The 72,089-nt window shown below is 35.6% G+C and overlaps 2 protein-coding genes across 2 annotated transcripts; one reads left to right on the plus strand and one right to left on the minus strand.

Moving 5' to 3' along the window:
• Nucleotides 1-4,775: 4,775 nt before the first annotated feature.
• On the plus strand, nucleotides 4,776-37,812 carry LOC140167584 (XK-related protein 6-like). Its single transcript, XM_072190883.1, has 3 exons — nucleotides 4,776-5,038; nucleotides 9,276-9,442; nucleotides 37,199-37,812. Exons 1-3 carry the CDS (start codon nucleotides 4,776-4,778, stop codon nucleotides 37,810-37,812), a joined length of 1,044 nt encoding a protein of 347 aa, XP_072046984.1.
• Nucleotides 37,813-46,289: 8,477 nt separating this feature from the next.
• On the minus strand, nucleotides 46,290-47,060 carry LOC140167585 (craniofacial development protein 2-like). Its single transcript, XM_072190884.1, has one exon. It carries the CDS (start codon nucleotides 47,058-47,060, stop codon nucleotides 46,290-46,292), a length of 771 nt encoding a protein of 256 aa, XP_072046985.1.
• Between the last annotated feature and the right edge of the window lie 25,029 nt (nucleotides 47,061-72,089).

Below are 72,089 nucleotides of genomic sequence, written 5' to 3' on the forward strand. Positions count from 1 at the left end.
ATGATGTCGAAAACGTTTTGTGTTTGCTGGGTATAGACAAACGTCTGCCTTTTAGCATGTTATGACTGTAGAGGCTAAACTTGTGAAAAATAGGCAGAAATGAGCAGAATTTTCTTGATTTTGCAGATTGGATAGGGCAGGTTCGCCATTGAGTACACTGCAAATTAAAATCTTTAGGTTTCTGTAAGACTTCAGGCACATGAAAGTGTTTATTAACAACTGAAAATAGCTATATAGGCCTATATTCACATTTTCTAGAAATAAAATTAACGGTATTTTCAGAAACCTTTACTCCTACACAAATACACACATAATCGCACTCTAAAGTTTATACTTTAACACACCAAAGCAGTGGCGTAGCTGGGATTTTTTTCCAGGGGGGGGGGGGGGGGCGAGTATAGTGATAATAATCGTATGGCACTACATATCGTGGGCCTATGGATTCCCTCTTTCTTTTTCCCTTCTCTCCCCCCTCTTTTTCATCTCTCACCCCGTTCTCTTTTTTCCCTGCACTAGGGGGGCGGGGGCCCAAATAGACAATTTTTGCCAGGCTTATTGATAATAATCGTATGGTATTGCATATCGTATGGATTCCCCATCTCTTTTCCCCGCCTCTCCCTCTCTCCCCCTAGCTCTCTTTTCCCCTCCTCTTTTCCCTCTCTCTCTCTCTCTCTCTCTCTCTCTCTCTCTCTCTCTCTCTCTCTCTTTTTCCTCTTTTTCGCTAGGGCGGGGCCAAAATAGCGCTAGGGGCGGGGCCCAAATAGGCAATATTTGCCGGGGGGGGGCAATTTCCCCCTACCCCCGGCAGCTACGCCACTGCACCAAAGTGTTATAAACGGTTATAAAAACTAACGCTATACACGCTTATCGTAAACACTAAAGAGTTTAAAATTTCAACATGGTGTTTAAAAAAGTGTTAATAACGTTAAGATAAACCCCGACCAAAAACTAAACTAATCAAAAACACCGCATTTCGCATTTTGGTTTTCAGGATACCTAAACAAATAATATAACTTAAGGATACACCCCGGGGATACACGATGTATATTGTTGGTAGAAGTAGCCAAAAAAGAAATCGATTTTCATTATCTCATTCAATATATTATTGTGAAATAACACTTTGATGTTTTGCAAAAGTTCATTCTACAAATCATATTATACTTTGAAAACTTGCTTGATTTATTGTTGTTAATGAGCTATGTACGTTTTACAAAAGTGTTGTTGTTTCAGCCCTCTTTACAACATAACTCAAGAACCACAGGACCTACAAAAGTATACTGTGATCTTCTACACGCTCGCTATGAAATGATCAATGCAATTTTTATACAGGTCACCACCATTCGCAAGATGGTAAGTGTTATTGCACCTCACATAGACTACTGTGGTGTAATATGGTCTACTTGTAATGTTAATGACATGGATATGGTTCAAAAACTCCAGAACAGAGCTGCCAAAATTATCACTGGCGCTAAATGGTTTGATTCTAGTTCAAATGCACTGTCAGTTCTAGGTTGGGATTGTATTAATAGGGATGTTGATTCAATGTAATCCCAGCATGCAGTATGATATTATGTGCAATGTAATAAAGGAGCCATTTCAACACCATTTCACATTCAAATTTATGTACAAAATAAGAACCAGTAGTTTTGATGGAATATTCATCGAGACTTTTATGTTTTGAATTGATAATTGGGTATGGGTAATGTTTGTGGATACATTGCTACCAATAAAGTTAAAAAGTCGCGTGTTTTTAAAACAATTTTAGATATTTTAAATGCTTGGGAAAAGAAGGTGGAACCAACAAAGTTTTCTTGCACATGCATGCATGCAGGCGCATAGCTTATCTTGTTGTATAACAACCTTGACCATGCACAGCAGGAGCCCAGTGTGATGTTTTCTGAAAATAACCATGTGTTTCTCAAACATGCTGTCAGTGGCTGCAATGTATTCTGGGCTTACATTTAAACAACCTCTGGATGCCCACTGTCAATACAGTTTCCACTAGAACGATTTTTCATTTACTGTGTGCGTGCACTCACACACGTATTGTCTATGGAGAAACTGATCGATACAAGAAATCCCAGGCCTGTTAAATGGCGTACATTGTTTTGATCCAAATGTAGGCTTATATCAGGGTGTTTCAAGAAATTCCTGATTCCACCAGAAAACATTAACCAAACTTTTTCCTGTTTGGTCAGTAATAGAGAGGACCTTCCTTCATGAAGAGATCAACTTTTTTAATGAAAAATTTAATGAGATGAGGCTACAACAGGTTGAAGTGACACCATTCCGTGCATCAGGTGTTCAAACGCAATTATCTCCGAATTTGGAGTGAATCAGACAAGCAAACTTACATACTCATAAAATTTAACCATTTTTGAAGACAAAATGTGCCCCGGGCGGGGGCACTCAACACAACTGACCATACGGGTATGCTCCCCCGGAAAGACCCCCCTTTTTGGGTTTCGCAGCTCCGAAAGACCCCCTATATTTGACCAAAATAAAGCTCCGAAAGACCCTTGATTTTGATAATTTCAGCTCTTAAAAACCCAAAAATTGCTCATTCCTCATATTTCTTGTTTTTTCAGGCGATTTTCAACCAAAAAGCCAAGAAAGACCCTTGATTTTGACTTTTGCAGCTCCAAAAGACCCCATTTTACTTGTTCACAGCCCGGTTCGCAGCTCCGAAAGACCCCCTTTTACCGGTACGCCGTCAGCTCCCAAAGACCCACCACCTCAAAATTCCAGGGGAGCATACCCACCAAAATATTTTTATGTGCCCCCCCCGGGAAATGTGCAGGATGTTAAGAAATTTAAGAATGTTTAAGCCTACCGCGGCCCATCTCAAATCATGCACTTCCCCGTGCACTTCTGACTACCATGTCCATTTCATATGCTATCCATCATGGCTTCCATGCACACACAGTGTATTGCTCAATGTAGTAAAGATAACCTTTGAGTTGGAGCAAATTTCTCAAAATTGGTAGTGATTAATGTTACCAAACTTATGCCATGATGAAATATAATAATTTTTGAAGATAAAATGTGCTGACCTTAAAAGATTGAGATGTTTAAGACTAACGCTATTCATTTGAAATAATGCACTTATTGTTCATCTCCTCTATGGAGATATTTTCCATGGCGGCCATCTATGATCATGCTTGAGGTTTCACCAAACAATTCATGGGTTTTGAGGTCTTATATTTGTTGTTGTATGTCAACAAAATCGATTAAATTTTCAGGATGATCTTATTTTCATGTTGTTAAAAGCAAATATAATGTTCCAGATAACGCTAGTTAATAAATACATTTAGAAAAAGCACCTTAAAGTTGCACTTTCTGTTAGTATTCCTTTTTGGACTTTAACTTTTTAACATGTTCTAGCAGCCCTATATAAAACCGTGACACTCGAAAGGCCATATCTCTGGAATGAAACGTCCGATTAAGATTATTTAAACGCCAAAATGTTTCTTTCATCAATTCCCAGCCAATAAGTTAGGTCTGAATCAATTTAAAAGTACTTCAATTTTTAGTGGACATGCATAGTAAAAGCAAAGGTGTGATTATCATGATGTTGTTACAATGTTCAAAATTATGATGACGACACGGCACCCTATCTAAGTGTTCGTTTTAATATGAGAAATAATGAGAGATATAACCTTCGTGGCTATCGGGCGCTAAGCATTCCTAAACCTAACACAAATTTTAAGAAGAGAGGTCTAAGTTACCGGGGTGCTGTGTCTTGGAATGCTCTAGATGACCATCTAAAAGCTGCCCGTAATGTTAAACATTTTAAATACTGCTTTAAACATGTTGATAGTATTATATGAATGATTTATTTATGTGTCATAGAAATTTAATCTTGACTTCTTGCTCCAGTACAATATGATGTTCCTTAATGTGTATTAGTTTTGTGCAATTTGTAAAATCGCCTTAATTCTGGATTTGATGTAGACTTCTGTCAATGTGCTTTAATTTTCCTATATTGCTGGTGCTTTTCTTTTTAATTAATAGTGTTGCACATTATAATATAGCTTATAACCTATTTTAAATTTTAAAAACCGTGTCACTGTGTTATAGAAAATTGTTAGGGAAAAGAGCTGTGGATGCATGCTTGTGGATTTAGGATGAAGGTGCGCTATGGGAGTAAGATGTGGGTGTGTGGAGTGTGTGGTTATGTGGGTGTGTGCATGGTATTTATGGGTGTGCTGGAGTTGGGGTGTACTTGGGGTGTGTATAGGCGTTTGTAGTGCGAGTGTGAACTTGGTGAATGTGTAAGTGGTAGTCAGATATATATGCTGCAATATAAGGTGTAGAACTTTTATTTTATTATGGTGATTATATTTATCTTCTTGAATGTTTTCTTAGATTTTGATGTCATACTGAAATGAGTTTTACTGGGTTTTAAATTAAAAAAAAAAAAAATTATATGTTCTTATGCTTTCATAATTTTGTAATATACTGACTATTGTTTTAATAATGTTTTAATAATTGTACGTACTAATTTATAATTCTGTTACTTTAATATGTATATGCCACGGACATGTGGAAGAACAATGACTTTTATATTGAACATGTTTTACCGTGTATAAATAAAGATATTATCATTATATATATTATAACTACCAAATCGCAACAGTTTAAAATAGTTGCTAACCTTAAAGGGACAATATTTCTTATTTTTATGTTTATTTACACAGGTTCGACAGTGTGATTAGTGAACTTATCATACGCGGAGGTGTTTTAATTTTGTCCTAAAGCCAGTAGCCATTACCATGAAGATTTCCTTTGGCCTACTTAAAGATCTCGTCACCCTTGGCTTATACCTCTTCGATGTTGTTTCAGACATTGTTGTAGGTGTGGTGTATATTGTTGAAGGAGACACCTGGTGGGGAGGTCTCACCTTGGCTTTTGCTGCAGTGACACTGGTAGTTACAAACGTCATTGGCGCCGCCTTGGCCTGGGGTGATGAAATTAAATCATCCTGGCAAATAGTATTTTGGGCATTTGCCATACTACAACTTGGAATGCTTTTTCTGTAAGTACATCCCCGTGGTTGCATTTTGCTATGACCTGTTCGTTCACAAAATATTCTAAAAATCGATATATCAAGCAAATCTGATATCAAGCAACAACGATTAGGCCTAATAAAGTAATCTAAGCAACTGTCTGGGGGAGGGAATGGCAAAACATGACGACAAATTGTCAGATTGGTGTTACTCTACAGAGTGTACAAAAATCTAGTTGTGTATGTTTTTTACATTATTATGAAACATTTAACACATTTATTTTAATTACTAAGAATATAAACCTGTATTTCTTTACCTTAAAGACTCGGTCACCCACCTTTGCATAGTATTTTTGTTGGGCCTGGGAGCACATCAGACACACCAAATTGCATTCTGAATACGAGGAATGTCCTTCTGATATCAAATAATTTAAATTTCTTTTTAATGGAAAATTATTAAAGTTATGGCTACTTTAATATTTGAAATTTTTGGGTTAAAATTAGAAAAAAAATACCCCCCCCCCAAAAAAAAAAACACACACCACATTTTCAACCAAAATATCTCAGTCCACGTCACTTTTCAGAATTCCAATCGCCAGCCGGTTAAGCAGAGGAGACTCTAACGGTGCAGTCGAGCACCTTTGTCCAAAACTGTTGCAAGGGACCTCAAGTAGCCACAAAGTACGTGGCCTCTCTACTATATGCATTTGTAAAGTGAATAGAAATGTTTACACACCGTCATGACCGTGAAGGTTTTCCATTATTTTCGTTATTATATCCGTGCATATATATTATCTGTATGTTGACCCATATGGGGCTCAAACACGTATGCCACAAATCGAAACGACCTGATTGCAAGTTGTGAGTTAAATTGGCCCCCGATGGGCCCAGCAGTTTGGATATTCGAAGCAAAAACATGTATCATAATGGCCCACCACGGAGGATAAAACTTTGCACGAGAGTATATGTATTATTTCCCCACTTGAACCCATATCTCCTAGACGCATATCGCATATGCTCAGTTTATCCCTTACATACACTGTGTCTTGAATAGCTATTGTAGCCTACCAACCCTGTGGTCAAGAGGCTAGGAAATAATTCCTAGAAAATAATTCCTAATATCTCATACCTGGTTTGTATCATGTATGCCTTTATCTAATCCTGCCCCACATGACAAGGACTATTTAGTCCATATAATCTTGCATTGAGACAGTGGCAGTTAAGTATATTTTAGCCTTTATTCTAAATGCGTCTGCCATTGGTACCAGCCACCACATGATGATTAATAGATTTTACTGATTGGTATGTAAAGGTGGCTTTACACGATGAAATTTCCATTGCAAGGCCCATTACTTAGTGGGTGAGATTATGTGCTCACTGACCATGAAGCTGTGCAATTGATCGAAATACACGAAGCAATATGTGGCCATGCAATTCCATGAGCGTGGTCATAGATTTGGGGATATACTCAAAACATATTTAGTGGTTAAATTTTCATAATCATATCAAAATGGCACCTGTGCTGTCCAGACAGCAAAATATCGCCGTCCTGTGTATATCTATACAACTTATCCTGAAGAAGAGGCGGAGAAGGAATTTCCGTGCCATAGGTGTTGCTTTGGAATTGGCCATGATGTTTTATTTGACAGCAACAGCATAGGCCTACAATGTAGCCTACAATGTTGGTGAATCAAGTTGGTCCCTACATTTCCCAAATGAATGCAGCGACCAGCTGGTGTTCATTCAGCTGATTGGCTGAAGGAGGTTAGATTGCATGCAACAGGCCTTGAAAGTAGAGCAGGTCTCTACCTTTTTGCCTGTTGCTTGGGAATTAATTGCCTGATGCACGGGGGATTAATTCCTTGCAAATCCAAAATACACGGTGCAATCTTTTTCCAAGGTCTGTGCAACAGGCAATTGCATGGAAAATTGCATCATGTAAACCGGCCTTAAGGTCAGTACAATTGTTTACCAAGTCATAAGGATAAGCATATCAATGCATATATACAAAAAACACTCGATAATTTCAGTCAACCGATTTACTGAGAACCCGGGCTGCCAATTGAAACTTAGTCTCTATTCCTAAACATGATAATTATGTTAAGAAACCAGTAACCTCCATGCTTCATAGAAATTAAATATATCTCTACCCAGTAATGCTTGCTTATAATTATTTTCTGTCAATAATTAGAGCTCTGATAATGACAAGTTCAGGTATTTGTCTCATTTGTCTGGTTTGTGAACGTATTGAAAATAAGTGTCCATGTATGAAAAACTATGAGTAAACATCTTATCAAGGCCTTATCTGCATGGTAAAAATTAATATGTGATTGGACACTACGAATGAGCCGTAAACTCGGCAAATTGTATTCTGAGTTAGAGTGTAAATTACACTGTAAAATGCGCGTGTAGGACGTATTCATAGGTATCTCAATGCGGTGCGACAAGTATCTTATCAAACACTGTTTAAACCAATCAATAATCCTATTGCTGAAAAGGATAATAAGCTTCTATCTATTTCTATAGAAATAGATCTTGTCTTTGTTTGCTTTGGCTAAATCCTGTTAAAGTGGTGGATAACAAAGCATTGTATTTTGTCTAGGTATGTATAACCAACAATTAACAATGAGAGGACATTCCTGAACCTCGTTGACTTGGGGATGATTTGAAATGACCGCCAATTATGACTGTTTGATATTTATTATTATATCATGATTACAGTGACTTTAGCCATGTGATAGGTTTTTACTATCACATGGCATGAAAAGAAACCATGTCATATCATGATATAAAACAAATATTACATGCCAATATTCGTGTAATAGTAAAAATATATCATTCGGTAACATTTGACCTCATGATATATTTTGTACTATCACACTTATAGGCATGTAATATTTGTATACCAGAAAGGTGGAAAAAGATACACACGTAGAACCGAAGAAAGGGTACAATTTTGTTAAAGGAACAAAGTTCAACAAACCATAACCCCGCTTCTGGATATCGTTTGAAGTCAAATGATATACCATTTTAAAGCTTATGATTTATATTTTCTAAACACGAAATGAGTTTACGGCTGATTCGAGGTGTCCAATCACATATGATATAGTGATATTTGATTAGAAAGCTTATTTTGTGTGAAAGCTAGTACAAACCACAGGTTCCTTTTGCATACTGCATGTTTCTAGAATATCTTGATGGCAAGTAAAGCATCATTTAATGCATTATAGGTGCGATATAAGCTTAGAATTGTCAATATTAAAGTTCAGCAAAAGCTAAAACATGCTTCCTGTAGGTGGTTTAAAAACCTAAATGCAAAATGAGATTTTTTAATAAAAAAATATTTCCCAGAGTTAGAATGAAGATATTATTATGCCCCCTCAAATCACTTATTTATTGTCAAGTTAGTGCACAGTTACAGTAGGTTAGATATGCAAGTTGGAACAAATTACTATACACCTGATCCGAGAACTACGGTCTTTTTAAAGACTATTCTTGTTTCTCACTAATAGTCGGGTCAATTAAAATTGCAACTCTCTCTGATATAAATGCGATGTATTCTGCCTTATTCGTTCATAATTTGTGCAAAAAACGTATTATATCTTTTTTCAATGATAGATATTCTTGCAGTCAGAAGAATTCAATATCGGCACTTCCTCACAACTTTACAAGTTACAATGTGAATTTGTGACACATTTATTTCTTAGCTTTTGCCGAAGTCGCTGACGACTGCGACTACAGAATCCATAACTTGAGTCTGAATCTATAGTTTGTAAATAAATGATTTAAATAAACTTAAAAACTTCTATATAAATGTAAATAATTCGTCGTTCTTACATGTTATGAACCGTTATAAGACCTGACCATAAGAAAAAAAGTTTTACCTTTAACACACTAATATTGCATATTCCTAGTTAAGAATGTTCGACTGATAGGCTTGGTCCAATTTAGCCTTTTTTCACTAGATTTTCACAGCTTTGTGTTTAAATTGATTAAACTGGTAAAAAATCCACTGATTTCTTAAAGGGTATTGATGATGATCTATTCTATTTTTGAATACTTATTATATAGGGTACGTAAATAACCTGACATTTTTCTTGCGACTTTGGCAAACTTTAAAAAAATATAAAACCTTGTTTTCGAAATATCATGAATGTAGGTGCTTGGAAGTTAAAAGTACATGTACTATCCTTTAATTTATCGATGAATGTGTTTGTTATGTATCTTTATTAAAGTAACTGGATGATCATTAATTGTTGCTAACCAGATTAATATACAAACTGCGTGAAAAGGTAAAGGAGAATAGTACCGACGATGGCATCAAGATTGATATCCTTTCGACACGTCTACTTGAAGCCTTCCTGGAATCTGCTCCACAGGTTGTTCTTCAGATGTATATCATGACACAAATGCCAAGTGTCAAATGGTTAACAGGTGAGTTTATGCATGATGAGTTGTGACATGTCCATAGTGATATGCTATTATCAGGCGGCGAATGGCATGCTAGCGCCGGCAACTTGTGAAACCGCCCGGCCGTATGGCATTTTACAGGGTGAGTCAAAAAAGTGCAATAGAGAAAAGAATCGATATTTTTGTAAGAACCAAGTTGAACTTTCCCATTATTGAAAGTTTCTATAAATACCACACTCAATAGTCACCTTATGTGAAAAAAATGAAGTGACTCGCTTCTACCGTTTAATTTTTATGAGTCCTTTTGCTGCGATACCCAATTTCATTATTTGTCCACGAAGTACCATGTATTTGAATGGGAGCACATAATGCACGATAAATGCACCAGCTCTGAAACTGACTTTAACTTAAATAAGGTTGATTTTTGTGTTATTTTTATTTCTTTTTTTCTGTTCAAACAAACTTTCTAACATTACTTAAGTCCTTCATACCTCACTCGACTCCAACTCCAGTTTTTTAATCACAATATGTCCAATTCACTCCACTTCAATTTGCGCGCATTTCATTTCGACATTTGAAAACCCGCCTACAAATTTATATGGTTTTGATAGAGAATAAACATCTTTAAAATAAAGGGAAAATGAAAATAACAACAAATAATGTTTCTTCTCCTTAAACAAGACCAAGGGCAATAACACTTTGGGTGCTCCATTTTATTTCAATGCCAATGAGGTTAAGAAAATGGCAGTGGTTCCAAATCTACCTTACACAGAGTGGGCTGACATTCAAATTTTAGATGTCTCTTGGACAAGCATTAAAATTGGGTATCACTATAAAATGTGTCATAAAAATCAAACGGTAAATGCTAATTCCTTGATTTTTTCACACAAGATCACTAATGGATATGTTAATTATAAAATGTTTTAAAACCTAAAAGATTCAACTCGGTTCTTAAATAAAAATGGATCCTTTTCTCTATTGCACTTTTTTTGACTCACCCTGTACATATACTCGGTTAGTTTTGTGGGGTTCATTATCGAACCCCAACGGTTTTAGCATGTATTTATATTATTTATTAACATAGGCCTATTTGTTTGTGATATTTCAAGCGTTTTAAAATTTCAAAATAATCCCATTCAATTACACGGTTGACGATGAAAATTTACTGAATTTAGAGAATGCAATGCGACCACCACCTGGCTATTATGTTACTCAACAGAATAAATATCCGAGAAATGCGAATTTACCGGTAGCGGCTGAAATATGCAGGATGCTTAAATATGGAAATTTCTTATTAAACCTCACATTCCAACTATTTGGGAACTTATTTTTAAAAACCCGGGATCATCCAAGTAGCTCACTGCAGTCTGAAAGACAAGTATACGCAATGGGCTGAAAATAATTTTTAAGTTATTTATAAAAGAGAACGTCCGTTATCTGTGATGAAAAGCAAGCAAACAAATAAAATAGTTCCGGTTGACATGTTAATTGCTGGAATTTCATGAACACGGTGATAAATTTGATACCTGAGTTGTTAGAATGAAAAAGAATCCAAATTGAACCTATTTAAAGGTGTTATTTTATAAGTAAATGTGAATAATTTAATACACGTTGTACAATTATGTGTCACTTAATGATTGTATTGAATTTTACTTATTCGTCAAGGAAATTTCTTAAGCTACTACAAGCGAAAATGGCCAATTGTGTAAGGTAGTCCTAAAAAAGCTTGGGCCACTTTCGTATCTTCGTGTAGCATAAGTGACTGAATTGTGTTGATTCATTAACTATCTGGTCGGTGCTCTTAAGGAAGTACTACACACATTGCATTTTTTTTGCATTTTGTGAAGAAATGAGAAAAAAAATTGGACAAAGTAGTATGCAAAATGAAGGGGCAAATCTTCTCGTTCTATTGGTGGCATTGGTATTAATGTAGCTTACATGCTTTTACAGGTAGAAGCCAAAAGGTGTTACATCACCGATGTTTTACATTCACTTCATTTTGGAAAGCTTACTATCAACGGATTTCGTGAAAATTTTGGATACGTGTTGCTAACGCATTAGAGAAATAATGTTGATATGTAAAATGGGAATAAATCGTTCTTGATGACTTCATGAACTTGGTGATTTTCAGTGCTCCACACCTATCAACAAACGAACTGGTTAAAATGCTTGTATTTTCAATGTTGAGCTATATTTTGTATTTTTAACTAGCGACATTATTTCACTGAAACCTAATTAAGCCATTGGTAAAAAGTCTCCACAACCAAACTACAGTTATGTTGAAAAATAAACCCATTTCTCTTCATCTATACCATCAGATTAGGTAGTTTTTCATAAGGTTCAGTTTTGTGATTTTGGTACCAATTTTACCTAAATTTGTCCAATCCATTTCAACTAGACAATCTAAATTGTACTCACCATCTACATCCATTCCCAAGAAATGTTATTCTGTCCATCATAGCATTATATATCCAGTAAAGACAAACTAAACCAAATATCAAAATTGATGCCTCATTATAACTATGTTGATATATCACATGTTGTTCAAAATGGATGCCTAAATTTGACCTCAACCATGTGACCTATAACCTGACCTATGATGACCTATAGCTTTATAGAAATCTCTTTTCCAAACAAGATATTTTAGCAGGCCTGATTGAGCACAGTCTGAAGATGGTATAACAAAAGATACAATTTATTCTATTCAAGTACTACTTGAATAGAATAAATTATGTTTTGTTATGAGGCACACATACTGAGTTACTATAATCCCATAGTAACAGGTAAACAAAAAAGTATAGAGGGCAAACATTTTATACTAAAATGGTTTAAAAGCACTTTGTAGGTAGAGATATTTAATAAGTTCAGGACATGAGGTGATGAACATATTTATGTACTTCATAAATTTGCAAGAAAAAGAAGAAGAGGGGTACGGGGTACTAATGAAAATCAGGGTATTACACCCCTTAAGATGGTTAATTTTAAACAATGGAGCATTTGAAGTGGTATTTTAATTTATGATGTTCAATCATTCATTCATATTCATGTTGAAATATCATATTATTTGTTTACTAATGTGAATTAATTAAGGCGTGGGGTATGAGCGAACTTGAAGTACAGGTATCTGGAGAAGGGAAACAACGAGTTACCCCAAATCACAGCGGCAGGTAGTGACTGGGCCGCCGAGTGCTAATATATATTTATTTTTGAAGGTTCGTGTTTGTTTAAAGTTTTGGGGCGTTTTTCCAAAATTTGATATTTTTGGTGATATTTCAAAAAAGCGACATGCCAAAGACAAATCTTTTTGCACATACTTTGTTATTGCTAATACAACTCATTTCTGCATACCTATGTTACAATTCGTTTTGATGATTTAGTAATATTATAAATTTTGTGACTGCATTTTGGCGTTTTCGATGCGATTTTAGGCTTACCGTGATTTAACGTTGATATCTGGTCTTGCTCCTTTTATAATTTTACTTTGATCGTCGGCTTTTGTAAATAACAGAATGTAGCTTGGCTCTGAATAAGTATCGTAGTCCTCTCGGTGGGTTTTTTCATGATATAATTAGTTTGTATTTGCATGTAACAACCCAAAATGTACCTCTGAATTCAGGGTTCAAGGCTGTTTTCGTAATAGCCCTGGACTCAAACAAGTGCACGAGTGGCGACTATGGTTTTATACTTCCCGCATTGATGATTGCGTCAACGCCTAATAATATACTTCTTTGTATATGTTGACTGTAGCTGGTATACAAAGAATTGGTTACATGTCAATGACCAATATTGGTTAGTATGACTTCAGGGATAGACCCTACCCTTTGTGCGCCTTTCTATCATGCAGTATCTTTGCCCGCAGACATGTGCCCATGTCATGTGCCAATATTGCGTAACATTAAAGGTTAATATATTTCTTTGACATTGATTAGGCTGTGTAATTCTGTGGCCTAGCGGTCTAAGGCGTTGTGATGTCTTAGTTGCTATCTAGCGTCGCTTTTTCGAAGCCGTGCGTCTATCACATTTCTCATGCTGCTTTATTTTTCCAGCCTAGGGCCTAGAAAAACTAATTTATAATTTCTATTTGTATTGACTAATTTTTTTTATTTATTTATTTATTTATTTATTTATTTATTTATTTATTTATTTATTTATTTATTTATTTATTTATTTATTTACTTATTTATTTATTTTATTTTTATTTTTTATTTATTTATTTATTTATTTATTTATTTATTTATTTATTTATTTATTTATTTATTTATTTATTTATTTATTTAAAAAAATTAATTTCATAATTAATTAATTAATTTATTTATTTAATGACGTTTTGGGGCTCGAGAGAACGGACACATTTATTTATTTATTTATTTATTTATTTTTCGATTGATTATTTGATGATTGAGTGAGCAGGTTTATCGATTGCTACTTGAGTTGTGGGCCTTCTATTTGATTTTGAATGACATCGTACATTAGTATTGATATTTTCCGTTAAGCATTATCAAGAATTAATATCACAGGTTTTAGTGCATATAGGAAGTTGGCTTATAGTCCGGTGGCAGAGCAAGGTTAGATGATTTTGCCAGTTAAAGTAGTTTTCTTTGCTGATTATTACTCTTTCAGTGGTACAAAATAATGTTTTGGGGGATGTCAAATGGTAACCCTTGGGCAATTAGAAATATTCAAGATGGCCGCTATGGATAATAAAATTAAGCTCGGTTATTCACTAGCGGTACCATAATAAATGATAACTTAAAGTATTTTGTGTACATTATTTCCTTTTGGATGTTTTAAATATAAACTATATACATTTTTAAACATGACACTCTCGCAATTCAAAATGGCCGCTGTTAAACGTCATAAGCAAAAACCATTAGTTTCAAGGTAAAGTTCTTTTGCCAGATTTTGTTTCTTACAATAATTAATGTACACCCTAGAATTAAGCAGATCAAGTTTGACATTTTACTTCTTTACAATCGCATAAAAATTCCAAGATGGCCACCACCGAAATGAAAGGTAGAAATATAATACATTTTGGATGACTTTTTGCAGGGAGTGTATTGAGCGTCAGCTCGGGGTTAACAGCTTTCCATTTGGTGATATCTGAACTGATATCTGTATCGAAATTATCTGTCCAACTTGTACCAATCCTTCCTGAGCTGAGCGCCTTCAATTCCTTGACGACTAATATCAACAGCGCCCACAATAAATGTGACGCCATCTGGATTGGTTCTCTCAAAAACAACGATTTTAAAATTGGTAATGTTAATTGGAAGCTTTCTCCAGATAATACTATTAAAATCCTTGGTATTACCTTTAGCCCAAACGTTCCTCTTGAAAAACTCAATTGTAACTGGGATGAAAAAATGAAAAAAATCGAGAGTTCTATCCGTGCATGGCAAATGAGAGGATTATCAATGATTGGTAGAAACTTTTAAAATTAAAATTGTCAAGTCTCTTTTAGCATCACAGCTCACATATATTGCTTCCACGATTATTATTCCAGACAAAGTGGTGACAAAAATCAACAACATGTTTATAAAATTTGTTTGGAATAGAGCTGAAGCGGTAAAACGCAGAACAATCATTTCTGACTTTGATATGGGAGGAATAAAAATGTTTCATGTAACATCTTTTTTTGAATCATTGATGTTGTCTTGGATAAAGAAACTCGTCAATAATGAGGTTGCTGTGTGGAAAAATATTGCTTTATATCATGTGTCTAAGATTGGTCTTAATACAGACCTTTTTAAATGTAACTGCTCTGTTAAAACCATGGGCATTGATTGTGTCAATATCGATTGATAAGTTACCCAAGTTTTACTCATCTGTAATCAAATATTGGTTTAACACAAAACCTGTTGTTTACAAACAGGATATTGATATGCCTGATACTGAAATAATATGGAACAACAATGCTATTCAACTTAACAATAAATCACTTTTTATGCATGACTGGATCAGAGCAGGCTTCATAAGAGTTAACGATCTCTTTGACAATCAAGGGTCTATGTTTTCTGTTCAAGATATTCAGCGTCGTATCCCTCAAAATCCAAGAGTCTTCATTGATTACTTTGTTGTTCATAATGCTCTTCCTAAAGATTGGAAAACTCATCCTAAGCCTTGTGAAGAACGCTCTGACATCTTGTTTAATAAAATGCATCGCTATTAGATATATTGCGAATTTTGAGTTCATTATCAAACAAAAAGAGAAGATTGGGGTGGTTACCATATCTATATTTGCTAATACAAAGCTTGGCAATTACAATTACATAGTTGACAAACAGGTTGTCTTTGCTGTGTGAACCATGTTCACCAAACATGACATTTTTAACATTGAGAGAGATGTTATGTTGGATATTCAAAGATATCACTGTTTTGACTTTATCCCAAATGGGATTGATTTTTTTACAATAGTAAAAGAAATGATCAACATGATCAATAACATTACTGGTTTCACACATATTAGAATTTTCTTTGCCCATTTTATACAACATTGTTTTTGTGGGGTATATGTTGTGAAGAATCTTCCAATTAAGAGAAATCAGACGAGCTTCTTTAGTGCATTGGGGGACATTATTCCAAATAGAATTCCAGTTAAAATGATATCTGGGGAATTTGTTCGCCCAGAATTTGTAACACGTTGGGGTTGTATACATCGACCTGATTTGAATTTCTTTAAAATCTTTAGCGATGCATTTTTGAATAGGAATTTTATTAAACAAGATGTCAGAGCGTTCTTCACAAGGCTTAGGATGAGTTTTCCAATCTTTAGGAAGAGCATTATGAACAACAAAGTAATCAATGAAGACCCTTGGATTTTGAGGGATACGACGCTGAATATCTTGAACAGAAAACATAGACCCTTGATTGTCAAAGAGATCGTTAACTCTTATGAAGCCTGCTCTGATCCAGTCATGCATAAAAAGTGATTTACTGTTAAGTTGAATAGCATTGTTGTTCCATATTATTTCAGTACCAGGCATATCAATATCCTGTTTGTAAACAACCGGTTTTGTGTTAAACCAATATTTGATTACAGATGAGTAAAACTTGGGTAACTTATCAATGATATTGACACAATCAATGCCCATGGTTTTAATAGAGCAGTTATATTTAAAAAGGTCTGTATTAAGACCAATCTTAGACACATGATATAAAGCAATATTTTTCCACACAGCAACCTCATTATTGACGAGTTTCTTTATCCAAGACAACGTCAATGATTCAAAAAAAAAGATGTTACATGAAACATTTTTATTCCTCCCATATCAAAGTCAGAAATGATTGTTCTGCGTTTTACCGCTTCAGCTCTATTCCAAACAAATTTTATAAACATGTTGTTGATTTTTGTCACCACTTTGTCTGGAATAATAATCGTGGAAGCAATATATGTGAGCTGTGATGCTAAAAGAGACTTGACAATTAAGTTTCTACCAATCATTGATAATCCTCTCATTTGCCATGCACGGATAGAACTCTCGATTTTTTTCATTTTTTCATCCCAGTTACAATTGAGTTTTTCAAGAGGAATGTTTGGGCTAAAGGTAATACCAAGGATTTTAATAGTATTATCTGGAGAAAGCTTCCAATTAACATTACCAATTTTAAAATCGTTGTTTTTGAGAGAACCAATCCAGATGGCGTCACATTTATTGTAATTCAAACAGAGACCAGATAGAAGCGCAAACTTATCAAGAATGACTAGAGTATTTTGGAGTGCCTCAGCAGAATTGACAAAAATTGTTGTATCATCAGCAAAGGCTGAAATTTTGACTTCGTTGCGACCATATCCTTCTATAGGAAGTTTTATACCTTTAATAGATTTGGATTGGCGAATTTTACATGATAACAGTTCCACACTTAGAACAAAGAGCAATGATGCAATCAGGCATCCCTGTCTTACACCGCGTTCGACTTCAAAGAATTTAGAGATATGCCCATTGTTTATGATACAATTTGATGTGTTTTAAAATGACAGAAATCCATTTTATAAATGATTCATCGAAATTGAACTTTCTTAAAGCATACAAGATAAATTCACGTTCAATTGTGTCGAACGCTTTTTTATAATCAACACATAACATAATACCAGGAATGTCATTATCATCAACATAACGTAAAACATCTTCGATTAAACGAATGTTATTATGAATATTACGACCTTTTACAAATCCATTTTGATCATTGTTGACCAGTCCCTTAAGCACTTTTTGCAATCGAGCAGCAAGAGACTTTGTTACAATCTTGTAATTGATGTTAAGAAGTGTAATTGGACGCCAATTATCGAGCCTATCACGAGGCAATCCTTTGCCTTTGTGAAGAAGAGAGATAATTCCCTGGTTTTGGACAGGAGTTAAACCATCAGTATTGTATGATTCATTATATGCTTCAACAACCAATTGACCTACTTTTGGCCAGTATTTACTATAGAATTCAACCACACCACTCCACGCCATACATAAATTCTGCCAGTCACATTTCCCCAATATGAAAATTTTTAAAAGTAAAATTTTAATTTTAATTTTACTTCATTAAAGTTTGGCGGAGGCGAGGTTCGAACTCACGACGGCGGACTGCTTTGGACACACTATGAATCCAGCGCCTTAGACCACTCGTCCACTTGTCATGTTGGAATTCATTTGAAACTTATTTGAAGATATAATCGCAACTTCAACATAGGCCTACCACGTGACAAGCAAAGGCAGAAAACGTACCATATTTTGGAATTTTATTTCAAATAAAAACATTTATGTGTATTATTAGCGCTCAATTGTTGTTAACTGCGTGTTTTATACCAAAAAATCCAACGATAAGCATGATAACTGGGCGTCTATATGGACAATACATTATATCGATTTTGACACGTGCTTGTGTCTCAGTACATTTCCATGGTCAGTAGAGAAAAACCTACCATTTTCTTGTATACACGTTCGATGTTTTGATCAAGTATGTTAATATTCGACATTAGACCCACAATTTTTTCAGGAAATAAAAGATTAGATTACCATAAAAACGAAACAGTAATCTTTTGCCGGGTCTAATGTTATTTATACATAGATTTTTCAACGTTTTTTCTATCCTTATTCTTGCTCAATTAAAAAAAATATTTTGGCGTATATAAAATTGAAATAAATTCTCTGCCTCATAAACGACATCAAATATGCCACAATTGCGTATCACGAATCGTTATATATGATGTGCAGTTAATATTCATATTTTCTTTTATACAGAGGATGCTTCAGTTTTGACAGGAAAAATATTTTCTTGAAAACCCTCTCACTCGGTTATTTTAAAAAGGTAACCACGCTTCCCTAGAATGTGCAATAAATTAGCATTAAAATTTTTCTTATTCTAACAGCAAGCGTTTCTAGAATGTTTTATGGCGAAATGTGGTGTAGAATTCAACAGTGATACCATCATATCCCGGGCTTTTGTTCCGGGCCATCCCACGTATGGCATCACTACATTCGGATGTTGTTAACTCTCCATTACATAATACCTTTTCATCCTCTGTTAACTTTGGAATGTCAACACTATTGAAGAACTCATCCAAATCTGTCTCAGAGATGTTATTCTGACCTTTATACAAAGAAGAAAAGTACTTGATTTCTTCATCAAGGATTTTATCTTGAGCAGTTATATTGTTACCATTGTCATCGCTCAGGATAGTGATTGACTTGCGATTAATGTTACTTTTTCGAGGTTAAGAAAGTATTTAGATGATTTTTCACCTTCTTCGATCCATTTTGTCTTAGATCTAATTTGTAAACCTTTCATATAGTGCTCAGTACAAACCTCATACTCAAGTTTCAATTTGTTATAAACACATTTGAAGTTGTCGTCACTGGGATTTTTTACAGTGTTAACATAGGCTTCTTGAAGTTTACACTCAATTTCAGAAATTCTGTTTTTCTTATACCGGTTACACCTAGATGCAAATTCGATACTGAAAGAACGAATTTTATTTTTACATAAAGACCAGAGGTCAGCACAAGATAAAAATTCACCATAAGTATTTACACATTCATCAATCATAGTTAGTAAATTCTCAGAGTAATCATAATTTTTTAGTAACTCATTGTTGAATTTCCAGTAACTATTACCTCTTATGACATTATCAAAAGAAAGACACATATGAACTGCTAAATGATCAGTTCTTGCTACTGTTAATATATCAACAGATTTTGTTGCAACATCCATGGTAGATGGTATAAACCAATAATCAAGAGTACTGCATATATATGGCTTATTTTGTTTCCAAGTATATCTTACTTCATTAGGACCATGTTTAACACGCCATATATCAATAAACTCATTTTCAACAAGAAAATCATTAATAATATTAGCACACATAGGGCTTGGTGTATTACCACCAATTTTATCAACAGATGGATTCAACACAGTATTCAAATCACCACCAATAATAACATGCCCATCACTACTATTTTCTTGGATAGCACTGATCATTTTCTTAAGAAATGTCTTACGGTCATCGATACCATTAGGTGCATACACATTCCATAAATAATATATCTCATTGTTGATAGGAAGTTTTACACATAAAAGTCTTCCTTCATCATCACCGTATACTTTTTCACATTTAACATCAACATCGTTTTTTATACCAATTAAAACACCACGACTATGATTTGTGCCATGATTAGCAAAAAAGGTGCCACCCCACTCTCTTTCCCAGGTAGCAATATCTTTATCATTACAATAAACTTCTTGCATGAAAACAAAGTGAGATTTTTGACGTTTAAGCCAAGTGAAAATTGACTTTTTGAAATTACGCAAGCCACGAACATTAATTGTTATAAAATTATACAGGGTGTATCAAAATGATTGGTACCGACGACTTTTCATTTTTTGCCGAATTATTTTACTATTTTGTGTACCAGTTTGGGGTTAAATGTTTAAATATTTGTAATTATAATAGTTTTATCTTCTCTAAGAATTTTAGATCATAAAGATAGCGCATTCTTGTCAGAAGTTACGTGATTCTAAAGGAAAGTAAGCGTTTTTACACTTTTCATCGCAACGCTGGATCAGTAGCGCACCATTTTCAAAGCTCTATTTTGCTACAGATGCCTTTTGTGAATGATATGTTGAAAATCATGGAAATGCTCAATTTTTCCCTTACCTATTTCTTCATTCATAATATTATATAAATGTTCTAATCATTGGTTGAGAGTAATATTATTGACTTGACTAATTTATGTGGGGTAAAAGAAATTTGTGTATCAACGGCTTCCAGGGCGGTAATTTAAATTGTAGTATTGAGTTTACTAAGTAGATGGTGTGGCAGAATGGCTATAGACTGTAGACATTGTAGGTTAGGTTAGACCTGGTAAAAGTTATTGGAATGGCTCCACAGTATTCCACACTTCAGCATGCTTTCATAGTAAAGAATCACTGGTTGACACGAAGCTATGGAGGAGTGCAGAGAAGATTTAGAAGACAGTTTTCAAGAGCAAGGAGTATCCCATGCAAACTTGCTATAATTTGCAATGTTTCAAACTTTTATATGGGCAGTTACAGAATGGATCCATCCCCGGTGTTAAGTTCATTCAAGATAGAGCTTCACCTCACACTGCCAGAGTCGTAAGGCAGGGACTTCAGGAACTGACTTTCTAAAAGCATGTGTAAAGCAATTTTATGTTATGTAGACTAAGATATTGAAGAGCATGAATGCAATAAATAGTTCAAGCAGTGAACCTATTCATTTTGTGTTGTGTAAGTAAAACCATGTTTACGTCGATCTTCGTTTAAATGACAATAGCTCCCAGATGCATCAACCTATCATCTTCATATTATTAGATCGATAAGTTAACATATGATCCTTTCTATTTATTGTAAAAAACTATATTAATTAGCAGTTTTATATTTTTGATATATTTTTGAAAATGTCACATAGCCCGGTACCAATCATTTTGATACACCCTGTACATGTTTGACATTAAAATATATTAACACTATTAAAACATTGGTAAAACCAATTTTCAATAAAATACACTGTTTATCAACCTCAGTTTTTGAGTGATAATGGGTTCACTATTTTGTGACCACTGACTCTAGATTTTTGCCCATCAGAAATTGTCACTTGATCAGACATGTCAGAGTCAAAGTCTGGTTTTTCACTTTTGTCCGGAGTTCTTTCTTTGCGTTTTGTTGCATTTTTGCTGGGTGACGAGGATACAAAGCTAAGAGTCACTTGTTTTTTCTTTCCGCCGAGTGAAAGAGGAGTTAATTATTTGGTATGATACCATTTGTCACTAAAACACCATTTGAATGCCATTTCAGAGTTACGAATCGGCCATTTTGAATATCTCGGATTGCCCAAGGGTGGCAATTTTACACCTCCTAGAATCTTATTCTACACCACTCAAAGATCATTTATCAGCAAAAAAATAATCTTTAACTGCCCAGACAAGTATTTGGTATGATACCTTTTGTCAATAAAACACCATTTGAATGCTATTTTAGAGATACGTGGCGGCATTCTTGAATATCTCGGATTGCCCAAGGGTGACAATTTCACACCCCTTAGAATCTTATCCTACACCACTCAAAGATCATTTATCAGCAAAAAAATAATCTTTAACTGCCCAGACAAGTATTTGGTATGATACCTTTTGTCAATAAAACACCATTTGAATGCTATTTCAGAGATACGCGGCGGCCATCTTGAATATCTCGGATTGCCTTTCACACCCCTTAGAATCTTATTCTACACTACTCAAAGATCATTTATCAGCAAAAAACAAACTTTAACTGCCCAAAACATAGTTATTTGGTATGATACCTTTTGTCACTAAAACACCATTTGAATGTTATTTCAGAGTTACGTGGCGGCCATCTTGAATATCTCGGATTGCCCAAGGGTGACGATTTTACATCCCACGGAATCTTCAACTGGCAAAACCATCTAACCCCCAAAATATGGTGTTTTTGTATGGAAAGTGGTACTTCTCCATCTGTTTTTTTTAACAGTTTTCCGCCATAATTTTTCCATCTGTTTATGATATCTATCGACTCACTGAGTACTTTTTCTTCTATATCCTTGATGCATGCTTGCTGTGTTGGAGTGGACTAGGCTTTTTACTGATCTATTCTGTTCATACATTGCCTTGGATTTTCCGGTTGCATCAGTCTCTGATCTGTTACAATATTTTTCAAGCCATGTTTTCTTGTCTATTCGGATCCTCCTCTGGATCTCAGCACACAGTTCTTTGTATCGATGTTTCTGGTTTGCAGTGTTACTCTGTTTGCACAACCTGCTCTTTCCACAGCTAGATCAAGCACTTCTTGACCAATCCATGGCTTTTGAGCTCTTTTCAGGAACTCCTTTGGCTCATCCAATAATTGTTTGCTCAGCTGTCTGTGTTTTGCACGTTACCCACAACGGATCAGGTTTGGATTCAATTGATGTATTTCGGTTCATTGCTTCGTTTCTGAACTGTTGTTCAGTTTCATGCTCAAACTTGGCCTTCATGTTGGGGTCATTCAGCCTCTTAACATTCAGTTTGCCTGATATTATCTTTGGCAGGGCAGCGGAAAATAATTTCCTTTCTGGAAATATTTGGAATATTTTCTGCGAGCGCGGAGCCGGAGCGCGAATATATGAACGGGTGGGGCCAGGGGCGAAGTCTCAGCGGGGGTCATCGCCCAGGCAAGAGACAGCCGTTGTATATACGAATTACAATCAGGTAAAACATTTTGCAAAATATATATCAAATATCGGAAAATTCAAATATGAAAAAAAAAAAAATCTAAAAAACGTGACCTTATTTTTCTAATTTTTGGGTTGGAAAATATGTGTTTTCGGCATGTCACCAAGTCAACTTAATTTATGAAAACAGATAATTTGTTTAAAAAGAATAATGATCTAAGAACGTTATTTATTGTTTTTGTCTTGACCCTTGACTCTCGTCCCCTGTCAAACTTCACGAGTCTCATCAACAGACTGATATTTTTGACATGATCGCTTTGTTTCTTTTAGGGGGCTAAAACAGACAATAATTATTGACACTTCAAACCTTAGATTATTCTTTACTGTAGCAAATTCGATCAATGTAAGATATATTTTCATAAAATCTTATTAAAAATTATGCCACGAACTACTGTAAAAGTGGTCGTAGGGGAGACCGGGGATGGACGTTACAAAATTTACATTTTGCACCATATAATTCCAATAAAAGAACTCAAACACTCCATCTTGGGTCTGTGGTTAGCACATTATGTTTACTAAAACTTGGGGCATACAAAACATGAAAACATCAAACAACTAATTAACTAGTAATTAATTAATGAAGGTAATTTTGTAACAACTTACCCCGCATACCGGGTAAGTTGTTACCTCATGGGGGTAAGTTGTTACAATGTAGGCATTTAGAAGCATTTAGATCATTTTTATTCTATATTAAGTTCATTTATATTAGACTATGATGCTCTATGGTCAGCCGCTGCAACTCGCAAAAAAAATCACCATATTCCAACACACGTTGGACAGCAGCTTCCATTACATTAAGGGTAGAGATAATAGAATTTTTTACCAAAGTAACATATTCTTGTTTATACCATGATATTGTTGTATCTCAATACTATCACAACTTCAGCTGCGTAACTTACCTAAAACGTGGTTCTTTTAATTAAAAATACAATAAATAAAATCACTCTGCGCTTTTAGTACTGACCAGACTATAGTAATATTTTTTTTTCTGTGCACACGATACAATATTATGCAATACTAGCAGCTAATATTAATCATGCTTTAGTGGGCAAGTACCTCTAACTGGTATTGAAATTTGTCTTGTCCGGGGGGAGCTCAGTGGCGTTATTTTCTAGGGTCTATGGTGAAGGTGACTGATGCGTAGTAGGCCTATGTAGGGCTGTAAAAAACCTGTTCAGTGATTTCATCCGGAGAATGTAGAAATCCATGAATCAGCCAAATTTAGATTTTAGCACCTTGCCCAGCACCTTTGTTAGTTTCCATGTGCAAACATTAAGCCCTGTATCAAAGACAAAATAAGTTATTTTACATGAATCTGTAATTTCTCTACTCAGTAGAGAAATTAGCGACATGCATTTGAACGGGGCTTCAACTTTATCAATAGGGCCTACTGCTGCTTTCCTCGGTTCTTGCCAAAACGTTTAAAAATATCTAATGACAATTTTAATGATTTATCCTTCACTTTTGGGCATTTTATATACAATTTAAATTTGTTTTACCATTTTATACTTTCGCTGGGATCACTGAATAACCCTTAAATTAAGACCCCCCATTCGCTATCACCCAGAACACATGGTTTGCCATCCACCACCCCTCTCCCCCACCCCCACACACACTTTTTTCCCATTGGATCTATCGTCATCCTGATTCAGACGCTTTTATTGTTTCATTTACAACTTTTATTATATTTATCACTGATCATGCTGATGATGTTGCCGAATAGTCTTTTGAGATTAGCAGGCCTCATTCTCATATAATTGAAGTGCTCCCCCGAATAGGAAGATAATGGCATGCTTATGCTTAGTTTTGACATGTAAGAATACAAAATGATTTCCTGAGTTCTTAATGGGGAGTTATAAGCTCCATTGCAAAGTGAAAGCAGAGCGAGGTGTGTGGATGTGAGGGGCATGTGTTGTGTTTATGGCCCGGGGTTTATGGGGGAGGGGTGGGTGATAACAGCTGCCTGGTATCATTCAACATTTCTGATACTGTTACGGCTTGAAATTTGAAGGCAGTGGGACATAAGATGCTCTCAGGAACAACTTTTACCACCTGATGAACAATCTCAAATGCTCTACTTTGCACCAACATGACAGTATAGATTAGGCCCATGAAAGTCAATTCCGAGTTTATCGTCACTTTTTTTCCCAGGTTGGTGAGGTGACTTTTTCATTTTTCATTATTTCATTAGATTTCATTATTGACCTAAAATGCGTGTTGATTTAAAGCCAAACTCATACATGTGATTTATAAACATGTTTTTTATATGGGTAAGGACTAGAAAAGTTAGAATAAAGTTATGAATATATGTTTTATAAACGAAAATATATGTTTCCAATAATGCTAAAACTGGTGAAAACACTGATACTTTGGAAATAATGAATTATTTATTATGCATTTTTGAAAATTTGACGCGGATATTTTTGGTTTCCAAAAAGTGCCGCGGGCGGGGGACGATAAACTCGGAATCGACTTTCACACGCCTTATAGGAAATATATTCCATCAGTTAATGGTTTTATAGTTTATTATTTCGGTTTACCAAAAATGAAGAAATAATATCAGTAATAACTGTAAAAAATGGTTTATGTCCAGTTGCAGCCAAATAATGGGATAAATTAAAAAATAACGATATTCCTAAACCAACAAACCTATAACTCACGATAATAAACTCTCTTTATTTCCCATTCATTTATCTAATGTAAATAACAAAGAGACGCTTATTATACGCCAGACTGAGCACAGCTGTTGCAAAATTGATCAAGATCCAGGTGGTGGTCGCCGTGCATTCTCTAAATTCAGTAAATTTCCATCGTCAACCGTGTAATTGAATGGGATTATTTTGAAATTTTAAAACGCTTGAAATATCACAAACAAATAGGCCTATGTTAATAAATAATATAAATACATGCTAAAACCGTTGGGGTTCGATAGTGAACCCCACAAAACTAACCGAGTATATGGAAAATACCATTCATGCCATACGGCCGGGCGGTTTCACAAGTTGCCGGCTCTATCATCATGCCACTCGCCGCCTGTCAAGACCCAAAAACTTCTGAACACATTACCACAGACATTACAGTAGGATCAAGGACGTTGGTTCGAATCAATTGTTTAAAATCAATCAATATGGGAAAGAATCAGAATTCCAATACGCTCACTGCATTATGTCAGAATCGGAAAAGATAACATATTGACACGTTGTAACTAAACTCAACCCAGAAAGTATCGAAACGATTATATATGATCAGATATATCGAGAACTGAAATATATAGCAAAAAGTTATTTAATGTATATAAAGCGCAGCTTTCTCCTGCGCATTTTGATACCTCTTTTGTTGCTCTACGATATCATTTGGTCGAGTTATGTGTGCTTGAGTAGCTTCAAGTCGGATTTTGAAAGTTGCACTTAGCTCCTATTCAAGCCAAATGCGTTCGTCGTGTACACCCCCCCCCCACACACACACAAAATCAAGACAAAGGACACCGATGTGCTCTGTTTACTTAACCATGAACTTAACTTTATTTTACTCCTTCGACTTCGACTTCCAACTTCAATACTTGCTACCCTGACTTATCTCATGAACTCTTTCTGCTGACATCTCAATACTGGGTGTGCCCACCATCACTGTCTATCACTGCCTGGATTCGTCGTCTAGGGTCTTGAATAGGAGCTAAGTGCAACTTTCAAAATCCGACTTGAAGCCACTCAAGCGCCCATAACTCGACCAAATGATATCGTAAAGCAACAAAAGAGGTGTCAAAATGCGCGGGAGAAAGCTGCGCTTTATATACATTAAATAAGTTTTTGCTATATATTCCAGTTTCCGATATATCTGACCATCTATAATCGTTTCGATACTTTCTGGGTTGAGTTTAGGTGTTAACGTATGACTGGTGGAGTGCTCAGTTTTGCAATATATGCTCATAAGTTTGCCAATAGCAAAGATCAAGGATCTGGAATAAGTCATAGTTGAACCGGAATATATTTGCCAACTATGTTCTACGTTGGAGGTAAGTTCATAATGTTCTTCATAATCATAGCAAGAACAGAAAATACACTGGCAAAAATGCAACTTTTACTAAAACGCCATATTCCGCGATAGTCCATATTTACGTGACTTTGGCGAACACTTTTGGTTCTCGTTTAAATTCTACCGATAGCACAGTCGATCTAATGTTATCTGCGGTTAGAGGACAGTTTAGAGAACTCTTTTGGCTGGTTGTTTGGTAAAAAAAACCCATAATTTTTAAAATATCGGGATTCAAGCAGGCGACCCGCATGCTGTGCAAAAGACGTTGCAAATTGTCAATGAAAGAGCTTATAAATTAAAATCACGGACATTAAGCTCCACAATAGGCATCTACATTCCAAGCGGAAACGCTTTTCAGAAACATACCCATCTTTTTCAGCAATCGCTGAAACCTAAATATGCAATTCCAGGCGATTTGTAAAAAATAGCGTCAGCATATTTGACTATGAACTTGGGACACCGAAACAAATGCTTGCATTGGTGCCAGACCTATTATAATGATACGATAATTAGGCCCTCAATAATGGCTTTCATTTTAACCGTTATTTATTAAACTGAGATTTTTACTTTTTGAGAAATTAATGAATTTATCGAAAAACTTTCCGGAGATCGTCACCTTAGTTGCTCCACCCCTTAAGAGGTGTTTTCCCCTCTCTGTCTTCCTTTTCCAGATTCTTGGCATCATTAACAGTAGAGCATTACAGCTCTAGGTAAAGCAAAATACACAGTAAACACATGAAATATTTAAACCTGAAAATTGAAACAAAATTTAGTTCAACACATGTAAAATGTAATTCGGGTAGGTTGTTACATGGGGTAGGTTGTTACAGTGTTACAACTATCCCCATAGGGAGTTTTGCACACATAAGCCATTATAACACAACCCTGAGGCAGAATTACAGGTCATGACTCGGGGATATATATATTAGTGACCTACACATACAATATTATTTTATTTATTTATTTATTTATTTATTTATTTATTTATTAAGTCATATTTTACCAGGGCATGCAGGGTAGCCCAGTCAGTGCATAGCACATGATATACATAGGGGCCCTGGAGAACATTATACACAATATAAAACTAGATTGTTAAAATTACATAATTATATATACAAAGTTCAATTAAATATATAAAAACTACATAACAATTTAAAACACAACAATAATATTATTATATACAATTATTGTTATATGAGTATTGATAAAACTAAAATGACAAAAGAATAATAAAATATTATCATAGCACACACGAAGGAAATACAATTCACATAAAACATAAAATACAATAATAATAAGAGACATATAATCTGAATTGCCATTATTAACTGAGATGTTCAAAGATTGTTGATTTAAATGAATATAAGTTATTTATTGCACGAATATGATGTGGTAATTTGTTCCATTCTATTGCACCTTGGTATTGAAATGAGCGCAAGTGACTTTCATTGATGGCAAGAAGTTTATCGGCACTTGACCTAGTATTCACATTATGCGTGTTATTTACAAACTTAAATTTACAGCTTAGATAAGAAGGAACAAGATCATTTAAACATTTAAACACAATAATGCACTTGTGAATTAACCATCGATTTTTAATGTTAATCCACCCAAGTTTATGACGAAGCTCTGTAGCACTATGCCAGGGGGGATAACCTGTTATTGCCCTGGCAGCCCTATTCTGAAGTTTTTCTAGTCGATCAAGATTTAGGCCACTGCAGCTACTAAAAGCAACATCACAATAATCAAAAACTGGTAAAATCATGGATTTGTACAAAATATTCAAAGTATTGATGTTGAGGCAAGACCGGAGTCTGCGGACAATTCCAATTCTTTTACTAATCTTATTACATAACTTTTCAGTGTTACAGTTCCAATTCATATGTTCATCAATAATTACACCCAGATATTTGCAATGGGAAACTCTGCATAATTCTTCATTATTAACAATTGCACGAACATATTTGAAATTTACCAGTCTCTGGGGTGTGCCAATAAGCATAAGATTGGTCTTTTTTTACATTTAAAGCCATATTATAACATTTTCAAACAAAATAGATTAGCATTTCTTTGCCATAAAATGTTAGCTTTTACTCTCATATATATCCCCTTTTATTTTTGAGCCGAACAACTACGGCAAAGCAAAGAAAATTTGAATTTACTACCAGCGCACATGTCGCCATTACGTACCACTCCTTCGGTCATGTTGTGGTACGACCCTTTGATGTGCATATCACCGTCCCGCACGCCGTGTACGTACTGTGTGTTATGAACATCGTGTATGCGTTCGACTAATAATTCCGTCGTAATAATAAAGCGCCGAATCCGGCGTTTTATTCAAAATCTCGGATTTTGACAAAACTACAGCACCTAGAGTCTTGATTTTTGCAGGGTATATTGGTTTAATAAAGTACAATTTAATCGTGTAAAAAAAGGAATTTTAAAAATTCAGTGAGGGCGTCTTCCTCAGCAAATGTTATAATATGGCTTTAATGCGAGTTTGCTTTGACACAACCATTTACCAACATTGTCTAGCTGAACATTTAAAACAGACTGCAGATTTTCAGAATCATTAGAGGCATAAAACAGAGCTGTATCATCGGCATATAAAACAACTTTACATTTATCATCAATTACACTTGTCATATCATTAATATATAAAATGAATAAAATTGAGCAGTATTGAGCCCTGTGGCACGCCGGTCTCAATTTTCAAAGAATCAGATAAAACACTATTAATAACAACGGACTGATACCGGGAAGTTAAGTAATTTGTGAACCATTTATGCTCAGTACCTTTAATTCCTAAATTGCACAATTTGGATAAAAGAATTTCATGATTGACAGTGTCGAACGCTTTTTTTAAGTCTAAAAATATTTACCATAACAAGCTAGCATTTTTTTAAGTCTAAAAATATTTACCATAACAACCCAGCAAACACAAAAACGTTTTAAAAACATTTTAAATAAGTTATATTTTGGCTTTAGGTTTAGGTAAAAACGTTTTAATAACATTAAAATGTCGAGTTATATAAAGGTCATGATAACGTTTTAAAACGTTTTGTATGAAAACACACTACAACAATATTTTTAAATGTTTTCAAAAAATGTTATTGTAAACTATTTTTGCAAACATTTTTGCCAAATATTGTGTCAATACTTAAATAACATTATGTTAAAATATTTGAACCCAGCAAACACAGAAATGTTCTTAAAATGTTTTTTTCAAAACCTTTTAATAACATTTAAATATCGGGTTATATAAAGGTCATGAAAACGTTTTTAAAACGTTATTGAAAATATTTTGGGCAAACATTTTCGCAAAATATTTTTCAACCCAAAAATAACATTCTGTTTAGAATGTTTTGTATCAAGTTTTCAAGAATGTTTTTGGAATGTTATTAAAACGTTTTTATACCCTTTATATAACCCGACATTTAAACGTTTTCTGTAAAACATTTTTGTTTGCTGAGCAGTAGATTATCAAAAAATGTTTTTTAAGGTTATAAAAACGTTTTATACTCTTAATATACCCTTTATATAACCCGACATTTAAACGTTTTCTGACAAGCTTTTATAACCTTTTGCGAATGACGTCGAAAACGTTTTGTGTTTGCTGGGAAGCTAGCATTATGCACCTCCAGTCGTTAGAGCTATTACAATATTACAATTTTGTCTAAAAATTACTTGGAAAGGACAAAAAAAATGTTTTGACTTAACTTTTTAGTAGAATAATGGAGAAAGCTCGCGATTGGCAGTATACCTTAGTGATGTGATGTGGCAACATATGGATATCAGTTAGCCTGCACTCTCTTATTCTAGCTTGGCACACTTCAGGCGCGTATTTATTTTGGGGGGCTTTGGGGGCGCCAGCCCCCCGGGGTAAAAAAGAAAAAAGAAAAGAAATGAAAAGAGAAAAGGAAAAAAGAAGGAAAGAGAAAAAAAGAGAAAAAGAAAAAGAAGGAAAGAAAAAAAAACAGAAAGAAGAAAGAAAATGACACTTATCACCTATAAGGGCGGCACATTGTAGTAGGGTGGCGTGTAATCAGGCAATAATAGGGAGAGAGAGCACTATTATGCCTACAGGGTGGCACATACAAGGAGGGCGGCTTATGGGGCGACACACATACAAGGAGAGCGGTGGCTTGTGAAAAAAACGCGTGTCAGTCACCCATACAGGGCGGCACATGGTCAACTTGTAAATGAGGGGGTGGAAATGCCCACAGGGTGACCTCACAAGGAGGGCGGCTTGCGACGGGCGGCACAATGGCACATGCAAGGAAGGCGGTTTGTAACCAGGACAAAAGTAGAGGGAGGGCGGCACATCGTGACTTGTAACCAGGGGAAAAGAGGGGGTGAAAAGGTAGATCACACTTTTTGACTATATGGGCCTGCACTACATGGAGGGTGGTTTGTGGGGCAGCACACAGAAGTATGGGGGATTTGTTTTTTTTTGGGGGGGGGGGGGCACATATACAAGGAAGGCGGCTTGTAACACGGAAAAAAGTAAACTGGAGAGAAAAACGCTTATCAGCTACCTATTTGTAGGGCCGCTCATGTTGGCTTGTAACCAAGAGAAAGGGGTGGGGGGGGGCGGCGGAAACGTACAACAGGCGTTATAAATATAGGTGAAGGAGGGCGGCTTGTGAAGTGACACATACATGGAGAGCGACTTGTAACCAGGACAAAAGAACAGGGAGGGAGGAGAGAAAAACGCTTGTCAGTCACATATAAATGGCGGCACGTCGTGATTCTTAACCAGGAGTGGAAAACGGTATATCACGCTGTTTAACTATGGGCCTGCACTGTGACACATAGAAGGAGGGTGGCTTATGGGCGGCACTACATAAAAGTAAGGTGGGTTATGGGGCGGCACATACAAGGAACATGGCTTATAACCAGGAATAAAGCAGATGAAGGCGAGAAAACCGCATATATGGTGGCTTTCAACAGTGGTGTAACGACGAGGGCAGAGGGGGGGTCACGTTCCTGGGCGCCACCCTTAGGGTGATTAAAGTCAAATTGCACGCATTTGAACACAAATTCATTTGAAAGATCAATTGGCGATATTCAACTTCATTATAACCAAAATTAATGAGTGATATGTCCTATTTGCGCAAATTTTTGCGTGCTCCGCGGGCACTTGTTCCAAGGATTGGGGAGGGCTCCATTATGTATCCTTAGCCCTGGGCGCCAAAACCCCTAGCTACGCCACTGGCTTTCAATTAGCACTGAGAGAAGAGGGGAGAATGAGAGGAAAATCAACGCCATGCATGACCATTCCTTAACTAAGGGAGACAACGGGGAACTTGCCGCCCTGTGTTGGATTCAGCGCCTCTTTAATGGATTTTGAGCCCGCGTCCAAGCAGTGAAAATCTAAATTTCAACAAAACTAATCATTCTGAAAGATTGTTTTACGGTCGGCAAAATTCAGAGGGTCAGAAAAAAACGAATAAACGCATGATCAGATACAGTGCCCCCTCGATGGATTTTGAGCCCCTTCCAAGCAGTAAAAATCTAAATTTAATTATTTTGCTTTGATCATTAAAACTAAGGGAGTAAAAAGGAATGTGCAGCCCGTGTTGGAATCAGCACCCTCGGTGGATTTTGAGCCCTTCCATGATCCAAGCGGCAAAAATGTTTCCGCGCCTCTTGCGAATTTAAAAACTAATCCTTATGAAAGACAGTTTTTCAAAGCCAAAATTTTCAGAGGGTAACAAAAAACATATAGCCCCGTGCCATTAGCGTTGCATGGAAGTCAATTATATTTGGTCATATAAACCTAAAAAGGTTTTTCTGACGCTTCGAGCGCATTTGTACCATAAACTAATTTTGTCACTGAAAGGCTCTGGATCCACTGTACTTCAAGAAATTTTCTAACCCCACCCATGTTAAAAAGAAATATACGCCACTGTCCATAGGGCAGGGTGGCAAGTCAGTACCCTCCCTGTTTAGTCAAGAGAAATGTTGTGACAATTTACGATTTGCATCTTCCTTTTGGTCTATTTTAGACCCAAATTTAAGCCCATTTTGGAACATTTAGTATTAAAATGCCAGATTGGAGCGCGCTTAGCGCGAGTATTTATCTTTTTTTTCATCTCAAACTTGAACACAATCACGAATCTCAAAAAGGAGAATCATAATTCCATCCTTTCTATTATGTAAATTATTAATATGAGTGCTATAGGCAGCTCCTCTGATGCCTGGAATAAGCATAAAACTCATGAGCTGGATCAAAACACCGGGACTAAATTAACCAAATATTGTAAAACGCCTATACGTCTTCCTTTGGCACAATTATCCTCAATTGTGTTCATTTTAGCATTGAAACTGCAATTTTTCGCGCGTTTCGCGCGCACTTGTTATAGCAATGTTCTTTTAGTAGCCCTAGTGAATCAGTGGGACGATTTACGAATTTTGGCCCCTGGCTCGGTGACTCCGATCATGCCGATACATCCCTTTTGAATTTTTGGCATTGAAATAGCAAATTTCTCCGCGCTACGCGCGCATTTTTTTCCAAATTTCCCAGTAAAGGAATTATGGGGACAGCTTGGAAAAAACTTGGGTTACAGATGTGGGGAGGGGTGTTTTCTATCCGATGAGCCAGGGGTGGCACTCATGTTGCGCAGGGGCCAGCAAAAGGACATCACTCTTCACCCCCTGTGAATGATTTAAACAAGTGAAAAGCAAAATTGTCCAACTTCGGCAAAATGTTCGGAGGGGAACATCCACCCTCAGACTTGTTAGATACCCCCTGCATGCATATAGTTAAACAAGTGAAAAACGATGCACCAGATGGCTTCAATTTAGACCTTTATTTGGCAAAATCATACAATTTCGGAGGGGGGACATCCCCCCTCAGACACCCCTCCCCCTGCGTATGGTTAAACAAGTAAAAATGATGCACCAAACGGGTTCAATTTGGACCTTCATTTAGCAAAATTTTACAAGTTGGCAGGGGGAGCATCCCCCTCAGACACCTTCCCCTTGCGTATGGTTCAACAAGTGAAAAATGATGCCCCAGATGGCTTCAATTTGGAACTTCATTTGGCAAAATTGTCCAACTTCGGAGGGGGGAATCCCCCTGAGACACTCCCCTGCTATTGGGTAAACAACTTTGAAATTATACATCAAATGACTTCAATTTGGACCTTCATTTAGCAAAATTTTACAAGTTGGCAGGGGGAACATCCCCTCAGACACCTTCCCCCTGCGTATGGTTCAACAAGTGAAAAATGATGCCCCAGATGGCTTCAATTTGGAACTTCATTTGGCAAAATTGTCCAACTTCGGAGGGGGGAATCCCCCTGAGACACTCCCCTGCTATTGGGTAAACAACTTTGAAATTATACATCAAAATGTCTTCAATTTGGACCTTCAATTGGCAAAATTTTCCAACTTTGGAGGAGGTTAAAATATCCCCCTCAGACACCACTCCAGCTTATGGATAAACAAGTAAAAATTGATGCACCAAACGGTTTCAATTTGGACCTTCATTTGCAACATTTTATGAGGGGGGAACATCTCTCAGACACCCCTTGCGTATGGATAAACAAGTAAAAAATGATGCACAAAATGGCTTCAATTTGGACCATCATTTACTAAAACTTTCAAACTTTTGTGCAGACAGACAACCTCCTACGTATAGATAAACAAGTGGCCTTTTTCTCTTCTCTTTTGAACACAAAATCAGTTTTGGTCCACGAATTGCTTCATTTGGACCTTCATGTTCACTTTTTCTACGTATAATTTTACACTATACAATAGTGTCAAAATCGTCCACCAAATGGCTTCAATCGGACTTTCATTTTGCATTTTTTTTCCAAATTCTTAGGAGGTAACATTCTCCTCAGACTTCCCAAATAATCGTGTTTGTGTGTGTGTGTGTGTCGGGGGGTAGAGCGGCATCCTGTATCTTTTCTCCAGGGCGGCACAAACCATCTCAGCCCCCCGGGGTAAGCCCCAAAGGTCAGGTCAAATTTTAAGTTGCCCCGACCGGGCTGTAACTTACGGAAAATGATCCATAATACTTGGGGAGTATGAAACTGCAAAGGTTATCCAAGGTCAAATTCAAAGTTGCTTCAATTTGGCTGTAACTCGGGGAAAATGATACCTGACACTTGGGGAGAATGAAAACGCAAAGGGCATCCAAGGTCAAAGGTCAAGGCAAATTTGCAGATGCTCCAATAGGGCTGTAACTTGGGGAAACTGATCCTTAACACTTGGGTAGTATATGAAACCATAATGGTCATCCGAGGTCATAGGCCAGGACACATTTAAGTTGCTCCGACCGGGCTGTAACTTGCGGAAAATGATCCCTGACATTAGGGGAGCATAGCTCCAAAACATCAATACACCCCGACTAGGCTTGCATCTAGTTCTTCGTTACCTAGCCGTGTCAGCGGGTAGGTCTTGATTTGCTATCGGATCTTTCTTCTTCTTCTGGCAACAAATTTCAAAATGCTTTTTCTCTTACATGTTACATGTAACAATAACCTCACTTGCACATATATCCAGTGTCTATAGGGTGTTCGCAGATTTGGGGTCAAAGGTCATTGGGGTCATTTCCGGTATATAACCATATAAGGGCATTTATAGCTGAAATCACATTTTTGGCCTACTTCACTCCTCTGTAACCTTTAACCTATTAAAAGTCAGGTGACATGTATGGTCATGGTCAATAAAAGTTGTGACCAAGTTAGGTCAAAATCGACCACTGAGAAGTGTAACAACTTCCCCGTGTAACTTCCATCCCGGTCTCCCCCACAGACCACAAAATAGCTTTCCGTACATACAACAATAGGGGTTGTACTAGCCATAAGTCTAATTACCTCCAACTTTGAGATATATTTTTGATATCATCTTGAACAGAACAGAATGCTAAGCTATTCTACATAACATATCTGAAAATGAAGAAACAAGCTTCAACATTTTAGGTCTACTTTTTGAGAAAATTAGCGGTATATAAAACAGCCAGATTTTCCTGTGTGGCATCCGAATGCTAACCGTGTTTTGATATTGTGTGTTCATGCGCGTTGTGTGTTCATGATCGTAAATATCACTAAAATTGTCGTGTTTTCATTTCAAATTGGTAGAGATCACATTCACAAATTCTAGCAAACACAATTTTCAACACTAAAATTGTTAATATTTTTCCGATTTGCACAATTTGTATGCAAAGTTGGGACTATAACGGATTTAGTGGTATGAATCATTGAAAAAGAAGATGGCAGCAGGCGGCGAGTGGCATGATAGAGCCGGCAACTTGTGAAACCGCCCGGCCGTATGGCATTTTCAATTTTACTCGGTTAGTTTTGTGGGGTTCATTATCGAACCCCAACGGTTTTAGCTTGTATTTATATTATTTATTAACATAGGCCTATTTGTTTGTGATATTTCAAGCGTTTTAAAATTTCAAAATAATCCCATTCAATTACACGGTTGACGATGGAAATTTACTGAATTTAGGGAATGCAATGCGACCACCACCTGGATGGCAGTTCGACTTGACCGCATTTACTTTCTGGGATCCCAGCGGTATACGATCGTTTGGTCTGGAGCTTCTGACGCAGCAGCGTTAGAGACTACATTGGATCGAGTCATACAAAATCAACAAATTAAAAGGCATCTGTTTATTTTCATAGTTTGTTTACAAATATTTCTGGCGATCAATTTTATTGATCAGTTCGCAGAAATATATTTTACAAGAGGTGGTGTTCACAGAATATTTTCAGATCTGCAGTAAAATGGTATTAAAAGATTAGGATGTTTCAAAATATTTTTCCCGTCTTGATTTTTTTTTTCTGCGACTATGAATTTTTTTTCTGGGAACGCCGGTATACCACGATACCGTGGATTTCGTAGCCCTGATTGTGCGTCCTTAAATATTCCTCGGAACATTTGTGTGAATATAGGATTTCCTAGGCCTAGGGAGTATTTAATCTATATATATGAAAATAAGGTAACGTTTTCTCATCCGTCCTTTTCTCATCACAGCCTCTTTTCTTTTTCCTCAGTTATCAGTGTAGTCTTTTCCTTGATTTCTTTGATATGGGTAACCAGATCAGTGTACATGGAAGGAGGCGACTTCTCAATTAAAAATGTAGATGGTGAATACAAATGGCTAGCTCACGTCTGCCTGTTGGTGTGGCTTCTACTGACAATTCCTGCAACTGTGATATCAATGGCACTCTTTGCATCTTATTACAGGTGGATAATCTTTCCCGTTGTCGCTGTGTATTGGGTGGTGAATGTCATAGAAATATTTATATTAAATTATCAACATGACAGAGGCTGGTACATTTGGATGATACCTTTGTTCACGTTTCCAAGCATGTTCATAACCTCGATTTGGATATTAATCAACGAAGATGGCTTTTCCTCCATATGGATATTTGTTTTTGTGATTACACAATACGTCTTCAACACATCAATGTTCACTCCTTGGTTTGTTGCTGGTGGTTATGATACCTGGTACGGTATACCAGCAGCAGTGGCAGTTTGGGGTGCATACATTGTAGGCATCATGTTCATGCGAATGCTATTTTATTTGACTGGAACCAGACAAGATCATGCCTCACATACTAGGGTACCTGAAGAGGACAATATTGAACAACAGACTGAATGTTGAAGGCTAGTATGGTAAACATGTTGAAACCGTGAATTAGGCCAATGTACGTATGAGAGGCCATTTTTTTTAAAAATTTTGACCCCGCCCTTACAGTTTTATAGAGCTGTTTTTTTGTCATTTTTTTTTGCGTCTTTACAAAGCAGAATTAGCTAAAAATAAGGCAATATTTTGTATAATAAAATAGATGTTTTACACGATAGCATGTGTTTTACTTCATTTTCTCATGTTTTTATGGCAAAACACTGTATAGAATATAGGTTAAAATATTTGTGTTTAAGGCGAGTCGGAGTCTTCAGGTCATTTTGTCCAGTTTTGGTAACGTTGCCTAAATTTTACAGTTTATTTCTGCAAGGTATACATTGATCTTATAGGAAATGAGTCACGGAAGCCAGTGGTCACATTTATATTTCCATATGTATTGCAGATATTGAGTTTTTACAAATAATAATAGGACAAAAGTAATGTTTTTACTATTCCCCATCCCAGGAAAATCATGCATTGGGGAAAATTAAAACCCATAATACAATAAGAGGTCTCACGTATTGAACCCATACCTTTCCCCATGAGTGTGAGTTTTATTTTTCTCAATATTTGAGCACAAACACCGCTATCTCAGGCACTGCTCCGACTCACCTAAGGGTAAGTTTATTCAAATATTTGGCAATGGAAACAAAATGGGACAAAGTATTTGTGGCAGAGGCTTAAGCTTAAATATACATGATGGGTGTAAAATAGTGAAATTTAGCAATTGGATACAAGTATATCTGAGATATTGTGTTTTCCTATCAACACAGCGAATCTGTATCCCATCAAAAAATAAAAATAAATAAATGAAAATAATTTAAATGTCGGGTTATATGTACACGTTTTAAAACATTCTGTTTATAAAAGCATTACGAAAACATGTAAACGGTTTATTTTTAAATGTTGTTGTAAAATATATTTTGGCAACCATTTTTTCAACATTTTTCACCAACACTTAAATAACATCATGTTAAAAGGTTTTTGAAATTTTTTTTAAATGTTATTTAAACGTTTTATACCATTTATAGATTCCAACATTTAATCGTTTTCTGCAATGAAAACTTTTTGTTGTTGCTGGGATTACTCTATTTTTTTAAATTGCAAAACAAGGTAACTCGAACAATATGGTTGTATTTTAAAAATCAATAAAACATTGAACGTCATATGATGATAAAGATTCCTGAGCTTGACTAATATAAGCCTATTCATTGCTGATTTTATGATGTTTTGCCATAAAAAAAGAGTTAAAACTCTCTCTCATCTACTGAATTGGGCAATTCCAGAAATTTATTGTACCCCCTAAAGAATACATTGGAGTCTGAACAATTTTGACATCTGTTCTCTACGGGAAATCCCAAGAGAAAAAAAACTGTCATTTAGTAGTGGGAATTCCCAATATTGTATCATGTTCATTTCAAATGACTAAAGAAGACATGGGATATGTTTTTAAAATAAAAAATGACTTTTGAGGGGTGCAGTTAATATCTGGAATAGCCAATTGCCACGCCGCATTTAAACAATGCGTGCAACACACACCCCAACCCCACACATAGCATTTATGAATAATTATGTAAAAATATGCGCACACCAGTAAATAGCCTCCATTGACTTTCTAAACAGGGTCCGGGAAAACGTCATTTTCCTGACTTCAGAGCGACTCAGCTCTTCAAAACTTTCTGCAAGTTGAAGGTCAGCGGAAGACATCTAGTCCAGAGAAATCATACGGAGTCCAGCGGTTTTTTTCAGAAAATTGCCCACTAGATCACCCTATATAATATACAGCTTACGGCGACTCACAAATAGCTTGGTGTTTCTGAAATGTAACACATTTTGAAAGCTTAGCCAAATCTTAAAGGCCTAAATGAGGATTAAATACGAATCAGGGCCTCATGGTTTGTTTTTAAGCATTTCCTAATCTATTATATTCAGTCGTATTGCACGTTTCCTCGTTTGCAACACCGTGACTTTTCAAAAAGGATATAGGAGATTCCTATTTACTGGTGTGCACTCGTACATAATTTCCTTGTATTAAAATCAGTTAATGAATTAAATATGATTTTGCTTTTGTCAATCGTAACACTCCAGTGTTACCAGTGGACAAATAGATTTACGCAAATCAGTATTGTTTAAAGAAGTACAATAAATGAATTATGTTGACTTTATCTTAGATGTTTTCCATTCTTCAAAGTATACACTTGTATTATAATAAACGTTATACGAGCATACTATAATAAATAAATAAATATGTGTGAAGTAGGTACAAAATGTTTTTTAATCACCTTGTAATTGAAGTTAAGGCACTAAGTTGGCTTTGTATGTAAATATGTAAATATGTTTGTATTGTTTTATTTCTATTGCTTATGTGTATAATTATTTTGATTCGAATAAACAATTATATTATACAAAATAACACGAAACAAATAATAAACTTTTAATACATTGAAGCAATATTTATTAAACATTAATAAACATGTAGTATTGTAGTTTTCCTGGGTGAAACCCTCCCCCTCTAGGGATTTTGGGAGACAACTTTTTTTTGTTTGGAAACCTTACCCATATGGGAATTGAAATCAGGTTGTCTGCAAAAATGTCGACCCTGGGTTACACGGTGAGGGCGTTTTTTTCAAAATGGCCGCCAGAATCCCATATAATGGCAGTTTAATAGCAATTTGAGGAATTGTGAGATTTTTTTATTTTATTTTCTTTGCCGATATGGTGTAATATTGACTCAAGCCTATTTTTGTAAATGAAAAACAATGATAGAGGGCGCCTTTTCAAAATGGTCGCCAAAATGCCTTAAAATCACATATCACATGGATAGGTTTCTACACAAAAACGATTCTTTTATAAACCATCATGCGCACAGTTTCCACCTCGACACACCTGAGCACACATTTTCGTCAAAGAGCTCTCAAGCAAGCAGTGAATTGTCACACAGTCTTCACACTACACGGTTGAGTGCATAGCATGGTAAGAGCCGCGGAGCCTCTAGCTGAAAAATGGGTCTCGTTGATTGGTTTTTTTCGAAACCTCAAGTGTTCCCTTCATTCAATCATAATTTTATTTATATCAAACGAAAGCTAACACTTCCCCTAACGCAATTCAATGTTATAGCAAGGCGAATGTGGTGAATCTGTTGAAAACTACCTATCCAAGCACATTTTGTGACCAAAATGTAGGTTTTAAAGTCAAAACCACTTAGTGTTTCTAACAATAATTTTCGAATTTTATGTCATTAAATGAAAAAAGCACGATTATATTGTCCGTATACTAGCGTCATTAGAATGAGCAATGGCCAATTCTCTTTAAATTGCAAATCTTGTGCAAAAAGTTACTATTTTCGCCTATTTTGTCATACGGTTGTAAATTCAAAAACTATGAGTATGACTTTGCTAAAGATCGCTTACAAATAGAGGCCGTCAGCCTTTCGCCATCTTGTGGGTACAAATTATCTGCGTGTTCATGCATCGGACACTACGCGCAGGGCGCAGCTTGAAACGCAGCTGTTATAACGCGTCGATGCGATGATTTTGCTGTTCACGCATGGCGATCGAACGACCATCGCAGTGTGTACCCACAAGATGGCGGCATATGACGTCACGCTGACGGCCTCTATTGATATGAATGGCATCTAAATAGCAATTTGAAGTAATAGTGCGATGTTTTATTTTATTTTATTTTATTTTATTTGCAAATGTGGTGTAATATTGACTCAAATATTTTTTCAATGGTCAGCCAATAAACGTTTTGTATGAAGTTGTTGTAGGTGACGTCACGGGTGCACCGTGCAGTGAAGGAATCGCACAGAGGTGCTCTCATTGACCTGGATCTACTCGCGGACATCGGACGCCATCAACTTTTCTTGAGTCCTCTAACGTTTCAATGGACAGGAGGCGGTAGTGCCTGGATGATAGAAAGCCTCAGAGAATATAGTTCATTGGTATGTATAAAAAGAGTTGCAGTATTGCAGAAAACTTCGTACATGGATTTGGAGATTGGTATACTGAAGACAGCCACAGGGCTCCTCCGGTAAGGCTTGCCGGCGATTTGGTAAGTCACCATTACTTTTCTTCATATACTGAACACGGACGGCCATGGCGTGTCCTGCGAGCGATGCTAGGTGTCTCCCCAGTATTATCATTGGTTAAGTATGTATTAGGTCTAATCATACAAAGAGGGTATAGGGCGGGATTGAAAATACTTTATTCACGTTTGAAGAATGAATTAGGGAATAAGGCTACTTTTGTAAACGAAAAACAATGATAGAGGGCGCTTTTTGAAGTTGGTAGTCTTGAGAAGCAAAATATATCGAAAAAAACTAAGGACACAAAACAAGCTTCTGTAAGCTTTTGGCAGCTGGACTAAAGAAGAGTCAAATCTGTGCACGTGTCAGAACTTTTCGAAAAGAGGAGGGGGACAATCCTCGGTTCTCATATCTGTATCCTGACCCTTTAGGTTTCAGAGGACAATATGAGTGCAATCCCCAAAAGTGCAGATGAGTCTTCAAAATTGAAGTTAACACAATACCGGAAGAAAAATAAGGTAAGTTTTGGATTTTTACATAAAACACCTAATTACAACATTTATTAACCATTGAAAATACCTTTATTTGTCAAGCAAGCCAATATATGACTGTAGAGAACAATATCTAGAATAATATTGTAAGTAATGTTATTGATTCTTGAATACAAAGTAAAGAAACCTTACCTCCAAATGGTATCGCGATTCGATTACAATATACAGTAAGCCAAAAACTAAGGTACCAGTTGTGTTCACCCCTATATATCCTATATAAGAGTAATGTGGCAAAATTAAAACAAGCAGCCAATACCTGTACTCTTCAGCTCTGATTTAAGACCTCATTTGTTGAAATTGGTTGAAAATTAATTGAAATTGGTTGAAAATTATAATAAAGAAACGAAATCAAAAGTTGCACTTTTGTGTTCTAATCAATGAAAGCACGACGCTAATTTTAACGTGTTAATCAATGGAACCACGGCGCTGGTTCTCTTGTTCGTGAACGCATTGTGTGTAAATCAATAGGGCACGCAAATGCAGCAAACTGCAACTTTGAAATTGGCATCTTCCTTGGGTTTTTGGATCGTCATATCTTGAACAATTTCTTGAACAATTTCAACAAATGAGGTCTTAAATTCGAGCTAAAAGATGCAGCTATTGGCTGCTGGTTCCAAATATAACATATCTGTCTTTGTTTAGGATATACAGGGGTGAACCTAACTGGTGCCTTAATTTTTTGGCTTACTGTATTTCAGTGTTGCAGAAGAATTATATAAACTCTTACAAACTGCGTGTTTATCTGTTCAAAATGTATAACTGATTCGATCACTTTCAGTGGCGGCGGAAGCGTTAAAAATTTTTGGGGCGTGGTCAAGGACGCGGATATTTTGTTCCAGTTTTACTGGGACTGTTTTTGAGCGGATAAAGAGCGCGAAAAATTTAAATTTCAGGTTATTTTAGCCCCAAATGAAGGTGTGTTTTACTGTTTGCTGAAACCAGTGCTTTTTCGTATTAAAATGAAGACGCAAAGGGCATTTATTGTTTTATTTTTTCTTCTGTTATGATTTGTAGGGTAGATAACCCCCTTGCAAAAATATTTAGGGAGGGCGTGTCCCCTCCGCCCTCTGCTTCCGCCGCTTATGATCGCTTTTGCGCAAAGGCGAATGGCACGCCCGCGAATATGCTTTTGATTTTAGCTGTAATCGGTAAGTGTATAATTTACACTCTCAGAACATTAGATAAAAAATAAATGGGTAGAAAACAGTTGCTTAAGAAACGCCCAACAATGGCAACAATACCTAAGAACGTGAGAGAACAAATTGTCGACTGAAGACAGTAATTATTCAATTCTATATTATATATTGAAAACAGCAATTATGTAATTTGTTATTGCTTGCTATCTACTGAAGACAGTAATTATTACTGGAGAAAGTAATTATGTAACTTGTTTACTATACACCTAAGAACGTGAACAAAAATGGAATTTTTGTTTAATCGCTATCTACTGAAGACTGTTATTATTTCATTTATTAATACTGTATACCGAAGACAATAATTATGAAATTAATTACCGTTGTCTACTGAAGACAGTAATTTTTCGATTATATATATATTGAAAACAGCAATAATGTAATTTGATATTGCTATCTACTGAAGACAGTTATTTTTTTTAAATGTATTATTCTCACCTCACCTCACCAGGCTGTGTTCGACCATTGTTGGACGTAGCCCTCTTCATGATTCTTCCACTGTTCTCTGTCTCTTGCATTTCTTGTCCATGTAGGTCCCATGTAGGCAGTAATGTCATCACGCCACCTCCTCTTCTGTCTTCCTCTTGATCTTTTCCCTGTTCTTGGTTGCCATTCTGTAAGCCGTTTAGTCCATCTGTTATCTTCCCTTCGTGCAAGGTGACCTGCCCATCTCCATTTCGCTTCTTTGAGTTTCACCATAATGTCTTTGACTTGAGTTTGACGTCTTATTTCAGTGTTCTTAATTTTATCCCTTAAGGTAATGTGAAGCATCTTCCTTTCCATTGCTCTTTGGGCTGTTTGTAATTTCTGTTCCAGGTACTTGGTTGTTGTCCATGTTTCTGCCCCATATGTCATTGTTGGCAATACACACTGGTTGAACATTCTACTTCTCAGATACATTGGTAACTTTTTGTCACATAGAATGTCCTTGAATCTTCCAAAGCAACTCCAACCTGCCTTTATTCTGATCAAAGCTTCTTCCCTGGTGTTGTCCTCCATCTTCACTGTTTGGCCGAGATATTTGTAACCATCCACCTTTTCGATAACATCGCCTTCAACTTCAATGACATCCTCTGACTGGTAGTTTGTCATATATTTTGTTTTGCCCTTGTGTATGTTCAGTCCAATCTTTTTACTTCCTTTATTCAGATCATTTAACTGGACCTCCATATCCTTTACTGATCTTGTCACCAAAGCTACATCATCTGCGAATCTCAGATCTGTTAGCTTCTCGCCATCTATGTTGATCCCTCTCTCCTGTAGGTTCAGCTTTCTGAATATATCTTCCATTGCTGTAGTGAATATTTTGGGGATATTGTGTCTCCCTGTCTCACACCACGCTGAATTTGGATTGTTTTTGAAACATCGTTTTCAATGTGGATTTTGGCTGTGGCATTTGTGTATATGTCCTCGAGAATTTGGACATAACCTTCCTTGACTCCAACTTTACGTAGTGCTGTAAAGAGGTCTTTATGTTCCACTGAGTCAAAGGCCTTCTCATAGTCTATATATCCAATGCATAGCTTCAAATTATATTCATTTGCCTTCTCAATAAGTTGGTTGATGGCATGCAGATGGTCTACTGTTGAATATCCACTTCTGAAGCCTGCCTGTTGTCTTGGTTGGTTTTCATCAAGCACTCCTTTAATTCTGTTCTGTATTATCCTTGTGAAAATTTTGTAAACATGTGATAACAGGCTGATAGGTCTGTAGTTTTTGATGTCTGTTTTTTCACCTTTCTTGAAAAGGAGGATCACTTTTGCCTCTTTCCAGCAAACTGGTATCCTTTTTTCATCCAGTATTTGGTTATAGAGTCCAACTAAATGTTGAGTAATCCCCTTTCCTCCAATCTTGATAATATCACTAGTAATGTCATCTGTTCCTGGTGCTTTGCTGTCTTTCATCTCCTTTACCGCCATTTCCACTTCTTTTTGTGTTATACTTGGGATGGCTGATATGTCTGGTGATATTGTATTTGGTTTTGCCTCATTTGATTTGGAGCTATACAGGTCTTGATAAAAGTCTGCGCATACATTAAGTATCTCTTGCCTGTCATTTGTTAAGATACCATCTTTTTGTCTCATTTGGTGCATTCTTGATTTCTTCCGGTTCAGCTTTGCAATATGCTGAGGTCCTCTTCCACTTTTGAGAATGATTTCTATTTGTTCTTTTCTCTTCTTTCTGCTCCTCTGTCTACGTTTTTCCTCACAGTTTTGACGAGCTCCTGTATTCGCTCTTTTCAGGTATTGATTTGTCGATAATTTCTCTTAATTCTTTCCTCCTTCTGTCCAGGGCCTCAATCTCTTTGTCCTTCTCAGTTGTTTGCTTCCTCCTCTTCTCTTGTGGAGCTACTTCTGCTGCCACTTCCATCACAGTGCTGGATATAGTTTGGTATGTTTGGTCTATATCCAACTCTTCAATGTCTAGTCCCTCAAAGCGATTGTTCAATTCCAACTGGAATTCTGACCTCTTCTCTCTTAGTCGTAGGATGTTAATCTTGCTTTTCTTTTCATTTCTGATAAATTTAAGCCTGGCTAGTCTTTTGCTGATATGAAGTTTAGCTCTCACCATTCTGTGATCACTTCCTATATCTACATTTGTGATAACTCCACAGTCCTGGATAATTCCTTTTTGGCTACTGAGAATAAAGTCTATTTGGTTTCTGGTGTGTCCATCGGGGCTTTCCTATGTCCAATAGCGGTTTTTATTTTTCTTGAAGAATGTGTTGCCTATAACCAGCTTATGCTGTGCTGCAAATTTCAGTAGCATTTCACCTCTTTTATTTCTCTGTCCATAACCAAATTTTCCCATGATGGCCTCTTCATCTGGTTGGCATTCTCCTACTTTGGCATTAAAATCGCCCATTACAATGGTATACTTTCCTTTGTTGGCTTCTATTGCCTTACTCACGTCTTCATAGAATATTTCTACTATCTCATCATCGTACTCGCTAGTGGGCGCATACACTTGGATGATGCTTATTTGGTCTTTTCCTGTCAAGTGAAGGTTCAGTGCAGCTACTCTGTTGGAGTAGCTTTTTATTTCTGTGACATAATCGGTAAGTTTTGGATGTACAAGAAATCCAATTCCTTTTGCTTCTGTGTCCTCTTCAGTTTTACCATGATTATACAACCACATTCCTCCCTGTAGTTCAACAATCCCCTGTCCTTCTCTCTTGGTTTCTGCTAATCCAATGATATCCCATTTGAATTCTTGTAGTTCATCCAACAGTGTTTCAAACACTTCCTCTGTTCTCAGAGTCCTTGTATTATAAGTACAAATGTTCAACTTTTGTCCAGCCATTTTTCCTGTCTCAATCTTGAAGTTTCCGTTAGGCTTTGGCTTCAAGACGTCATGTTGAGCGTTATGACTAGGCAATTTACAGCTTCTGTATGGTTGATAGCTGTGCCCATTCTGGCCATGGGCTCTACGGCCTCTAGTTTTGCTACTTTCCATAATCATGAAGGTTTTTTTCCATTTTTTTGACGCGCTGGCAGGGCGTGTTGTCGATTGAGGTTTCTGTCAGGGTTACCTCACCCTTATTCTCCTCCTATCTGTAGACATTCCTGGAGATGTAGGTTCGATGTTCTTGAGATGTCTTACAACAAGCAACATCTGCAACCATCCAGACTGCTCCAACAGCCTTTCAGGTCACAGAATATTGCCCCCAGAGCCCCCGTCTGTTAACTTTGCCGCAAGGCAGAGCCATAACAGGCGATACGCGATTGACTTGCAATCTTCGAGAACGTGGGGGTTGGTAACTACAGAGAGGCGATTAGGAACAAGAGGACTGATGGAATGCCTCCTGTGCCTACAACCATTTAGTATAGTAAGAATAGCAAAGCAAGCAAAGGGTAAGTAGCATGCAGGAGAAAGGTAAGGGCATGCAGGGAGAAAGAGGGGGTTAGGTAGGGAGAGCAAAGCAAGGTTGGAGTTGCGCATCATGCAGCCATTTTATCACCAAATGTATTATTACTTCATACTAAAGATAGTAAAGATTTCATTTACTACATTTATTATAACTATCTTCTAAAGATAGTACTTTAGTAATTACTAATTATAAAATATATTATTACTATCTACCGGAGACAGTATTTATGTAATTTGTTATTGCCATGAAGACAGTAATAATTATAAAATTTATTATTGCTCTTAACTGAAGAAAACTACATTATTACGTAATACGTAATTCATTATTTTATTTACTAAAACAGCAATTATGTAATTTACTATTGGTATTTACTGAAGACAGTTATTATTTCATGTATAATTATTATAGACTTAAGACAATAATTATTTAAAGTAACTATAACCATCTACTAAAGACAGTACTTATAAAATGTATTAGGCAAATTACTATTTACTAAAGACAGTAATTATGCAGTTTTTACATTGCTCTCTACTGAAAACAGTAATTATAAAATGAGTTATTACTATCTAACTGATGACAAAAATTATGCAATTTATCATTGCTATAATATTATTATAACATATGTTGTTTAGACTGGTCTAAGAATATCTTTGACATAATCTTCCAAGTAGGTATTTGGATTTCACTCATTTCATCAATCTTATTTTCATGTTTATTTACACACAGGTTTGTCAATGTGATTTGTAAAAATATTCATGAAGAGAGGTGTTTGAAGTCACAGATCAAGTAGCCATTATATATACGCTGCTATTACAACCATGAGGATTACCATAGGCCTACTTAAAGATCTCTTTGCTCTTGCCTTATACCTCTTTGATGTTTGCTCAGATTTTACAGTGGGTGTGGTTTACTTTATTGAGGGCGATACCTGGTGGGGAGGTCTTACCTTGGCTTTTGCTGCAGTGGCACTGGTAGTGACAAACATCCTATCCGTCATGATGTATCTATATGTGATTATTTTGACGAAAGGGGAGCATGGCCTACGGTTGACTTCTCCGTAGACCACTTTCCAACTGTGCATACTCTGGGTATTGCATTTAAGTTTAGAATTCAATTAATTTGTGCACAATTGATAGATTTTCACATCTGATCTTTTCAGTCACCGTACTCCCTCCGTTTGTTAGCTTCCCAAGTGGACTACTGACTTTGGATTGCGGTTTACATGCTTAACCCGGCTGTCTATGGATGAGATTGTCGGATTTCTGGCCTACTAAAATTGGCCATGATGTAATTCATCTTTAAATGGATCTGGCTTGTGATTGGTCGCCCAGATATCGTTATGGTTTAAATCCTCCGGGCACCGCCAACACAAAGGGCGGTATCGTTGTGTACCATGTAGTTATTAAAATAACTACATGGTACACAGCTATACCGCCCTCTGTGTTGGCGGGAATATTTAACTCTCAGTATAGGTGCATGAGCGCGTCTTGTACTTGCTTGCGGTTTAATTGGATGGATAAACAAGTATGATTGACAGGGTGTGTTAAGGGACTTTGCCCTATCAAAGTCCGTTTAAAATTCAAAGTCCATAGTCGATTTTTACTATTTCCATGGTTGCATTCAATAATATAAGCCTACGTTTACTTTACTTTTACTGTCACAAATATAATTATATAAACTTTTTCATAACCATTTTATACTAGTATGTTGATGTAATAAATATCAGTTTCGACTTAAACTGAATGCGTTCATCATGAATAATAACATATTTGTATTTATCAAAAATCGACTATGGCATAGTCTAGGCCTACGGGTATTTGCACTCATTATTTAGATAAATAAAGCTGACACACAAGAAGTATGGTATGGGTTCTATAAAGGAAATCTCCGAGGTTTGATATAAGGTCAAACTTGTTCGATCTTGGGATCGACCGTCGGTGCTTCTTCGATACTTGTTATTAGTCAAATATTGACTGATTAATTCAAACTAATGGTAACATTTCATCGGTAAAACTACTGTCTGTTCAATTAGCTTAGATTCTTGTATTTTTAAGATATTTGAAAAAATTAAAAATTGTGGTCAAAGTCATCAAAGAAAAGTGTTAGCACAGCCTTAGACCCAACATGATTTATACTTTTCAAATTCCAAAGTTCAATTTAAAACCCCATTTCTTTTCAATTTTGCCTCATTTTAGGCAGTTACTTGGGTCCACCAAAAGGGTTCGCGACCTTTTCACAAATCGAGTGGGATGGTCCATTCTCAACTTAGGGCATAGACCCTATCGAATCTGTCCACCATCCACCAATCTGTACTGCCATTTTCAATTGTTATACTGTTCCGGTTATTGGATATTATGGTCTATTGTATAAGTGATGATGGTAGACCTACACCGGTTTTTGTTGCACGAAATTAGGTGAAGCTCCGTGAGGTATGCGCGATTATGCATAACATTATTCCAAGCATTATTTTTTTCCCTAAACAATGACATTAAAATTATGGATTTCGTTCTTATTTCAACTGGTTTTATCGATACAATGTAAATTGAATTTTATACCATCATTCCTTCCCAAGAATATCAGCATTCGTTTGATATTTTCAGATGCAGTGACTTTACAAGAATTGTTTTCTGTATTAGTCAGGGGGCACACGTATTCTACTTCATAAAGTTATGCCAAGTCTGACTTTTTATATGGACCTTGTTATTGAACCCATAAGGAGTTGATTCCAACTTGGTTTGAAATTCTCAGTGACAATTTTCATCACTTGAGGGCGCTTTTTCAAAATGGCCACCAAAATCCCTTAAAATCACCATAACTTGGTCAGAGAAGCACCCAACAGCACGATTCTGATGTCTATACCCACGTTTTCAGGGTCAAGGAATCCAATAGAGTCATTTACAACAGCCTAGGACCTATCATTCCAAGATGGCTGCCAAAATTTCAAAATGGCCGCCAGTGAAAATTAATTTGGCTATATCTCGGGTGCAGAAAGTCCTAGAAGTGTGATTCTGGTGTCTATACCCATGTTTACAGGGTCTAGAAATCCATTAGAATGATCTAGAACAGCACAGAACCTTAAAATCCCAAGATGGCCGCCAAAATTGAAAAATAACCACCATTAAAATGCAGAATTTTGCCAATATCTTATCTTATCTGTGGTTTAGACTCATTATTCAGGGTTTACGATCCTTAACCTTAGCAAAACAGTCTAAACCACGGATAAGGTATCTAAACCCCAGATAAGGCGCCGTAACCCCAGATCAAGGGACGTATAGACACCAGATAAAGCAGGCCAAACCCCAAATAAGCTGCCTTAACCCTAAATAAGGAACATAAACCACAGATAAGGCATCTAAACACCACGTAAGGTGCCTTAACTCTAGATAAGGATCTTAAAGCCCTGATAAGGCATCTTAACCCCCAGATAAGAGACATAAACCCCAGATAAGAGACGTAAACCCCAGATAAGGCAGTCTAAACCCCAGATAGGCGCCTTAACCCCAGATAAGGAACGTAAACACCATAAGGCATCTAAATCCCAGATAAGGCGCCTTAACTTCAGATGAGGGACATAAACCTAGGATAACACAGTCTAAATCCCAGATCCATTCTTTAGGCATCTAAACCCAGATAAGGCTCCTTAACCACCGATAAGGGACGTAAACCCCAGATAAGGCAGTCTATACTCCAGATAAGGCACCTTACCCCAGATAAGGGTTGTAAATATAGGATAATGCAGTCTAAACCCCAAATAAGATGCCATAACCCCTGATAAGGGACGTTAGTTGGGGATAACACAGTCTTAACCCTAGACTTCTCCGTAGTCCACTTGCCCATTTTGCATACTCTGACCATTACATTTAAGCATAAAACTCCGATTTATATTGATTTGTGTGCAACTGATAGATTTTCACATTTGTATCTGATCTTTTCAGTCACTGCACTCCCTCTGTTTGTTAGCTTCCCAAGTGGACTACTGGCAGTTACTTTTATTGTCACTAATTATCTGATATTTTTAACTCTTTATGACCATTTTACTATTGAATACTTTAATTTTAATAAACATCATCAGTATAATTTTGAGTTCAACGAAATGGGTTCATCATGACTAATAATAACATATTTTTAATAAAATTCGACTATGGCATAGTCTATCTTAACCCTAGATAAGGCATCTAAATCCCAGATAAGGCACCGTAACCCCAGATAAGGGACGTAAGCTCCAGATAAGGCAGTTTAAACCCCAAATAAAGCACCTTTAACCCTAGATAAGGAACACAAACCCCAGATACAGCATCTAAACCCCATATAAGGCATCTAAACTCCAGATAAGGTGCCTTAACCCCAGATAAGAGACGTAAACCCCAGATAAGGCAGTCTAAACCACAGATAAGGCACATAAACCCCATCTAAACAATCTAAACCCCAGATAAGGCATCTAAACGCCAGATAAGGCCCCTTAACCCCTTAACATAAGAGATGTAAACCCCAGATTACGTCTCACTCCCTTATCTAGGGATAAGGCACCTTACCCAGGGTTTAGATGCCTTATCTAGGGTTTACGCTTCTTATCTGAGGGAAGGCGCCTTATCTGGTTGTTAGACTGCCATATATCTGGGCTTACGTTCCCTTGCTGGGGTTAAGGCGCCTTATGTGGGGTTCAAATGCCTTGTCTGGGGTTTAGACTGCGTTATCCTTGGTTTACGTCCCTTATCTGAGGTTAAGGCACCTTATCTGATGTTAGATCTGGGGTTTACATTCCTTATCTGCGGTTAAGGTGCCTTATCTTGGGTTTAGATTGTGTTATCATATGTTTACGTCCCTTATCTGAGGTTACGGCGCCTTACCTGGGGTTTAGACTGCGTTATCTCCAGTTAACGTCCCTTATCTGGGCTTAAGGCACCTTATCTGGGGTTTAAACTGCATTATCCTAGATTCATGTCCCTTATCTGGGGTTAGGGCGCGCCTTATCTGGGGTTTAGACTGCATTATCATAGATTCACGTCCCTTATCTGGAGTTAGGGCGCCTTATCTTGGTTTAGATGCCTTATCTGGGATTTAGACTGCCTTATCTGGGGTTTGTGCTCCTTATCTAGGGTCTAATGTGCCTTATTTGGGGTTTAAGCTGCCTTATCTGGAGCTTACATGTACGTCCCTTATCTGGGGTTACGGCGCCATATCTGGGGTTAATATGACTTATCTGGGGTTTAGACGGTGTTATCCCCAGTTAACGTCCCTTATCAGGGTTAAGGCAGCTTATTTGGGGTTTTGACTGCATTATCCTATATTTACATCCCTTATCTGGGGTCAAGGTGCCTTATCTGGAGTTTAGACTACCTTATCTGGGGTTTACGTCCCTTATCGGGGGTTAAGGCGCCTTATCTGGGTTTAAATGCCTAAAGAATGGATCTGGGATTTAGACTGCCTTATCTAGGGTTTAAATCCCTTATTTGGGGTTAAGGCGCCTGATCTGGGGTTTGCGTCTCTTATCTGGGGTTTAGGTGCATTATCTGGGGTTTACGACCCTTATCTAGATTTAAGGTACCTTACGTGGGGTTTAGATGCCTTATCTGTGGTTTATGTTCCTTATTTAGGGTTAAGGCACCTTATTTGGGGTTTGGCCTGCTTTATACGGGGTCTACGTCCCTTAATCTGGGGTTACGGCGCCTTATCTGGGGTTTAGATACCTTATATGGGGTTTAGACTGCGTTATACTAAGGTTAAGGCATCTTAGCCTCAGGATAAGGCGGTCTAAACCACAGATAAGATCAGATATAGTCAAAATTCTGCATTTTAGTGGTGGTTATTTTTCAATTTTGGCGGTAATCTTGGGATTTGAAGGTCATGTGCTGTTCTAGATTATTCTAATGGATTTCTAGACCCTGTAAACATGGGTAGAGACACCAGAATCATACTTCTAGGACTTTCTGCACCCGAGATATAGCCTTAATTAATTTTCACTGGCCGCCATTTTGAAATTTTTGCAGCCATCTTGGAGAATGATAGGTCCTAGGCTGTTGTAAATGACTCTATTGGATTCCTTGGCCCTGAAAACATGGGTATAGACATCAGAATCGTGCTGCTGGGTGCAAAAATAGTCACAAATTTGTCAAGGGTGTAGTACCACCTTAAACACATCGAATTGACCCTTAAACCCCTTAAAATGGTTGACAAACATACACATTAGGTATTCCTAGTGTAAAATATAATTTATAAGATTGACTTTGGCCAAAACAAAGTTCACTACAACATGATATCGGCATTTTTTTAAATAGATTCCTTGAAAAATGCATCATTTTATAAAGCGCCCTCATTAGTTGAAAAAAGAAAGTGAGATTTTCAAACCAAGTTGGAAGTTATTCCTTATGATGTTATTGAACACATGAAAGTTAAAAATCAAACTTGGCACAACTTCTGAAGTAAGGCTAGTTTAGTGACGTGTGCCTCCTGACTATATACCTAAGTCATTGTGTTAAGGTTATTAATTATTTTAAACTGTTGTGATTTGGTAGTTCACAACATCTTACGAATGGTAGTGAGCTTTGGCAAAAACTGCATTGCTCAATTCATAGCGAGCGTGTAGAAGAATTAAAATATCACAGATATACTTTATAGGTGCTGCGGTTCTTGAGTTACGTTGTAAAGAGGGCTGAAACAACAACACTTTTCTAAAACGTACATGACTCATTAACAACAATAAATTAAGCAAGTTTGCAAAGTATACGATTTGCAGAATGAACTTTTGCAAAACATCAAGGTGTTAATTTTCAATAATATATTGATCTAGATAATGCCAATCGATTTTTAGGTTGCTTCGACCAACAATACCTCGTCTACCCTTAAATAATATTTTCTTGTACAAAAGTTCTTTTGTTTCCAAATGTCCTTCTCATAGTTTGTATTCAACAAACAAAACAAAATAACAAATTGAAAATAAATGCGTAGGCCTAGGTCCACACCTTCTCAGACACATCCACAAAATATAGAAATAAATAAAATAATAAATAAACAAATAAATAAATAAATGAATAAACAAATACGCAAGGAATGTATTTATAAAAGCTGGGTCTATTCTGAAAACCTTCATCTTCACATTTTTATAATATGGTAATGGTTTAACAGTGGGGTTTTAACACGCATGACTGGCATAGATAATTTGCTGGACAATACTTCGTGATGCAGATGATCGAATAAATACTATCTCAGCGCATCTAATTATTCTGACAATCGTCCCCATTTCACCATGGAAATAGTAGATGAGAAGGAATCACAACGAAATCGATCGCCTGTGACTAATCCCGCTTATCTATTCTTCATTACAAAGGAAGAGGACTCAACAAATTCCCTTTTGAGGACACTCATATTGCCGCCATCAGCGTGATTTGGTTGCACAACTGGAAATTCATAGCGATAAATCTTTGCGCACAAACAAATTTTGAACCGGTTGTTGTGACCTTACTTGATGAAGCGCACTTTTAACGTTCATTTAGACTGGATTTTATAAACATTTGCAACAGATTTCTGCATTTTCAGTTGCAGAGAAGTCAAAACAATACAAATATTGGGAAATTTAATCAAAATACGTTGTATTTTCGACTAAAGACACTTTTTAAAAAGTTTTACATTTTGTAAGGATAATCGTATTTTCGCTGACCCCAAATTTATTTAAAATATAAAGGTATAAAACAAGTTGTTCCGATTGTTTCCGAAAAATGGGAACAAATGCTGTCATAAGACAAACGGAAAATCAATTCTATCAAATTGTCTTCACATGTGCCCCAGACCGCCCACATAGGTAAATTTGCCCCTAAATGTTTCAAATATATGACTTTCTACTTCCGATTTTGGTAATACATCCTTCCCACAAGGCATTATTTTTGGCTATGTTATCCCATCTGTCCCATAATGCATTCATATTTCCCGCCCTTTCCTGCTCACAAGGCCGCATTTAGTCCATAAGCATTGGTCGCTTGACTGCAGCTTTAGAATTGAAAATGTCATGTCATAGAAATGTTTCGTCACCGATGACCATCGTGTTGGGATATAATCCCGAGGATTATGATATAACTATAGCGGTTGACATGTATAGAAACGTCAATGTACATGTCGGCAATGTGTTTGGAACTTTGATGATGGTTAGTTGTGATTCCTTCTCATCTAATATTTCCATGATTTCACTAAATGGATTGATTCCAAAAAGTTTATGGTACCCGACGTTATTCGGCTTTTTATAAAAATATCGCGGGAAAAGGCCAAAATTGAAAAGAAATGGGGTTTGGAAAAACTTTGGAATTTGAAAAGTATAAATCATGTTGGGTCTAAGGCAGTGCTGACACTTTTCTTTGATGACTTTGACCACAATTTTTTATTTTTTCAAATATCTTAAAAATACAAGAATCTAAGCTAATTGAACAGACAGTAAATGCTATTACAATTAACAAGCCAATAGAGGCCCTGCATGTTTTTATCGATTGATTTCAAACAACTGATTTGAACTAGCGTCCACGGCGGGAATGTATATAGTATATTCAACAAACTGTTAAGATCAACCTATATATGGTGCACGTTTTATATTATCTGTAGAATAAACTGGTGTGTATGTTAGAGATATTGGTATGCTTATAAGCTCTTCTACTGAACAAACTTGAACATTTGGCCATGACTGCGGCTGAATTCGTCACTTGCAGGACCTCTATTGATATTTCATAATCGTCCATGCATCGACAGTCGATCGAAAGATCTAACAAATTTGGCTCCATTATCGTTTTCGTCATTTCCTCTCCATGTGCATTTATCATGATATGTTTCTCGCGAGGGGAAAACTTTTGTTTTGCTATATTATTGGCCAACCGCAGGGAATATATGTAGATACGATTATTGGCTTCATTGACTCATCCCTATAAAAATACAAACTACAAGTCATTAGTTAAGGGGGTACTACACCCCTCGATGAATATGTGTCTATTTTTGCTTTTTTCTCAAAAACTAATAACATGCTGGTAACAAAAGTTATGTATATTATAGGGGCAAGGAATCCAATTACTACACTGGAATTTTAGTGACCCAAGACAAGCGGTTCGTTATTTATGATAAGAAATAAGGTACCGCTAGCATGTACCTCTTTTTCTATCATGTATACTGAACCGCTTGTCTTCAGTCACTAAAATTTCAGTGTAGTAATTGGATTCCTTGCCCCAATAATATACATAACTTTTGTTACCGGTGTGTTATTATTTTTTGAGAAAATTACAAAAATAGTCACAAATTTACCACAGGGGTGTAGTACCCCCTTAAAACTAAAAAAATTATGAAATAATTTGAGCAACTGCATGGGGAATCCAAAGCAAACTTTATCACGTTTATTGTAAATACCTATTATCGAAAATCGAAATATCATGAATATAAGTTATTCTTCAATATTTCGATGGATATGGTGAGAATTGAATGTGTTTTTGGTGTCTGTTTACTCAATTAACCCTGATGACAATTAATTGTTGCTAACCAGGTTAATATACAGGCTTGGTCAAAAGGTAACGGAGGATAGTACTGACAGCGACATCAAGGCTGGTATACATTTCACACGTCTACTTGAAGCTTTCCTGGAATCTGCTCCACAGGTTGTTCTTCAGATGTATATCATGACACAAATGCCAAGTGTCAAATGGCTAACAGGTGAGTTTGTGCTTGCATGTTTGTTGGGGTTGGACATGTGGGTGACTGGATGGATGTTTGTTTTTTGCTTCCACGTATCTATTTTCTTTAGCCCGTTTGGAGGCATTTCGGATTTTTTCTACGCGCTTTCTCCGGTTTTTCACTAGTTACTTTCTTTTCTTTTTTCAATTGATTTTTTTTTCTCACAAGAATTTAATTTTGAAAATACTTCCAAAATTGGGCTAAAAATACACAATTTGTACCGAATATTTCCATTCCGTAAACAAAACCAGTCAAATCTGTAATAAAATGATAACAAGCTGACAGCCATATTGCCAGAATCTGCTGGTTTTTGCTAGGCCTCTCGGTTGTTTGATGGCATGTAAACGGTAGTCATTTTAAAGAAAAGGTGAACAATGATGGCGCTATTAAGGTGAAATGTTGTTTGCATCTTTTGAAGGGGTAGACACTTGCAGTTGTATAATGCCATTAGAACATCAAAACGAAGAAGAAAAAACAACAACTAACAAGTGGCAAGGAAATTAAAAAAAAATATTTATCATTAAATGTAAGAAATAACTCATATAATTTGGTTAATTTAGATTTAAAATGTATGTGAATAGCGCCCTCAATTTTCACACAAATGTGCATATATAGAATAAAAATTACCACAAAAAAGCAGGAAAAGATGAATAATTTGATTTAGAAACGAGAATCTGTGTTAACGGGTTAGGCCATTTTAAATCGCTTTGCGAAAAGTTTTTTGATACGTTCATTAATTTCTCAAAAAGTAAAAATCGCAGTTTAATAAATAACGGTTCAAATGAAAGCCATTATTGGTGGCTAACTGTTGTATCACTATGAATGACCTGACACCAATATAAACATTTGTTTCGGTGACCCAAGTTCATGGTCATATTTGCTCACGCACTTTTTTACAGATGGCCTGGAATTTCATATTTCGGTTTCAGCGATTGCCCAAAAAAGGTGGTATGTTATTGAAAAGCGTTTCCGCTTGGAATGCAGATAGTTATTGTTGCTATTACTGTTCGCGATTATAATTTATGCACTTTTTAGCTGACAATTTTCAATGCATTTTACACACTAGAAATGTCGCTGGCATAAATACCGATATTTTTAACAGTATCGTTTTTATAAACCAAAATACCATCCACATTAGTTCCCAATACTTGGATGAAACCATAGATACCAAATCGGACTGCAGGTGATGAACAGATTTTAAACTAGAATTATTAAAAGAACCAGCGTAGGCCCTCTCAAAATGTACTTTTTAAAAATATCGAGTTGTAATAAAAAGTTTAATTTTGGAATGCTTTTTCCTTGTTTTTTATAACAAGAAAATGCTTTACATACCCCAAACTTCTCACATAGTCTTGGCTCAATGTTCGTTACTGGTTGATATTATTAAAATTAACCGATTTTCATTATAAACTTACTTTTTACCGCAATGTTTTCCCACGCAATGTTCAAGTATATTCCAAAAATGGCGCTGCTTTCAGTATCACATTAATGACAAACCTTGTCCTAAGATGTGTGACAGTTTCTGACACTATATTCACGAGTTTTCACTAGCTATTCAAACATATGACAAATTTGGCTGGTTTGCGAATATACCATTTTCACCCTGATGTGGATGTACTGTGTGAATTTCATTACACTCGCTAGCGTTCGATCAAAGCGCTGGTGTACACACGCACTCGCTTAAAGACGCCGCATAGATGCGCGAGCGAAACAGCTGCTTCAACGCGTTGACGCACTGCCACATCGGGGTGCAAAATGGTATAGGTAATAGATGACTATGAAAACTGAAACTCGTCCCCCGATAAAGGTTGGCAATTGAAGCAGGCGTCGGTTTAGCGAACTTTGCCTGTTTAATGCGAGTACAAGCGCCGCCCGGACTGTAAAAAGTTTCCGCATAGCGAATATGGGTTTAGCCTATTTAATGGCCTCTAGGCCCTATGATTTATTTTTCAAAAAGAAAGCCTAATCCTGGAGCCTAATCAATTGAGAAGGGAATGGATTTTGTCACAATAATATCAAAATTAATACTTGTCGTCCATAACAAGAAGGAATGCATCACAATTTTTTGATATCCAGCTATAGTATTTTAATTGATTTACACTGAACATGAAGCTATAATATCTCTACTATATTCTTCATGCACTGAACATTTGCAGACCGGCCTACTCCATGTAGCGAGTACCACATTAGATTGTGTTTACAAGAAATAATAAGCGCCACCTCCACGGAATATCCTATGTCAGCAACTTTGATGATAAAATATTATCTACAACCTCACACCTGTTTTTCAAGACCTCTCTTTTATCTATAATTGACCTCAAAGAAAGGATTAGAATTATTATAATAGAATCCCTGACCTGATCCAACGCATTATTAATGAGTCGCTGAGGGACTAGAATACTTTTATGGTTGAATGAACAATGTATGACCACTACACAGGTCAATGGCCTTATTGTGATCTGGCGGTTTTTTTAAAAGGACGGTCCCTGATGGTTGGGCATTATTTCCAGACAAGGAACAATAGGGACAAATTGCCTGGCAATGACGTCACATATAATCCCAGTCTATAGTGTGATCAGAACATTATAGGCTGGTGGTCATTTATAGTATGATCAGTACGAAAAGTCCAATGCGGTTTTTAATGTATTTTCAAAAATTAAAAGAACCACTTTATAGCGAGAATTTTTGTAAGTTACACAGCTGAAGTTGTGAAATGGTTGAAATACTACAATATTACGGCGTAAACAAGAATATGTTTGTTTGGTCTTTATTCCTATAGGCACATCCCTTAAAATAGCTATAAAATATAATTATCTGTATGTTAATGTCATAACCGTTGATTTTGTCAAGGTCTGAAAATGAACATTATACAATGTTTTGTTAGAAAAATCAATAAATGATCACATCAAACAACAGTGGCCTACATTATGGTTTTTAAGCTTATATTGCGTTCACGTTTTAAGACTGATAAATTTTGTAACATTTTCTAAAAATGTTTGTAAACAAGAAAATAATTGGATGGATCGATATATTAGCTCAATTCATTTTGGCGTAGATACGCGCGCGTTTTTGTTTTTTTATGCCGAATGAAATATCTTATGGAAGGGGTTTAGTTGGTACAACCGCTTCCCCGTTCGTAGTACTAGGGTTAATGTTAAGATACCAAAATAGTACTCTTAAAGTTATATTTCCTGACATCATCAGCTTCCTTTTCTCGCGTTAGTACAGCATAATGCAGCATATACACATAATAATGCACACTGTGATTTATTTTGTCATGAGTGACTTCATTTGTATAAAAGTGGGTCATTCGCCCATATTTCAAGTTTTAAAAGGGTTGTTCCCATTATATGAGATCTTTAATTGTATGAAAATCAAGATTTGGATTTTTGACCCCTCATACACGAAATTAAATAAAAGCTTGGTTTTCAAGTGGCTGTCAGATTTCATCAAATTTGCGCACTTAATGTAGTCCTTTTTTACATATATTTATAATATTAATCACCATCGGAAGCACTTAATCGATGTCCATCTGAAGAAGGCTAATTAAATTAAATGACGAATCCTGAACTAAATTTGATATGTGTTTTATTTCAATTGTTATAAATTTGTTTCTGTAAATTGCTGCTCATACACGAGATGTGGGCACTCTGATAAACCTTTTTGGGTTCTCTAAAAGAATCGAACCTGTAATGGTTCTCCAAATGGTTCTTAGTTTTTAGGAAGTGGTACCGAAGGGGCACTTTAGCATGTTAAGAACTCTTTGATTTTGATTTGATTTGATTTGATTTGTTCGGGTTTTGACAACCCTGGATAACCCAAGAAACCCTAAGATTATTTCCATTGGAGTCTATTTGAACACCGGGGCGGGTTGGGAACAGTCAGTGGTTAACACCCTACTCTTTTCGAAACTGGCTGCGAAATACGTACAAGTATAGCTCTTTATACACTTAACCGACGGCTTAACACTACATATCTCAGAAAACAGTACAATATAGCAAAATCTAGGAAAAGAGGGATCAGCATTTTTTACTCATATTTTGAAGTTTCATTAGGTTCCCTAAAGTATTCATGAAAATGGTGATGAAAAATTCTCATATCCCCCCTGAGCAAGATACCAGACCCCCCTAAAACCGCCCTAAAATTGGCTTCTGCTAAGCCCTGACAAATTTGAAAATATTGAATTTTGCACACATTTCAGATGACATGTTTGAATATAACACAATGGTTTATCACTTTACTTTTTCTGTCATGTAATATTACATATTTTTACAATATAAAAATGCACAGAAAGCTTTAAAAATGTTTGGAATGTTCTATTTTCAGCATGAGGGGTGAGACTATATTCTTGTATTTTTAAAATGTTAAAAATGCCTAATTTTCCCCAATCTTTGAGGGAAAAAATAAAAACCTCCATATCTTTTTTTATTTTTTATTTTTTTGTCATAAATTACCCCACTATTGATGTTTACAAAAATGCATTCTAAATCATGGAGACTTCTTTAATATTTTACTTACATATCCACCAATTCAGGGCACTTTTAACAATTAGTCAAATTAGACATTTTTGTTACTTACGCTTCTACTTCCATATCACTGCATATAGTGATGACTTCAAGTCAAAACTGCAACATTTTAGTTTATCACTCTATACCACATGACTACGGTGATACAAACATGTGATATTAGCAAGGGTTAGTCCATTATTTCAAATGGGTGTTTGTAGAAAACTGGGGTGTCGTGGTTTTTGCTATATTCCACTGTGTAAAATGGCTGATATTGAGCAGATAACAGCTGTACGGGTATGCTAAATGCTCATATCTCTACAATATGATGCTAATTAGGAGAGTTGTATTAACTTGGTCAAACTTGACAAATATTGTTATAACAATAAGCAAAGAAAGACTTAAAAATGTTTTTTTTTAAACATCCAGGTCTCCATGTTTAAAATGCTTTAGTTCCTAATTTTAGGAACTGCATATGGAAAGGACTTCAATTCAAAATTGCAATATTTTGTTTATCACTCAATACCACATGACTACGGTGACACAAACATGTGATATTAGCCAGGGTTGGTCCATTTTTTTCAAAGGGGTGTTTGTAGAAAACTGGGGTATCGTGGTTTTTGCTATATTCCACTGTTCAAAATGGCCGATATTAAGCAGATAATAGCTGTGCGGTATGCTAAATGCTCATATCTCTACAATATGATGCTAATTAGGAGAGTTGCATTAACTTGGTCAAACTTAATAGCAAATGTTTTGAAATCTTTAATGTGACTTAAAACACAATTCTGTATGTTTTTAAAGTAAAAATTCTAAAAATCTGTATTTTGACCATTTTATCAGTATTTGGTGAGCTAATGATGTCTTTTTGGTGTCAAATTAAAGTTACGCAACTTTTCTTGACAATTATTTGTGATTTCTTTCATATAAAGTCATTTTAATGTTGAAAAAAGACAAAATTTGGGCAAAAATCATGTTTTTTATAATTTTCATTAATTCTTGGTTTTTCAAATGTTTTGAAATATTTATGTCACTTAAAACACAATTCTGTATAATAGGCCTAAGAGACAATATTCTGCTGATTACAAAAATGTCTTTTTTTCATGAAAATAGTGAATTTAAAGGTAAGAAATGTATTTTTTACCAAAAACCTTCATTTTAAAGTAAAAATTCTAAAAATCGGTATTTTGACCATTTGATCAGTATTTGGTGAGCTATTGATGTCTTTTTGGTGTCAAATTAAAGCTACACAACTTTTCTTGACAATTATTTGTATTTTTGTTTTCATTTAAAGTCAATTTAATGTTGAAAAAAGACAAAATTTGGGCAAAAATCGTGTTTTTTTATATTTGTTTTTATTAATTTTTGTTTTTTCAAATGTTTTGAAATATTTATGTCACTTAGAATACAATTCTGTATAATAGCCTAAGAGACAATATTCTGCTGATTACAAAGATGTCTTTTTTTCATGAAAATAGTAAATATAAATGTGCGAATTGGATTATTTACCAAAAACGCCCATTAAAAAAATCTAAAAATCAGTATTGTGACCATTTTCTCAATATTTGGTGAGCTATTGATGTGTTTTTGGTGTCCAGTTAAAGCCATGTAACTGCTCATCACAATCAATTGTAATCTTTTTCACATGAAGTACTTCTAGTGTTCAAAAATACCAAAGCTGAGCAAAAATCATGGTTTTTACCACTTTAATCACCTTTGTTTCTTCTAATGTTTTTGAAACATTTAATGTGACTTGAAACATAATTCTGTATGTTTACCGTAAAAGGCAATATTCTTTTGAGATTGCAAACATATCTTTTTTCATGAAAATAGTGGATGCAAAGGTGAGAAACGCATTTTTTTAACCGAACACCTTCATTTAAAAGGAAAATGCTCAATTTCGTTATTTTGACCATTTTATCTGTACGCTGTTTGGTAAGCTATTGATGTCTCTTTGGTGTCACATGAAAGCCATGTAATTGTTTCTGGCAATACATCTGTAATATTTTGGACTATGAAGTACTTAAGGGGTACTACACACCATTGATTTTTTTTGCATTTTTTGCATTTTGTGAAGAAATTACAAAAACAAAATTGGACAAAGTGGTATGCAAAATGAAGGGGCAAATCTTCTCGTTTTATTGGTGGCATCGGTATCAATGTAGCTTACATGCTTTTGAAGATAGAAGCCAAAAGGAGGTACATCACTGATGATTTAAATTCACTTCATTTTGGAAAGCTTATTATCAACGGATAATTTTGGATATGTGTTGCTAACACATTAGGGAAATAATGTTGATATGTAAAATGGGAATAAGTGGTCCCTGATTTCTTTTATGACTTCATGAACTTGGTGCTCCACAACTATCAAAAAACGAACCGGTTAAAATGCTTCTATTTTCAATGTCGAGCTATATTTTGTATTTTGAACTTGCAACACTATGTCACTGAAACTTAATTAAGCCATAGGTAACAGGTTACCACAACCACACTACAGCAATGTTGAAAAAGATTGTAATTTTTTGTCACCTATACCACCATATTAGGTAGTTTTCCGTAAGCTTCATTTTTGTGATTTTGGTAACAATTTTATATTTATTTGCCCAATCCAACTCAACTAGGCAATCTAAATTGTACTCACCATTTACATCCCAAGGTATTTTAGTATATCCACCTCACACATTTCCATTATATATCCAGTAACAGACAAAATATCAAAATTGATGCCTCATTATGACATGTATTATATCACAGACTATCACATGTATTCAAAATTGATGCCTGAATTTGACCTGAACCAATTGACCTATAACCTGACCTTTGATGACCTTATAGCCTTTTTTAATCTCTTTTCCTGACAACATATTATAGAAGATACATACATGGTGTAGTATTAAATTGTCTATGTGGAAGAGATTATTTAGGCCTATTTAATTTGTTCAGTGTTATAATCAGTGAGTATATTTCTATAGATAGTATAACAAAGGATTTAATGTATTCTATTCATGTATTCTACTTCGACATGTTCAATAGAATAAATAATGGTTTGTTATGAAACACACATCTCAGTTACCAGGATACAGTAAAAAAAAAAATATATAGGGCTAAAATAATTTTCTAAAATGGTTTAAAACCACTTTGTATGTAGAGATATTTTATAAATTCAGGACATGAGATGATGAACATATTTATATACTTTATAAATTTGCAACAAAAAAAAGAAGATGGGTACTGATGAAAATCAGGGTATTAAATCGCCTTAATCTAACTACCAAGTTAAAAGGCTATTATACTTTAAAATAATTTGACGAGGGCAAAATAAAAATCATGGAGTTTACTGTAGAAACCACTTGCGAGCTTCATTTACACCAACCCCTATATGGTCAACATTGAGGGTGGCCATGATGGGTTATCATTTTAAGGATGTCTACGTTTAGCTTTTGTCATTCAGTTAGTATGCCTGAGATGAAAAACATAAGGGGGGATCTACTACTTCAGGACTCTATGACGTGCCAGTGACGTTCTTATAATGTCTATCCTTGTTTATGGGGCAAATTTCAAACTAATTCCTCGCTTTAGAGTGTCTTTATTTGAGTAAAATCCACGTTTAGGGTTAGTTTGACACATTTTCAATATCCTAGTTTAGGGTCATTTTTGAAAGCAATTCACGCGGATGCTTACAACTTTTATACATGAGTGCCCTCCCCCCTCTGCGGGAACAGTTTGGAACATTGAAATACCGTAACCAGTTTAAGACCACATGAAGACTCTACACCAAATTTAAATTTATACCCATGATAGTGAATACCAGCAAGAAATGAAAAGCATGGTTGATTTTACAGGTATATAGCTGTGTATAAATTACCCGTCTCATCGGCTAGCTTGAGGTCCTCCATCTTCATCTGTTTGATGAGTGCATCAAGTTCATCCACTTTGTAGGATTCTTTCAGGCAGGCGTTCAAGTTCTTCCATCGTTCTTCTTGTCCTCGTCCCTTTCTATTTAAGTTTGATTGTCTTGTCTGAAACCCAGTTTGAATGAATGCTTGACAACTATTCTCTCTGCCACTTCTCGGATTGCGTTTTCAAAGATACCATACCTGCCAGAGATAGTTGATGATGTGTTATCCAAGTCCAGAGCTTAGAATTAGTTTGGCAGCTCCAACTGGAGCCTCAGAGCAGATTCTTGCAGCTTCATTCAGTTGAACTTGGGTCTTTTGGCAGGTTTCCTTTTGCTAGTTCGCAGACTTGTAAGAAGTATAGGATACTGAGGATACATTGGACGGAATCCAATTCTACTGTATTGTAGGAACTACAGTTGCAGAAATAATTACTCACACTATAACTTGCTGTAAAATAGAATGACGGTTTCTGGGCTGGAGAAAGCTCAACTGGGCAGGTCTAAGGTTGTATTCCTGGCACATGGTGATCAATCGGTCACCATTGTCGGTGTTTCTATAGAAGTGGTTGCGTAAATGAAGTTCGCAATTGGTTTCTACATTAAACTCCATGATTTTGATTTTGCCCTTGTCAAATTATTCTAAAGTATAATAGACTTAACTTGGTAGTTAGATTAAGTACTTTATAGTCCAAAATATTACAAATGTATTGCCAGAAACAATTACATGGCTTTCATGTGACACCAAAGAGACATCAATAGCTTACCAAATAGAGTACAGATAAAATGGTCAAAATAACGAAATTGAGCATTTTTCTTTTAAATGAGGGCGTTTGGTTAAAAAAATGCATTTCTCACCTTTGCATCCACTATTTTCATGAAAAAAGATATGTTTGCAATCTCAAAAGAATATTGCCTTTTACGGTAAACATACAGAATTATGTTTCAAGTCACATTAAATGTTTCAAAAACATTAGAAGAAACAAAGGTGATTAAAGTGGTAAAAACCATGATTTTTGCTCAGCTTTGGTATTTTTGAACACTAGAAGTACTTCATGTGAAAAAGATTACAATTGATTGTGATGAGCAGTTACATGGCTTTAACTGGACACCAAAAACACATCAATAGCTCACCAAATATTGAGAAAATGGTCACAATACTGATTTTAGATTTTTTAATGGGTGTTTTTGGTAAATTAACCAATTCGCACATTTATATTTACTATTTTCATGAAAAAAATACATTTTTGTAATCAGCAGAATATTGTCTCTTAGGCCTATTATACAGAATTGTCAAGAAAAGTTGTGTAGCTTTAATTTGACTCCAAAAGACATCAATAGCTCACCAAACACTGATCAAATGGTCAAAATACCAATTTTTAGAATTTTTACTTTAAAAAGAAGGTTTTTGGTAAAAAAAAATTAATTTCTTACCTTTAAATTCACTATTTTTTGAAATTTTTTTTTTTGTAATCAGCAGAATATTGTCTCTTAGGCTTATTTTACAGAATTGTGTTTTAAGTGACATAAATGTTTCAAAACATTTGAAAAACCAAAAAATAAAATGATAAAAAAACATGATTTTTGCCCAAATTTTGTCTTTTTTCAACATTAATGACTTTATATGAAAAAAAATACAAATAATTGTCAAGAAAAGTTGTGTAGCTTTAATTTGACTCCAAAAAGACATCAATAGCTCACCAAACACTGATCAAATGGTCAAAATACCAATTTTTATAATTTTTACTTTAAAATGAAGGTTTTTGGTAAAAAAAATAATTTCTTACCTTTAAATTCACAATTTTTTTGAAATTTTTTTTTTGTAATCAGCAGAATATTGTCTCTTAGGCTTATCATACAGAATTGTGTTTTAAGTGACATAAATATTTCAAACATTTGAAAAACCAAAATTAATAAAAATGATAAAAAAAACATGATTTTTGCCCAAATTTTGCCTTTTTTCAACATTAAAATGACTTTATATGAAAAAATTACAAATAATTGTCAAGAAAAGTTGCGTAGCTTTAATTTGACACCAAAAAGACATCAATAGCTCACCAAATACTGATCAAATGGTCAAAATACCGATTTTTTGAATTTTTACTTTAAAATGAAGGTTTTTGGTAAAAAATGCATTTCTTACCTTTAAATTCACTATTTTTTTGAAAAAAATACATTTTTGTAATCAGAAGAATATTATTAGGCTAAATATACAGAATTGTGTTTTAAGTCACATTAAAGATTTCAAAACACATTTTTTTTTTCAATAAATACATGTAACAAAAGTTGAAAACATATTTTCAAATTAGCAAGAATGCCTAGACTCTACTTTCAGCATATTTCCAGTTCAATAAAATTAAATTTTGCCCGAAATCGTATATTATGGCTTTAACCACTATAAAACATTTGATGTCCTACCTAAAGATACTTCATGAATCCCGAACTAAATTTCTAACTTATGCATTTACAGCCTCACTCACAATAATGTCTTTTATTTCAGTATTAAAACCTCGGTCGAGGTTTTCCAAAGTTTGAAAAATAACGGTTAGTTAATGAAATAACGGTTAGTTTATGAAAAAGACAAAGTGGAATTTAGCAGCGCGACGAGGTTTATTTACCCGTTATAGAGTTCTATTGTATTCGCTATTGTATCCGCTGTTGTATTCTATTCATAAAAACTAGTGCGGGAATCGCGGGAATTGCTGAGATACACATTTTTTGCTGATCTCTACCGCCGGCGTTTCGCAATTATTAATTTTCAAAATGATCCCATACTTTTTGTTCTTGTTTTACTGGAAGATTTTTTTCGCTACTAAAAGTTTATGATCCCTACATATTTTCCAGCCCCACCAAAGTATTTCTGAACACTCCCTTATTTAGAACTCTTTCTGAGTATCCAATCTATCAAAATAAAGGCAATGTTTTTATCTGATATTTTAGCGATATGTGACACGTTTTTTTTTTTTTTTCTCAGTTGTCAGTGCAGTGTTCTCCTTGGTTTCGTTGATATGGGTAACCAGATCATGGTACGTGGACGAAGAGGACGACATTATCTTAATGGGAGCAGTAGGCCTAAACATCGTCGACATGTCAGATCAAACACTTTCAATACAATATATCAAAGATCTTTGGTGTAACATGTTAGATGGTAAATACAACAAATGGCTAGCTGCTCACGTTTGTCTGTTGGTGTGGCTTCTACTGACAATTTCTCCAACTGTGATATCAATGGCACTCTTTGCATCTTATTACACCTGGAAATTTTTTCCCGTTATCGCTGTATATTGGGTGGTGATTTTTATAGAATTAACGATGTTTTCATATTATTATGGTCCTAATGAGGGCTATGATAATATATTAGGGATCTCTTGTATTATTTGTTTGAGACTTTAGTAATTAGCAGCTTCCCTAGCATGTTCATAGGTCCATTTTGGTGGTTCTTCTCCAGAATAAGCGATGTTTACTTCTCCTTCATATGGATGTGTGTTGCTCTGACTACACAATTCATAGCCAACATATCATTGTTCACTGCTTGGTATAACACCTTAAAATCTATAATGCTAAAATAAAATCTTCCACAAAACAAATTTTTGCTGGCACAATAAATCACTACACCTTTAAAAAAATACTATTTCCGGAAAATTAAGAAAAAGTAGATGTAAATACATGTTTCACTTTTGGAACTTGCGTTTAGGCATGCAATATATATTTTTATCTTTGTCAAAGTATTTTCACACAAATTTTCATAAGAAACTGCGGACTTCAACTATGTGGATTATAGCATTCATATCAAGTGTTACTTTTTTCACATCAAAATGTTGCACCATACAGTCACCATATGGTGCTCTGTATTATTCTGCTATTTTGACCAGGTTTAACCAGAACTGCTCATGGAGTATTTTACATCCCTTATAAAAATAATGAATTGGTTACCTCTGCTAATTTCAATGATCTGTAGGTTTTAAACACAAAAAGACACTTTGCATCGAGGGATTAGTTGGTCTCATACCTTGACAAACTTTTTAAACATTTCTTCTATTTAGAATAAGTGACAAAATTTAAGGAGAAGTATCGTTCCAACGATATGGGATTACATGACAAAGAATAACCTTATTTTTATATTATTCTTTTCCCCAAGATTGATTTATTTTCAGTACCATTATTGAATATAATATTTTAATTCAGCGATCAGTGCAGCAACATATGACAAGACATTCATCTTCTTGGATCAAAGTTGTGGTAGACGATTTTTTTAATAATTCCTCTGTTGTATCATCAACCAATTGTTACCTTCAGTATTAACTTTTTAGCAGTAAACTATTTCCTTGCCATTTACTTTCAGGATAAACAATACCACTATTCCGATCCTTTTTGGGTACAATACCTATCTGATATTGTCTGCAATTATTCCAGTTCGACAATTTTCAGTTTGAACATGTCTTCGGCCAAATGCATAATTTGAAAGGTGGACAATTGTCAACTTGAATTAGATTTTCATCTCAATGCAACATTTTTAGGGGTGGACAATTGTCTACCCTCAGCTCTAGACAATTTTAAATTTAAACCGATTTTCATCTCAATGCAACATGTTTAGGGGTGGACAATTGTCTACCCTCAGCTGTAGACAATTTTAAATTTGAACCGATTTTTATCTCAATGCAACATGTTTAGGGGTGGACAATTGTCTACCCTCAGCTGTAGACAATTTTAAATTTGAACCAATTTTTATCTCAATGCAACATGTTTAGGGGTGGACAATTGTCTACCCTCAGCTGTAGACAATTTTAAATTTGAACCGATTTTTATCTCAATGCAACATGTTTAGGGATGGACAATTGTCTACCCTCAGCTGTAGACAATTTTAAATTTGAACCGATTTTCATCTCAACGCATCATTTTTACGGGTGGACAATTGTCTACCCTCAGCTGTAGACAATTTTAAATTTGAACCGATTTTCGTCTCAATGCATCATTTTTACGGGTGGACAATTGTCTACCCTCAGCTAGATGTAAAATGATGCATTGAGATGAAAACCAGTTTAAATTTAAAGGGGTGGACAATTGTCTACCCTCAGCTGAAGACATTGTATATTTGAACTGGTTTTCATCTGAATGCATAATTTTAAGGGTGGACAATTGTCTACCCTCAGCTAGTTGTAGACAATTATGAATTGGAACTGGTTTTCATCTGAATTAATGCAATCAATGCATCATTTTAAGGGTGGACAATTGTCTGCCCTCAGCTGTAGACAATTAACAAATGTGGTCATAATAGATATGTGTCTCTCATTCAAAACAATAGCCTTTATTGTGCTTTACTTATTTTACTTTTCAAATTGACACTCCAAAATTGAATAGAGGAATCAAGAGAACAGCTTTTAGTTTTTCAAATTGATATTAATTCATCTGAACAATTAATACAAAGTAGCCTATGATAGTAACAACAGTGGTTAATAATAAAGGATATATTTGAATATAAATCCTACTATAAATATACTAATATAAATCCTACTTGAATATAAATCCTAAAAGCCTTAAGTCATAATAAAATGTAATTCTTACCTTTCAAAGTAAAAAGAAATGTGTTATACTGCCCTCATTGTCACATAAATATACACTAATAGTATCTAGTTTTTCCTGTCAACAATTAAATGGTTATCCTCTTCTTGATATTATCAACACTTCAGTTAAAGCAAAACAAGAAGGCTGGTCTTTACAAGTATTAAAATGTTATTCCAAAATTGTATGTCCCAGGCATAAATTTCTTATGATATTGTTAATAAAAATTGCTGATATAACTAAAACCAGTGGCCCCAATGAATTTAGCATAGGTCCCACTCATCTCAGCAAAGTTTTCACCATCGCTATCACAGAAAGTGCCATGACTGGGAAGTCATTATTAAAGTAGTGTTGAGAGATTTTGTGAGAGTATCAAACAAGAAATTGTTACTTTATATAGACATAATTATTTCATAGTTCGAGTCCAATTAAAACAGCATTTACTGTGGACGTTTTGAAATCTGTCAGATTTCTTTATCAACACTCTGATGTTATTATTTTGTTTTAAAAGTATAGATACTCAAAAACCCTTTGAACAGTATATACTCAAAAAGCGTTTTGAACAATAATTCACTAACAGAATCCATTAGAAGGATTAAAATGCACATGAACATTATACATGACTTGTATGCAAAACAGCTTTTGATTAAATGAAAGTACATTCCTTCTGAAATCTCTCAATATAATATATTATTTTTGTTCTTTTCAATGAAAATACAGCTATGGTATACAAATTGTATTCTACTATATATGTGAACTTCCTAGCTCTTCTTGCCACTAGATATTATCATATTATTGTCTTAAGTGGACAACACTATGATCAACATTTATCATTTTAACCACTATCATAATCATTCCACAAAACAATGAAAGTTCCAGTGTAAGACCATGAAAAAAAAACCTGTCTACCATTGAACAGACTTAAAACTCTGTGGACTAAATTAAAAAAAAAACTTTTGTGC

This window comes from Amphiura filiformis, chromosome 13 (assembly GCF_039555335.1).
Source record: "Amphiura filiformis chromosome 13, Afil_fr2py, whole genome shotgun sequence".
NCBI classification, from domain to species: Eukaryota; Metazoa; Echinodermata; class Ophiuroidea; order Amphilepidida; family Amphiuridae; genus Amphiura; species Amphiura filiformis.

Excerpts from the sequence above, each read along its gene's own strand:
- LOC140167584 (XM_072190883.1), top strand. The coding sequence starts at position 4,776 with ATGAAGATTTCCTTTGGCCTACTTAAAGATCTCGTCACCCTTGGCTTA. Across the intron at positions 5,039-9,275 it reads CAACTTGGAATGCTTTTTCT|ATTAATATACAAACTGCGTG; the intron begins GTAAGTACATCC and ends GTTGCTAACCAG. Across the intron at positions 9,443-37,198 it reads AAGTGTCAAATGGTTAACAG|TTATCAGTGTAGTCTTTTCC; the intron begins GTGAGTTTATGC and ends CTTTTTCCTCAG.
- LOC140167585 (XM_072190884.1), bottom strand. The coding sequence starts at position 47,060 with ATGGAAAGTAGCAAAACTAGAGGCCGTAGAGCCCATGGCCAGAATGGG.